General features: G+C 42.3%; 2 protein-coding genes and 1 long non-coding RNA gene across 4 annotated transcripts in view; 1 reads left to right on the top strand and 2 right to left on the bottom strand.

Annotated features, from left to right (window-relative positions):
• Positions 1-428: 428 nt before the first annotated feature.
• On the top strand, positions 429-12112 carry LOC311252514 (uncharacterized protein). 2 transcript variants are annotated; one of them, XM_084345711.1, is made up of 15 exons: positions 4495-5059; positions 6086-6208; positions 6561-6771; positions 6855-6980; positions 7814-7855; positions 7957-8022; positions 8160-8265; positions 8431-8529; positions 8678-8818; positions 9086-9243; positions 9322-9494; positions 10888-10952; positions 11471-11565; positions 11706-11835; positions 11926-12112. In XM_084345711.1, the coding sequence occupies exons 3-15, from the start codon at positions 6585-6587 to the stop codon at positions 11936-11938; spliced, it is 1401 nt and encodes a 466-aa protein (XP_084201837.1). In that variant the 5' UTR covers positions 4495-5059; positions 6086-6208; positions 6561-6584; the 3' UTR covers positions 11939-12112. The 2 variants fall into 2 exon arrangements, with proteins under 2 accessions (XP_084201838.1, XP_084201837.1); XM_084345712.1 differs by lacking the exons at positions 4495-5059; positions 6086-6208 and adding an exon at positions 429-524.
• A 6102-nt stretch (positions 12113-18214) lies between these two features.
• LOC311252666 lies at positions 18215-26958 on the bottom strand. The gene is made up of 2 exons (XR_014621562.1): positions 25877-26958; positions 18215-18523 (listed from the first exon to the last, which is right to left on the bottom strand). It is a non-coding gene; the product is annotated as an uncharacterized lncRNA (long non-coding RNA).
• A 33893-nt stretch (positions 26959-60851) lies between these two features.
• The window catches only part of LOC311252484 (uncharacterized protein), a 4932-nt gene continuing 4835 nt past the window's right edge, over positions 60852-60948 (bottom strand). The window contains exon 3 of the mRNA XM_084345676.1: positions 60852-60948. This exon is cut by the window's right edge and continues 94 nt beyond it. The gene's annotated coding sequence lies outside the window, so the exon portion shown is untranslated.

Here is a 60948-nt window from a genome sequence, read left to right as displayed (position 1 = left end):
AATTTGTGTAAAAAAAACACTTTAGGGTATTAATCTTATTAATATCAATTAATTCATAATAACATTTTGATTAATGTATTATATTATAATCCATTAATTAAATAAATAATTATAAATAAAAATACAAATAATTAAAGAAAAAATAAACAAGCATATATTATTTTATGTTATTTATTTAATAATATAATAGTTCAATATATATAATTGATGTTATTATTAATTAAGTGTTCTAATTATTATTATTATTATTTTTTATTTATTATATTATAATACATTCATAAAAAAATATATAAATAATGAAATGCAGCGAGGTATCATCCGGAGTCGCGAACAGCGCATAGGTATCTGTGTCAAGTGCACAGTGCACAGATATCAGCCATCTCATTTGACAAATCACCTCGGATACAGATGACAGGCACACAGGAGGACTCTGATTGGACAGTTGTGTGTGCATCTATTTTTGGCCTCCATAAAAAGCCACTGGTCCGGCCCGGCTCTGCTGCTACCTTTGGACCTCATCGTAGGTAAGTACCTGTTATATCTACATTAGCATACTGAAATCGTTAATAAAAGTGGATTTTAATGAAGCTAGGTATTACTTTCTCTCTTATGATCACCATTACGAAAAATAAATGTAATTGTTTATGGTCGGTCTGTTTCAGCATAATCCGGAGGCACTTGGCTGCGGATTATGGAGTAACGTTAGTGGAGCTAACAGTTAACGAGTAGCCAAGCTAACTGCTAACAGAGGTCCGTTAGCTGTTAGCGGCAATGCTATAGGGGTCCATGGGTATAGAATATGTCTGTCTAGCTAACAGTAACAATATATAATATAGTGTTCTTATAATATATAAGAACACTCAGCTAATGGCTCAAACGTTAGGCCGAGCGAGATGCTAACTGTCGAACCTTGGCCTTTTGTTCGGTCGCGGCGCGAACGGTAGCCATTTTGTCTCCCGGTGCGAGCTAAAGGAACATTAGGCTGCGCTCTATAAGCTAACAGCAGTGACTTTGCTTTTTTGGCCTTTTGATCTGTCACGGCGCGAACGGTAGCCATTCTGTCTCCCGGTGCGAGCTAACGGCACTACGCAGCTCTGGTATATAAAACATTAGGCTGCTCTCTAAGCTAACAGCAGTGACTTTGCTTTTTTGGCCTTTTGTTCTGTCACGGCGCGAACGGTAGCCATTTTGTCTCCCGGTGCGAGCTAACGGCACTACGCAGCTCTGATATATAAAACGTTAGGCTGCGCTCTATAAGCTAACAGCAGTGACTTTGCTTTTTTGGCCTTTTGTTCTGTCACGGCGCGAATGGTAGCCATTTTGTCTCCCGGTGCGAGCTAACGGCACTACGCAGCTCTGATATATAAAACATTAGGCTGCGCTCTAAGCTAACAGCAGTGACTTTGTTTTTTTGGCCTTTTGTTCTGTCATGGCGCGAACGGTAGCCATTTTGTCTCCCGGTGCGAACTCTACTGTCATGTATGGATCCTTGACACGGGTCAGATTTTTAATAGGAGACATTAACGTTACACTCGCGATTTGGGGATTTAAAAAAAGTGTAAGAACACATTCTGTACAAGTACATTAACACAAGCTGAAAGCTTTATTTCTTATCTGTCTACTTGTTCAGTTTGTGACTAGTATTTAATACTCCCTTCTGTCTGCCATATAAACAGTTTCTCCTTGTGTTTGTCTGATAAAATGTGATTACATGTTTTTTTTTTATGTAGTTAAAAAAATATACTTTTATGATACACGTTTACAACCTGCCTTAATTAAATGGAAAAGGAAGCATTTTCATACATGACTATTTTTTGCTTTTGGTAATAAATGTGCATTCAGATGTTAAAATCCTGCACATTGATGATGAAGTTAATGTCATTTTTACTTGTGTGGTATATTTATTGTCATATGCTATTTAGTTTGTCAGAATATACATTTTTTGCATCGTAAGATGCGAATAACTGTGAAATTTCCTACACATACCTGCAAACTTGTCACTTTTCTGCAACAATTGCCATTTTCTTGGTCAATTGGGTCATTCATGAGAACTGCGTAGAACCAGAGTTTTTTTTTGGGGGGGGGGCTGCCCTGAAGGCTAGAATTGTGAAACATTATTGGATAATTCTTATAATTGACATTTCTCTGGGGCAATCGGAATCTTCATAATCTTGAAGCACACAGCGCCAACTGAGGTCGTCTTTGGATGAGACGCCTGGCCAGTGTTGGCAATGTTCTCGCTAGATTTATCGACTTTTCAGACTCTCTTGGCGACTTTATTTCTAAAAAGCGACTAGCGACAAATTTGGTGACTTATGCAGATCATCAGGGGAAAAGCGAGAAATATTATATTGTAATTCTCATGCTGCTCAGAGTCATCGCAGTCCGCGGCTCCTCTGCAGCAGCGCCAGGGCAGGCCGGTGTGTGGGGGCTGGCTGGGGCAGGCAGGAGCAGACACCGCGGCCACTCCCTCTGTGGATTTGAGACCGGATAGTTGCCGTTTAATCTGTTTTGATCTGTTAATTCTCTGACTTCATAGTCTTAGTCTAGTCGCGGTTCCACTGGTACTTCATCAGTGACAACCCGAAGCTGCTGAGTCTAGATCTTCTCTCTCACTCTTTCTCTCCAGATTGGGATGTTCCTCTATCTTGTGACAGTGCACATAGTTCGTTTGATCTTCTCCCTCCCTTTACCGTTTTTACTTCAAATATATTTGTCTCTGTAGTGAGTCTGTGATTATTTGGTAAAGTATGCGTATTTTTGTTAAGTCACGCTCAAATCTCCTGCTCTGGCATACATTCACCTAGAAACACCATTTGAACTTTTAAAATGTAGGCAAAAGTCCTGTGTATGAGAGGTGTCTTCAACTTTTTTCCTACGATGTGGAGTTTTTGAAAGCTGACCCTTTTAAATTGAATGAGAACAGGTGAAAAGTTTGAAAAAAATATTTCAAAAATGGACATCTCTGGTAGGGCTGAATGATATGGACAAAGTTTCATATCTCGATATTCATGCCAGATATCTCAATACGGGTTCGGTGAAAACCAAGCATTTTTCAGAAAAATAGAGACGATTTTAAGCCAGAAATTTCGTTGCAAATGGCTCAAAATAGCAACACTTTACGCACACATGCATAAAATAGGAATTTGTCAAAGGTGGAAACAGTGTTTGCTGCACAAGACATTATGAGCTTGTTGATCTATTTTCAAAACAATTTTGAAACTGTTCAATTTTGATTTTTATATCTCCTGCAGCTCCTGGTCAGCTTACTGGTATGATGGCATATTTTCGGAACTGGAGGAAGCGTAATGCTGAAGTAGCTGCTTTGGCTGAAGAGTCCCCTGATTGTGAGGATGCTCTGTCTGGAATGTTAGAAAGTGGTTCAAGTGTGGTTGAGGATGGAGCCTATTTGCATAATGATGATGGCAATGATGGCGATGATGATGATGATGATGATGATGATGATGATGTGTCAGATTTTGAGCAGTTGTCTGACACAGAATCTGACATTCAGTTTGAGCCCTCTGCTGAAGAAACCCGTCCTGATCTGGGTGAGGAACTTGCTGCCTGGGCCACCAGAAACCGCTGCAAGCGATTGGCCTTGAATGAAATGCTGGATATACTGAGACGTCAAGGACATCGGCTACCCAAAGATGCCCGAACGCTGCTGAATACGCCAAAACAAGTGGCAACAGTTGAAAAATGTGGTGGACACTATGCGTATTTCGGTATTGCTTCTGGCATTTTGAAACTGCTATCTCAGAATCCTGGCATATGTGAGGACAACATAGATCTGTGCTTCAACATCGATGGTGTACCTCTTTTTAAGTCATCCAACACACAAATGTGGCCTATACTCTGCAGGTTTCGGGACTTTTCACCTTTCATTGTAGCCCTCTATAGTGGAAAATCAAAACCAAATAATGTTGAGGAGTACTTGTCTGACTTTATCCTTGAGATTCAACAGTTGCAGCAAGAAGGCATAGTACATAGTGGCACAACACATCAAGTGTCTGTAAGAGCATTCATATGTGATGCACCTGCCAGGGCATTTTTGAAGTGCATAAAAAACCACAACAGTTACAATGCCTGTGAGCGATGCACAACAAGAGGCACTTACGAAGGAAGGAAGTGTGTTTGGGTGTGGTTAGGAGAATGCTTAATTTCATGAGGCAAGGACCTAAAACATGCAGGTTGTCATTGCAACAAAGGAACATTATTTCAAATCATCTGGACTCCTATAAGGGACAACTGCCAAGGGAGTTTGCACGACAGCCCAGGGGTTTGCAAGAACTTGACAGATGGAAGGCCACAGAGTTGAGACAGTTCCTCCTTTACACAGGACCACTTGTTTTGAGGAAAGTTGTTTCCCCTGCTCTCTACACACATTTTCTTTCACTGATGGTTATCATGTCAATTTTGTTAAACTCTGATGAGGTGCGCAACCACTATCTAGGGTATGCAAGAGATCTGGTAATGTACTTTGTGAAAAAATGTGAAAGGATTTATGGAACAACCTTCACTGTGTACAATGTGCATTCGCTGATTCACCTGCCAGAGGATGTCGAACATTTCCAGTGTCCTCTGGATGATGTCTCAAGCTTTCCCTTTGAAAATTACCTCCAAACACTGAAGAAAATGGTCAGGCAATCAAAAAATCCAATTGCTCAGGTTGCCAAACGATTAACAGAGCTGGAAGAGTCTACAAAATGCAGACGTGTGAACAAAGAAAAGTTCACTTGTGTATCTGACACGTCAAGGGATGGCTGTTTCCTTCTTGAGAATGGGGACTTTGTGTTTATAAAGGAAAAATGTGCAGATGGCTCCTTCGTCTGTGATGCCATACACCTTGATGATACAGAGAGCTTCTTTGATGATCCCTGTGATTCCAAGCTTCTTAACATTGCTCGTGTTAGAGATAGAAGCAGAGCGAAGCGTCAACGGATCCTGAGGCAGCAGCTGCATCGTAAAGTTGTTTGCCTGCCGGTTAACCATGAAACCAACTCCGGATGTGTTCTGTTTCCGATGCTGCATGATCTGGAGCGATGCTGAATATTATGTGAGTTTAATCTAGTGTATTGTTGCTATATCGCTAATATTGCCAATACTAAACTAACATATTCAGGGTTTGTACTGGTGCTTGCATCATGCAAGGTCTGCAAAAAAGATTTGCAGTTTTGTGCAATGGGAGAGTCTGCACTCTCCAGTCACATGAAATGTAAGTTAAGACTTTTTGAGTACTTAGGCCAACTCTGCATGTTAACACTGTGTTTATCCTAACAGCTAATGTTAGCTAAATTAGCAGTTTTACAGACTAAATTATATAAAATGTAGGGTTGTCAAAATTAACGTGTTCACCATAGACTGTAGAAAAAACGTACACGTTTACACACGTAATTAATATGGAAACCATAACACGCTAAAGAATAATCAACGCACCATTAGTCACGTTAAGTGACCTAGTTAAGTTAGCGCCTGACTGTCTGTGTCGTCACACATGCAGCCTGGTAGCAATAGAGAAGGATGGCCGAGGAGAAGGCCGAATTTGATGCAATTTGGACTGATGTCAGCAGACGAGTCACTCACACTGGTTAACACCAGAGCTGAAAGTGCCAGAGTCAGAAACGGGACTGTTCAGTTTGTCTCTGTAACGTCACACCAGGCACTGACATCTGTAAGAGCTTAGTATGAAAGTATGAAAAGGGAATATTCACTTTTCTCCACTTTTTATTACTTACTTCTAATAAAGTAAGATTAGATGGCAAGCCAAGACTTCTTACAGATGGGTGACACATTTTGAAACATAAAAAATGTATATCAAAAAAGAACATTACAGGGTGTTCTCAGGTCTCTCTTTGTCTCGGTGCAAGTGTGCCTGAAGAACGCCAAGTGGCTTCCCTTTTTTTTTTGGATAAAACTTTGTGTTCTCCTTTTAATTTCTAAACTTTTTTGCTATTATGAAACATAATTTTAGATGTTTATAGCATAATACAATGTACATAAGTGTGATTAAAAAGTAAGTAAGTAGTGCTTGAATTTGAGCTTGAAAAATGTGTACGAACCCTGCATATTGTATGTGTTGCAGACCAGTGGGACCTGGGTACTGTGACTTTGCCATCCAAGAGTCTCGAGTTGGTGTCGGCTAATCCTCCACCCTTGCATTGTTACCGCCTGTTCTGGTGTTTTTTGGCCTCTTTGTTGTACAGTGGTAAGTCTCTGTTTTTGTGTGCATTCTCTTGTATAAAGCTAATTCCCAAGTTTCTCAAGAATTTCTGATGCTGAGACACCTCAGATTACTCCATTATTGATGTGTAAGCAGACAAACTCATCAATAGCGACTTACAAAGTGCAATGGTGGAGAAGGTGACATGAATACACAAACGGGGCAAGTGGTTGATGCTAGAAGAACAAGGATATGTTTGTAACTTACAAAACAAGTAAGCAACATAGCATCTAAATCGTGAACGAGAAGACTCAAAGGTACTGTAGCATGTAAGACCCAGACAGGGTAGTTTGAGGGACAGACTAAAAATACATAAATGTATGTGTGTTGTATGTAGTTCTTAACTGTACAGGTTCCCAATATGTGGGCCCGAGCTGTGTGGAAGGAGAGAGGTCGGGAGGAGGAGGGAGTCATCCCCCTGTCTTGGATCAAGGACAGTACAGTTTCCTGGCCACCTGGAACTGATGCAACCAAAGCCATTCAGAGGATGGACAAACCAGACAAAAGCTGGAGGAAATTTGTGCTCTCGAAAGTCAAATTCACTTCAAGTATGTTCATATCCGTTGGTACTTACTTTATATTTCACCTTTCATGAATATTAATGCTGATGTATCACTTTCATTTATACCAGTGGAAAAAGAAGAGTGTGAGAGCTATGAACTTACTACGGCTGCTGAGGTCAGTGACGATGAGGAGCTAGGTCTTTCCCGGCCCAAGCGGGTAATCAAGAAGAAGACCCTTGAAGACTTTGTTGAAGGTATAAATATGAAACATCTGTAAAGCATGTCCTATTTAGATGATGTTTGACCAGTGTTGGGAACATTACTTTAAAAAAAGTAACTGGTTACTCAACACTTGTTCCAGAAAGTTAATGAGTTAATAACTGAATTACTCTGTCGTAAAAGTAACCCGTTACCAGGGAAAGTAGATATTTGTGTTTATAATATAAAAAAAAGTTCCTATATGTCAAAGAATTTGGATTTTTCTGAGCAGTTTTCTCAACATAACAGTTAGTTCAACATAACACACCCCCTCCCCTCCGCTTGGTGGCGAAGTTTAACAACTTCTTTTAGTGGCGGCTCAACCACATAAAGCACACAAACCCATGCTATCGATCAGTGAACACACTGAACATGACAGCCCAGAATAACAGAGCACCGAGTGCTCGATCAAATACATCACAACCAGCAAGCTCTACAGCTAACACTGGCAGCAGCACCGGTCTCCGGCACCGACCGGTGCTGGTCTCCACTCCTCACTGCTGCTTCTGTCGGTGGGGGTGGAGACGCAGACCAACTTAACTCCGACCCCATTTGGATGAGCAGAAGCAAACACTGTTCATGAAAAGTAGGCTAGTGCCCATTCAGCGAGTCTGAACGCAACTGAAGCCTTGCATAGTTCAGTCAATCAATTCTTGGTATCCCACCGCATTTAATGTTCAGTAACGGTAATTGGAGTAATTGGATTACTCCGTTACTGAAGAAATAACGGCGTTACCTTTATTCCCAAAACTGTATTTGACACTGTGACTTGAAAGCAGGAACATAGCATTGTGAGTGAGTTTATGTGGCTTTTCAATGTGTTATGCAGATGATGAAGAGGGAACTTCTGAGACATCTTGCCATGGACGTAGTAAGTGACTACAAGATCTATAACCAGAACCCTATTTGCAAACTAGAATGTACATGTTGAGAGTCTAACTGCACGTGGTGTGACTGATTGCAATTCTACAGATTTTTCAGTGAGTAAATCACAGAGCTCAATTTCCTGTGGTGAGGCAGATTCATCTTCAGAACGTAGTAAGTATACAGTATATACTATCTATATATCTTAACGAGTACCAAAATAATCTGAGTTTAGTTATGTCAATTGTCTGAGTAGAGATTGGGTAGTGTTTTTTTTTTTTTATGTAGCATCATTATTTACAATCCAACAGGCCCTCTCCTGCCAACAGTACCAAAGAAATTGATCAGATCCTTGTCCAGTGTCCAGGACAATCGGAAATCTCTGGAAACCATGGAAACACCATTGAGTCACAGCAGGTTCAGTTACATGTCACTAGTGCCACTGAAGTGGTTAGGGTTAGCTAAGTTTATACTTCTTCCGTTCATGTAAATTGAGTTTTTTGTTGTTTTTTTTCTCTTGCTGTTTATTTTTATTATTTTGTTGTCTATTTTGTTTTTAAGTATTAATCTATCAATCAACAGATCCAGGTCCAGCAATCGGGGATCTCGCCAGGGTGAAACCATAGAAACACCAACACATCGCAACAGGTCCAGATCCCCATCAGAGCATCGTTCCACAGGGTTCGTATGGGTGCTTTAAATCCTTGAAAGTGCTTGAATTTCAATGTTGCTGAGAAGTGCTTGGATTTTAGTTTAAGTGCTTGAAAGTGCTTGACATTATAACTCTGTCAAAATAATCAAGATTTGTATTTTTTCCATAATTGCACAGCCCTAACCATCGGAGATATCATCAAGAAAGTTACAGATCCAGGTCCAGCAATCAGAGATCTCGCCAGGAAAGGACCATGGCAACACCAATACGTCACAGGTCCAGATCCACATCAGTGCACCGCTCAAATTCAAGTCATCGGTAGGGCTGTATCAATTTGATTTAAATTACACTATTGACTTCCCACCATCATAAAATTTAACTTAATTTGTACAGTCTTTAATCTTTTCTGAAAACATTATTCCTACATGCACTTATTTATACTTGTCAGGTTTAGTCCTCCATAAAAGAAACCCCACTGTTAAAAATAAGAAGTATATGTTCATTTAAAGAAAGAATAATCATGAAATGATTGTGATTTCAATATCAATCAAAATAATACTGATTATTTTTGCCATAATTGTATAGCTCTACTTATCAGAGATCTCGCCAGGAGAGGACCATGTCAACACCAATACGTGACAGCAGGTCCAGATCAACATCAGTGCATCACTACAGATCCAGGTCATGCCATCAAGGGTTGGCAAGATCCCAGAGGGGAAATGCCTTCCCAATGGAACTGGAGAGTAAGTATGTACTAAACAGAAAATACTGCATGTTGTACAGAATATGAAGTGATAATCACTCTTTGGTCTGACATTCAGAGTTCCAAAAGAGAGTGCTCTTTTTGCTCACGGACATTAGAGCAAAACTCTCTGAAGTTGGCCAGCAATCTGTGCCTCAGGACTCACTGTTTCACCTGGAAGTCATTGACTCCATGGATGACCTTTATGAGCTCAACAGAAAGCTGAAATCTGATGAGACAAGAAAACTGATGGTAAGTTGGTTAAAAAAATAAAAAATTCTTTGCAAATCCATATTGTTTTTTTTTTTTTTGCATATATATGTGTTGAAGTATCTATCAGCTATCCATCATCTATCAGCTATCTATCATCTATCAGCTATCTGTCATCAAGCTATCTATCAGCTATCTATCATCTATCAGCTATCATCTGTCATCGATCTAGACAGATAGCTGATAGATGATAGATCAATGACAGATAGCTGATAGCTGATAGATGATAGATAGCTGATAGATAGCTGATAGACAGCTGATAGACGATAGATCGATGACAGATAGCTGATAGATGGCTATCAGCTATCTGTCATCGATCTGTCATCTATCGGCTATCAGCTATCTGTCATCTATCAGCTATCTATCATCAATCAGCTATCTATCATCAATCAGCTATCTATCATCAATCAGCTATCTGTCATCGATCTATCATCTATCAGTCATTGATCTATCATCTATCTGTCTAGATCGATGACAGATGATAGATGATTGATGATAGATAGCTGATAGATCGATGACAGATAGCTGATAGATAGCTCATAGATGACAGCTGATAGATAGCTGATAGATCGATGACAGCTGATAGATAGCTGATAGATCGATGATAGCCATCTGTCATCTATCGGCTATCAGCTATCTGTCAGCTATCTATCATCAATCAGCTATCTATCATCAATCAGCTATCTGTCATCAATCAGCTATCTGTCATCGATCTATCATCTATCAGCTATCTGTCTAGATCGATGACAGATGATAGCTGATAGATAGCTGATAGATGACAGATAGCTAATGATAGCCATCTGTCATCTAGCTGATAGATAGCTGATAGATCGATGACAGATAGCTAATAGATGATAGCCATCTATCGGCTATCTGTCATCTATCAGCTATCTATCATCAATCATCTATCAGCTATCTGTCATCGATCTATCATCTATCAGCTATCTGTCATCGATCTGTCATCTATCAGCTATCTATCAGCTATCTGTCATCTATCAGCTATCTATCAGCTATCTGTCATCTATCAGCTATCTATCAGCTATCTATCAGCTATCTGTCTAGATCGATGACAGATGAAAGCTGATAGATGATTGATGATAGCTGATAGATGACAGATAGCTGATAGCTATCTGTCATCTGTCATCGATCTATCATGATGGATAGCTGATAGACGACAGATGTCAGCTGATAGCTGACCGATGACAGATGATAGCTATCTGTCATCGATCTGTCAGCTATCAGCTGACATCTGTCGTCTATCAGCTATCCATCATCTGTCATCGATCTATCATCTGATAGATTTCAAAATAACCCCTGTAAGTGTATGTGTATTTATACATATTTAAATATAATGTATGGAAAATTATTTCTTCAGACCACTCAAATGACAAAGATTGGTGGGGCGGACATTCGCGAAAACGTCGGCAACATCATGAAGAGGTCAGTCCTGTTTATCTGTTAATCCTGGAAGACTGGTCAACAGCCAATAGTGTGCCACCCCCTAAGTCCCAAAAGTAGAACTATCACAGCCCTTGATTTTAAATGATTTAGGCATTCCCAAATTTTACCTTGTTTCTGTTTGTCTGTGGATTTATATTTCATCATTTGATGTAGTTTAATGTGGTTAAATGTGTGAAAATGTCTGTCTGGTGTGTTGTTGGTTCATTTGTGAAAGTTACAAGGAGCACAGTGAAGAGTTACGCTTCCTTGTTTTTGACATTCCACTCACAGCAACAAAAACCTTTTGTATGAATAAGTCAAAAGTTTGTATACTTCCATGTAACCTGGCCTGACCTTTATGTTTTTTCTTTTTTTTGTTTATTTTTTCTTCTGTATGTTTTTGGTAAAACTTTTATACTATCTGACCGGAATAATGGCAGCAGTGAAACTGCAGTTAATGGGGATCACAATAAACAATAACCTTGATTTAATAGCATTTGTGTGTATGTGTTTGACAGAGTCCTGACAAATAAAATAATGGCAGGACTAAATATGGACGGTGGTGGTGGCAAGGGTGTCTTCAGAAAAATGGCCCTTTGCAAGGTCATGATTGGTAAGTAGAATTTCTTTTTGTGCACGACCTAGGATTTTGACATTTGCCACATGATGTTGAAATAAGTTATTTTGATAAATGTTTGATCCTCAATCAAAAAACTGACTTTCCTCAACACTTGTAAAATGTCCTTTTTTAAGATGCCATTCAGAAGTCACAGCCTGAAGCTAGTGAGGCGGCCATTGTGTTGAGGATGGGGACCTATCTGCGGTCAGCGCCTGACCGAAAAGGTGGTGGTGGGCGCAAGACCACTGCAGCTGAACCTGATGAGTAGGCTGCAGCTGAGATTAAAGTTGTTTGATTTGTTACTGTGTTGATATTATTTGTTTATTGTTTTGTTGTTGTTGTTGTTGTTGTTAGGGGTGCCATTTAGCTCAGTGGGTAGAGCAGGTGGTCCCATTTTACAGAGGCCTCGTTCTTGCTGCAGCGGACTCGGGTTCGACTCCTGGCCCAGGTCCTTTTGCTGCGTGTCACTCCCCATCTCTCTCTCATCCTGTTTCCTGTCACATCTTCAGCTGTACTATCAATAAAGCCATAAAAGGCCAAAAAAAAACTTTAAAAAAAAAAAAAATGTTGTTGTTAAATGAAAAAATAATAAAATGTTTTGTTCATACATATGCTTGATCATTGAGCTACTATTGTAGCAAAAACAAATACATGTAGCACAACTCACTATAGACAAGGTCCAAGGTCTTGTGCATGAAATACTGCATAAATGCAAAGATCTCGCATAGTCTTGTATTGCTTTGTTTTGGACTCACAGGATCTTCATCAGTTTTTAATCATGTCAGACCAAGTCTAGATTAAGCCAATTCTGTTTGCAATACAAGATGGTGTGTGGGATCTTTCCATCTGTGCATTTTCATTTTCTTTTTTTTCCACAAAAGCTTGACATTGAAATGATGTCAAAATAACATCAATATCATTATTTGGCTGAAAGTTTAAAGAACCTTAACATTGAAACGATGTCAAAATAACATCAATATCATTATTTGGCTGAAAGTTTAAAGAACCTTAAAGGATAAGTACCGTTTTTTACAACCTGGACCTTATTTCTGGCAAAAGATATGGTCATTTACTCACCCAGATCACTTTGGTGTCATTCGGCGTCGTTCGGACGAAATTAGATCCAGTGTAGCGGCGATATATCCATATAATGGGAGTAACGGGGCATCGACACACAGCCTCTATATAACACATTATCTGCCACGAAACTAGTTCATTTCATCAATATTTTGTTATGAAATGCTAGCGCTATTAGCCTCTGAGTCCGGGCTCGTCTATTGTCAACATCCGGGGTCTGTAGGCTGATCTACTACCTCTGACCTGGAAGATGTCGTCTCTGAGCTGCGCGCACACCCGCGACAGCGCGCCTTGTTTACCTGTAGTTGCTGCTGCTAGTTTGACCCCGGATGTTGATAACGGACGAGCCCGGACTCAGAGGCTAATAGCGCTAGCATATCGTAACAAAATATTGATGAAATTAACTAGTTTCGTGGCAGATAATGCGTGTGTCGCTGCCCCGTCTCTCCCATTATATGGATATATCGCCGCTACACTGGATCTAATTTCGTCCGAACGACGCCGAATGACACCAAAGTTATCTGGGTGAGTAAATGACCATATCTTTTGCCAGAAATAAGGTCCAGGTTGTAAAAAACGGTACTTATCCTTTAACATTGAAACGATGTCAAAATAACATCAATATCATCATTATTTGACGCAAATCTGACATCAATCAAATTGATGTCAAAGTTTGACATCATGTTGATTTATGTTTTTGACCAAATCAGGATGCAATTTTGATATCAAGGTTTGATGTCATCTTGATGTTGCATTGACATCAGATGCCCGCTGGGTAGTTATCAAAACAGGCCTATGCGAGGAACAGAGACACACAAATAGATTACTTTTATATGTAGAGAGATAGTGACATTGATTAATCTCTGAAGTCAATAAAAATATAAAAATTTTAGTACGCCTAAAATAAAAAAAAACTGTAAGGATGAATAACTGCTTGTGGCTTCATCTGAGCATGTCAATGGCATTATGGGGCTGTAGCCACACTATCAGTGAACACTTGTTTCAAATTTGAAGAAGATGGCACAAAGTATGACCATTCTACACCTACGCTGTGATTGACAGATAACCAGCCACACTGTCAGTCACGTCTCTACAATAAGATGGCGCCCTCTGCCGTTGCGGTCGTGTAGGGACACCAGACAACTATCAGCATGTGTCAACGACCCCGGTTATAAGACGATTTCTGGCCACATATCAATGTCCGTGGACCAGATAGTTTTCGGGAGCTGGTATGGACCGTATGGTCCGTCCCGTTTTTGGTGTATGTCAAGCGACACCTATAGGCCTGGCATATGAACTACAGCGTTTTCGGTTGATCCGTCTAGATGCAAATATTCTTGAAACAATGCCGAGGAAGACGGAGAAAAAATAACGTTTTCGCCCGTCTGGACGGCCCCTTAAAGTGTTTTGGTTCTGTAACGATGCTAAACCGATAGTTGCACAGATGTTCGGCTCGGTTTAGCATCGAGCACCTCACGTAGCCTGTGAGCTAACTCAGGGCTAGTTTCACACGGCAGCTAACTCGGCTGCTAGCCGCCGCTCGGTTACGAATAAAAGCAAAAAAAACATCTGTAACAATACACGATGCAGCAACAAAATCAAAACTCCAACATGCAACTGATAAACGTATAATGTCTTACCAAACACGGTTTCATTTTAAATTACAGTACTTTTAGTAACTCACCTTTCACAGGTGTCTGTGTCTCCTCCTCGTCAACGGACACTGCAAAGTTCTTCTTGCGCATGCGTAGGAAACCACTAGGTGCGCTAACTACGCGAGGAAAAATAGTTCCTAGATGGATGCTAGAATCACAAACATTTCAGCCCACATTGCCAATATGACACTACATTATTTTCTTAAATTCACGAACATATTTCCATTATTTCGAATAGTTTTTAACATTCGTGCGTTGATAGGTCGTTGAAACAACGTCTAAATGACGTTGGTCATTTCAGCCCCTCAGATAGACGTCAAATCAACCTGCCTGCCCGACGTTAATCAGACGTCCCGACATGATTGGATATCTGCATCTCGACACAGCAGTAGATAGAGGAAATCATTCTTGACAGTGTTTTTTCAGTTAAATATGTTTTCTTTGAGATCGTATTCCCCCTAATGTTATCATGTCGAAAAAAAGTCGAATTAAAGTCACGTCGTGACGCGACTTCGATTGGACGTCTTCATCTAGACGCAGGTCGAGAAAGCGTTTTCTGGCAGTGTTTATTCAGTTAAACCGCTCTAAAATGCATATTTAATTAGGTCATACTTGCCATGATATTATTTTATGATGTTGAAAAACAGTCGAATTAAAGTCACGACGTGACGCGACGTTGACTGGACGTCTTCATCTAGACGCAGGTTGAGAAAATGTTTGCTGGGTAGTTGTCGACGATTTTAATAGTCGACGTAATCGTGACTAGTCGACTAATCGTGGCAGCCCTACTAGTAAGTAATAAAAAATTGCCTGTGTTGCACAGAGCTGTTGGTACATCATGTCAACATGAGGCATGATTTGATGAAACAGCTGCAGGAAAAAAACAAAATCTTCATCCTGCAGGATCCTCAGGAAGCCAGACGCCTCCCTCACCATGGTGCTGTCAAAGGTGTGTCTGACCTGATGGTCTCAAAACACTCTATGGGGTCACCCAGGTTCTCATAGACAGTGCTCACGATAACATAACAAAATTTTGCAACAGCATAAATATCTTAAAAATACCATTAAGTGCAAGAGAGAAAGAAAATAAAGGGATACCACTACACTGCATACAGCAGGAAGATTGTCCACTGGGCCTAGCCTATATAGGTTTTTCTTTCTTTAACAGAAGGGTACAGTCAGATCTGCATTTGATGGTTAAACCTGCATGCAGCAGCAGCAGCAGCAGCTTAAGACTGCTAACAAACATGTCCTTCATAAATTATGTTCATGAATTAAAGTTAACACAATTAAGCACATCCTGTACAACACGTGTAAACTAAGTGTTAACTTAACGAACATTGCAACTATTATGCAGATGTGCCAAATGTTATTAAAGGATAATCTGGATCAATCAATCTGGACCTTATTTCTAGCATAAAATACGATCATTTACTCACTCAGATAACTTCGGTGTCATTACAAGTCGTTCCGACGAAATTAGCTCCAGCTGAGAGCCGTGTATATCCGTATAATGAGTATACGGGGCAGCGCAATGCAGCCTCTAAATAACACATTATCTGCCGCGAAACTCGTTCATTCACCAATATTTTGTTATGATACGCTAGTGCTATTCCCCTCTGAGTCCGGGGTTAGCTGTTATCAACACCTGGTCTGTAGGTTGACCTACCAACAGCTAACCCCGGACTCAGAGGGGAATAGCAGTAGCATATCATAACAAAATATTGGTGAAATTAACTAATTTTGCGGCAGATAATGTGTTATTTAGAGGCTACATTGCACTGCACCGTGTACTCGCATTATACAGATATACGCGGCTCTCAGCTGGATCTAATTTCGTCGGAACGACTTGTAATGACACCAAAGTTATCTGGGTGAGTAAATGATCGTATTTTATGTTAGAAATAAGGTCCAGATTGTAAAAAACGGTTATTATCCATTAATAATCAAGGACAGTGCTGCACTCTCGCACTCTCAGAGAATCCATGAGGAGCCAAAAATGCTGACAGGCATGAGAGACATATGTGAAAGGCAGAAGACTACAGTACATATGTAGCCCTCCCAACCAACTCTATTTTATTACAGCATTGTCATGGTAAAACCCCTTATACCTGATGACACCTCGAGCCTAGGAACTGAATTGGAGGGAGTCCACGAAAATATCAACCTTTTAATGTGTTTACTTAAACTAGAGCGTATGACTCTGCCTAGGGTGCAGAGAGGCCTGGTTAGCTTATTTTATAGCTACATTGTTATTGTGAACTTTAACACTCCCATGCATGTACCTTTAACACACTATAGCCCTAATAACACCACATTCAAATAAACATTTGTGACTGCAAATACACGTTGCAACAGGAAGAAGTGTTTATTACACAGAAAGAAAACATAGGCAATCGCCCTTTACTTTTGACCTGGTGACCTTTGAGTTCAGAAAATAAAATAAAAAATAAATAAATACCCGGGTTTTGTAAGTCAGTTATGGTACCATATCGTTGGCGCGCATGTCGAGTTGGAGCTCATGTATCCTTGTGAAAGTGTTTCTCAGTACTCACGGATAACCACAGTTTCCTCAAACCCTCGCTCAGAGGAGTGAGGTGACAGGAGATGAAGAAAACTAGTCCTGCTGACACGTCCTCGTGCAGCAGCAGTCTCTCTGGCGACAGCGGGGATCCTGAGCACCCTCTACAGCCGCAGCAGATCAGCGGCAGGCAGGCATGTAGGTCGGAGATACACTGAGCATAATTCAAAACACTAATAAACTCACTGTTCGTTCTCATACATTTCCATATTGTTACCAGCTCAAATAGTGCTCATACTCACTCAGGAAACTCGGCGCAAAATATTTCTCCCTCACACACACGCGGTCTCCTTCCAGCTAGCAGAGACGAGGCTAACTCTAGCTCTATACACAACGATAATGGCGTCTCGGACACTCAGTACAATTCCCGGCTGAAACAGCTCTGAACTCGGCTTACTTCCACATTTGGTACCGGTAACACACAAACTGACCTTCCGGTTTAAGGTTTTAGTAACAACAGTAACTTTATAGGGTCTCAAATAGCTTACAACTACTTTTCCATGGTGTTGTCACTCTTTTTCCTCGTCTCTCCCCGTTACTAGCCCGAGCCTCGTCTCCTCTCTTTTTTTAAGTCCCACCCCCTTCCGAATCCGGTAGGTAGTTGACACTCATCTCTGACAGGCACGGATTGGCTAATAACAGATTGATACCTGGTTACTCAAATAAACAAAAGAAACGTCATGAGACATTCACAAACCATGAAAAACATGTGACATTTTAGTACCTTCCCCAAATGAAGTGCACTTATTAATTTCTCTGTATTACTTCAAGGTTATTTCACCATAGAACTAATTTAACAGGCAATATTGCAAAATATACTGAATATTTGTAAACCCAAACACATGAAATAACATATCATTTATAGCAGGGCGCTACACATAAATAATACAAGATATACAAACTGAAATACAAGTTATGATACTTTTTCATCAGAAATCACAAGAAGACCCTTACCTGCTTTATTTTTGCACACTATATTTTTATGTTTCCTTCGGTTGGAGTTACTTACTTCAGTTTCTCCACAACAGGCTGGGCAGTTAGTAAATAGAGACATCAGCTGGCTTTGGCACACAATGAACTTGTCAGTAGCCCTGAAAAAAGATCTAAATGAATTAATCTGGTGCACTTTTAGAGTATCAATCACGTATCACATCAAGAAGTTGGAATGACAATTTCAAGTTTTTTAATAATATGAGCAGTTCACAAAAAAAAGAAATTTTGATCATCATTGTAGTTGATTTGCAGCATTTTTAACAATGATTTGCTCCATAACTGTGTAGTGGGTCTAATTCTGCGTTGTGTTATTGTGATGGACAAAGACACACTCCTGAACGGTCTCAGCATACTTTATTCCAGGATACGCTTTTTGCATCTGCATTATGGAGAAGAAACATTCACAGATGTCCACAGGGTTTCTCATACATGCTCTCTGTGCTCTTTTCGGGAAAAAGTCACCGATCAAAGAGAGTTATACATCATAGCATAAACAAACATAAATGCAGTGCACATTTAGTCAACAAAAAGTTTCAATCAAAAATAAATAAAAATAATATTAACATGCATAAACTCACATACCTGCATTATGGAGAAGAAACATTCACAGATGTCCACAGGGTTTCTCATACATGCTCTCTGTGCTCTGTAACACCATGAGAAAAGTCACTACATATCTCCTGATACACCAAATCTCAACAACACACTCTAGCATGACATGCTACTTTAGCAGCCCTGCAACACACACAGACGACGACTTCTCCACTAGTTAACAAGTTTATGCATGAAAAGAACTAACACAACAGTTCTACAACTTAACATCATAACTACACCAGCTTTGCAAGACTTTTTATCTAACTTAGCTTCACTTTTACAACCAAAAACTACGAAAACACGGAGCACAACAGAACTGCGTACCTTTTCGGGAAAAAGTCACCGATCAAAGAGGAAGTAAAACACTACGTAGCGCGGTAAGTACAGATTTACAAAATAAAATACAAACTTTACTTCCGCTATTAATCTACGACCTTTTCCTTGACCTATAAACTCACAACATTATTATAACATTTACAATTGCACAATTTCATGACATATTAACACTACTTCATGGAATAATGAAAAACCATGACAGCAAAAACATTGGCCTTCAAAATAAAAGTCTGCGCCTCACTGCCTTGTTCATAATATGGCGCAACAACATCACACCACTACATTCACCCCCACTGTTTTGCGCCATATAATGAACACGACTCACATTGACGAAGCGGATGGCACAACAAAACAAATGAAACTTCATATATGGTGTCTACAGGTGTAACTATATAGTTCCCTTACTACAAAACATAAACCAGCCCAACCAGTTATGAAAAACTATCCAACTAAGGATTAAGGCAAACGTGAGGTGATCAATCACACGTTTAACCCCAGGAAAATATGCCATATACACATTTCAGGGCTATGGAACATATAGTACCAATAAAGTACACCCAACACAAAAAAACAACTGTGGCACATCAAAAAATTGTCCTGCACAGCGCCACACAAAATACATATATACCATACAAAACTATATAGCTACCTCCAGATAGAAGCTACGCTTTAAGTAACCATCTTAATCCTTTGTGTGGTCATAGTCTGAATAAGCCTATTCACCGGCCTAACCAACCTACCTAGCCTGGTGCTAATTCTCCCCCTTGAGAGACCCACGACCACCCCCCTCTGGTCAGTGGCCATGGCCTGTGACTGACTTCCCGCTACCGAGTCCCCGCATGAAATCCTGTCTAAGTGTATAGAGTCACTAATAGCAGACCCAACACTGTGGGTGTCAACAGACTGATCAGACAGCTGACAACTGCCAGAGCTCGGTTCAACCGACTCTATGTCCACATGAGCTTGTGGCTCAGCACTTTTCTCAACCTCTGTTCCACATGAAGAAAATCTGCTGACATTCTCTACATCAACCTGCGGTCCCTCCTCTAAGTCTCTGCGAACACCAGACCTTTCCAAAAAAACAGGTTGATCGGTTTCGTCCTCACCTCTAGACTCAGAGAGGTCAGATACCCAGCGCGCAGTCCGAGTATCACTCTGCTCCATCTGATCCAACGTGTCTACAGTATCTTGACTCAGGTCACTACTAAAATCCGCTTCCTGGTCAGACTCCCCCCATGAAGGCAACGGCAGAAAATTAACAGGCATGATCAGGTTCCTGTGGACTGTCCTAATCCGACCTGTAACAGGATGCTGAATGCTATATGTGTGAAGCTCGTTGTTCTTACTTACAACCACATACACTGCACTCTCCCATCGATCCGCCAATTTCTTCTTCCCCCTTTCCCCTTTGTTTGCCAAAAGGACCCTGTCACCCTCCTCTACAGAAAAGCCTTTCATCTTTCTGTTATAAACGTCGGCTTGCTTGGCTTGTTGTTTGCTAATACGTGTCTGAGCAAGTGTTGCAGCCTCCCTTAGATCTTTCCCCAAAGACTGAACATACTTGTCAACATCAACAGTCTCTCCATCCAACAGAACACTCTCGAACATCACATCGACAGGCAATCGAGGAGTGCGGCCAAACATCAGAAAAAAAGGTGGGAACCCTGTGGTTTCATGAACGGTGCAGTTATATGTAAAAGTCAGTGTGTTCAACATCTGGGGCCATTTTGCTTTTGAACGCGGTGGTAAAGCTCTGATCATGGAGCCCAAAGTGCGGTTAAAACGCTCAGCCTGCCCATTACCCATAGGGTGGTATGGTGTAGTGTGGGACTTTGCAACACCTGCCAACTGTAGAAGCTCGGCTATTAGTGCACTCTCAAAATTAGCTCCTTGATCTGAATGAAGACGCGCAGGAAATCCATAAACAGAAAAGAAGTTATTCCACAGCACACGAGCAACTGTCTTAGCAGTCTGGTTTGAGCAGGGATAGGCACAGGCTAGCCTGGTGAAATGATCAGTAACTACTAAAACATCAACTGACTTGTTGTTACCATCCTCTGCTGACCAGAAATCAACACATACTAACTCCAGTGGTGCAGTAGTGACGATGGACACGAGTGGAGCTCTGGCTTCTGGTTCTGGAGCCTTGCTCAACACACACCTCTTACACTGAGTGACATACAACTTGACATCATTGGACATTGTATCCCAGTAGAAACGTTGCCTGGCGAGCCATAAAGTGCGTTGCTGCCCCTGGTGGCCAGCCTCATCATGCACACCCTTAAGCACTTGACTCCTCAAAGCACGTGGAACAACATACTGGAAAATGTTCTTTTTGCTCACAGGATGTTTGGAAACGCGATAAAGAACACCCAGCCGGATTATGAGCTTTCCCCACTGCTTCAGTGTTCTGTTAGTCTCCCCAGATTCATGAACTCTCTCCCTGCGAGATGGCCGGTGGCCTCTATCTACAAAAAAACGCACTCTACTCAAAACAGGGTCCTGAGATTGCATATTATGCAGTTCCTCGTGAGTGAAAACAGGCAGCGGTCTCTGACCCATCGATGCCACCTGCTGCAACTGCTGAACATGACTGACTGCTCTTACTGAACCACCATCCTCCCAGTGACGATGCACATCTAACACAGCAGACACTTCCTCCCTCGATATTTTACCGCCACTACAAATCCCACCCCCACCGGCTTCAGAGGGACTTGAGATAGGCGGAGTCTGCCTCCCCACCTCTGGCTGCTCACAGGAGAGACGAAACATGTCCTGTACATAAGGCAAAGAAACGCCACTTGCCTCCTCCAGCAACACATGATAGGGAGTTCTCGTCAACCGGTGCATTACCGTACCTCTCACAAAAGGTTCTCTACTCAGAGCGTCAGCCACAATGTTCTTGGGTCCGGGAATGTACTGAATGTCGAAATCGAACGGGGCCAGCTTAGACACCCACCTATGCTCACATGCATCCAGTCTTGGTTTAGTCAAAATGTATTTGAGAGGATTATTATCCGTCCACACAGTAAATTTCTGCCCCTGCAGCCAGTGACTAAACTTGTCATGAATGGCCCACTTCATAGCAAAGAACTCAAGTCTATGAGCTGGGTACTTAGACTGAGCATGGTTCAGTGACTTACTGGCGAACGCAACAGGCCGAGCGATATCATGGCCATCCTGAACCTGTGAAAGTACGGCCCCTAATCCACTGGTGGACGCATCAACAGACAGAATGAATGGTTTAGCAAAATCAGGATGGGCTAGCAAAACTTGGTCAACAAGAGCCTGCTTCAACGCCTGAAAAGCTTGTCTACACTCTGTGGTCCAGTCAATAGGAGCGAGTCTGCGTACAACTTTCAGCCGCTTTTTACCACGAGCGCCACGTGGCTGTTTGTGCCCTGAGGTAAGTTGGAAGAGTGGCTTAGCGATCACAGAACAGTTTTCAATGAAATGTTGGTAATACACTACCATGCCGAGGAACGAACGAATCTTGTCAGCTGAGGGTGTGACCCCATCACTCTCCATGATATCTGCCTCACTCAACCTCACTATCGCTTGTACCTTGTCAGGATCAGTGGCTATCCCCTCCTGAGAAACCACATGCCCCAAAAACTTGACAGATCTTCGCAAAAGCTTGCACTTAGCTGGCGAGAGCTTCAGATTATGTTCTTTCAAACGCTGGAAAACTAATTCTAGCCGCTCTAAGCTTTCATTTTCTGTTCTGCCAAAAACCAACACATCGTCAAGATAACAAAGCAGAGACAGAAAGTTCTGATCACCAAAAATCGTCAGCATCATCCTCATAAAAGTCGCTGGGCTATTGCAAAGACCCTGGGGCATGCGATTGTACTCATGTAGCCCCAATGGTGATGAAAACGCCGTGTATTTCTTGTCGTCTTCGTGGAGAGGCACGTTATAATAACCCGACGTCAAATCCAGCGTACTGAAAAAGGCGTTGCCTCCCATCGCCGCCAGAACGTCTGCCTGATGAGGCAGAGGATGTGCGTCTTTGACCGTTCGGGCATTCAGCCAGCGAAAATCTGTGCACAGTCTAAGGTCACCGTTTTTCTTCCAGCACAAAACCAGAGGTGAAGCATACTCACTAGTAGACTTCCTGATTATGTCCTGCTCCTCCATCTCGTCTAGTGTCTCTCTCAACCTCTGGTAGTGAACTGGTGAGAGCCTGCGGTAAGGTAATCGAAAAGGGCGGTCATCGGCCAGCCGAATACGATGACAAAAACCAGTAGCCTCCCCACAATCCAAACTGTGTCTGGAAAACACGCTTTCGTACTTCACAATCAAATCTGTCAATTTCTCTTTCCAGACTGGAGAAACCTCGCAATCCTCCACCGGCAACTCCTGAAGACCCAAATCCGTGAGCTTAGGGCTCCCACTCACCCCACTGTGCCTTACAGAGCTCTGTGCTGTCAAACTGCCATGACTACTGCCACTGATTACCTTCCCCCCCATTTGACGAACTGCCCGCTCGGTGCCCTCCTCAAAATCCTCCAACGCAATGCACGGGAAGACATCAGCCACTTTCGCATTTCTTCGCAATGTGATTTTGGAATCAGTTGGGTTGATTATTTTTACAGGAACCCACCCATCACCCCACAAAGGTGTCGCTACCCTGCCGACTAGTATGTTTCGGGGCATGCAACGTGATGAGCTTGGCTCCACAACTACAGTACTACCAACCGAAAGTTCAGTCCCTGGAGGAAGACGGCCCCACACAACATGTTCACTCATCGGCTCCAGTGTTACTGCTTTCCTTAGCCTAACTGTCCCCACTTTGTCCGGAATCTCCTCCCCCCTCCATCTTTCCAAATTGGCTAAAAAACGAATGAATCCAGTAGCCTCTTGCCGCTGCGATGAATCAGGTCTGCCTAAAACACGCCAATAGGCCTCGTTAAGCTTGAACCTCTTGATGATTGGTTTGAGCAGGTTAGTGCCCACGACCAGCTCATCTACTTGTCCGTCTACGATCAAAACCGGGACAAGATAGTCAGAGTCAAACAGTTTCAGTTTCATTTCACAAATTCCCACTGGCTTTGTCTGTTTCCCACCACACCCAATGAGAATAATGTCTGTAGGAGATACTAAATCGCCATTCACAACTCCCGCCTCCCTCAACTGAGGTACCAGGTCTGCGCGCAGAGATGTGGCCATGGACCCACTATCCAGCATCCCATTAATGTCGACTTTGTCCCCCGCTAGTACAGTAGTGAAAAACAAACTGTCACTTTTACCTGTTCTCACTGTATTCTGAAAAATCACTGTTTTGTCCGGCGGAGCTGATTCACAAGCAGCAGAAAACACAGACTGAATATCATCTTCACAGGAGGGAAAACCAATTAGCTCCACATTGCCCTCCGCCAAAGAGGAGCTACTTAGTTTCCCGGGGTGTGAGGGACCCGAGACTGGTCCGGAGACTGAGTAGAAGCTGACTGACTACAGTTAGCTCCAATATGGCCTGGTGAGTAACATCTGAAACACAGTTTGTACATCCTACAGTGAGCAGAGGTGCTGTGGTCTGAACTGCCACAGACTTTACAGTCTCGAATGTTCTGACGTACTTTGCTCTGAGGTAGACTGCGTGTCAGTTGAGCAGTACTAGACAATGTCTTCTCCAACAAACTCAGCACTCTGTCTACTGTACACTTTTCATCACTAGAGGAAAGGTTGTCTGGTGTGACCTTAAAACTAGATGTGGAGGACTGACCCACCTGAGTATCACTGTCTATCCCCTCCTGACAATGCCTGACTGCCATCTCTTTCTGCACTGATATTTGGCTCCCACAAAACACCTGCACATTTCTCTGGTTATCAATGTGTTCCTGAACTTCCTGTGCGGACCAATCGCGTGGTGGCTTTGTTTTAAAGATCAGAGCAAGCTCCTTATCAGGGCAGTTGCGAACAAACATGATGACTGCATGACGACTCAAATCCGTAGCAGGCTCACCTTTACTGACTAGGCACTGTTCTGTCATTTCAGCTGCTTTATTGAGCCTAATCCAGTAATCCAAGGTGCTTTCCCCAGTTAAAGGTTGTACTGCGTAAAAGTCAGCCAAAGGTAGGTCGGAGTGTACAACGTCACCAAAATGGCGCCTAAGTACACTATAGACAACATTGACATCTGTGACATTAGGATTGCTGCGCAACCATACCTTGGTGACATCCCTAGCCTTGCCCAAAAGTCTGTTCATGACCTCTTCAATGTATTCAATCCCACTGTAACCCTGTTTTAGGGAGTAACTCCGCATTAACTCCTCCCACTCAGAGATAGAGTACTTATCAGAGCCATCCCCTCTAAAATAAGGTGGAACATTGACTTCAGAACGCAGTACTAAGTTCAACTTTGAAGCGTCAATGACGGTGGTGGCACACTGATCAAAATGAGAGACATGCTGAGGTCGGTCAGAGCTGACAGAAGGTGTTTGGTGAGGAGACCCCTTTTGCTGTAAACTAGCCTTGATAGATTCTCCAATTTCAGCTCCAATCGACCTCACCAAATCAGCAAGCTGGTTGGAAGGTGATCCGATGCCAGAATCGATCACGTTCTGGGGAGAGGGACGTACAGGTGATATTCCTGGAGTGAATGGTAGGGGCCTGACCACATCATCTCCTAACCCCACATCTCTGTCTCCCCCCACCGCAAAACGACCTGGTTGCAACACAGACTGACTGCTAGGTGTAGACTTTGACAGGGGAGTATACATCAGAACACCCCTACCCCTTCCCGCACTCAAAGTTGTATCACTAGCAGCCCCCACTCCGTGTATCTTAAACGTCTCCATATTATCACCGTACCCCCAAAAACACAGTGAAAATAACAGTACAGGTCAGAAAAATAAAAAAAATTGTCCTAGAGAAACTCTCCTGTATGAGCACCCATATGTCTTCAATGCACGCTGAGCGAATAGTCACTCTCTTCAACTCACTGCGAAGAATAAAGTCTCTTGAACCAGCTGGAACCAGGATGAGAACTCTGTAGTACTGCCACGGCCAAAAGATATCTCCTGTCCACCGGTCGAGGAGTTAGCATAAAGAAGTGTCTCACTCTTACCAGCCAGCCGACGATACCAGGACACCGATTTAGTGATCAGCACTACAGCAACTGTGCTGGACGGTTCCCGCTCGTCAATCGATGAGTCACTGGATCCTGGTCTCTCGTACTGCAGCAACCAAGGTGGTCAGCTCCAGCTGACCAGTCGACGGGTCACGGCACCAGTTTGTAGTGGGTCTAATTCTGCGTTGTGTTATTGTGATGGACAAAGACACACTCCTGAACGGTCTCAGCATACTTTATTCCAGGATACGCTTTTTGCATCTGCATTATGGAGAAGAAACATTCACAGATGTCCACAGGGTTTCTCATACATGCTCTCTGTGCTCTTTTCGGGAAAAAGTCACCGATCAAAGAGAGTTATACATCATAGCATAAACAAACATAAATGCAGTGCACATTTAGTCAACAAAAAGTTTCAATCAAAAATAAATAAAAATAATATTAACATGCATAAACTCACATACCTGCATTATGGAGAAGAAACATTCACAGATGTCCACAGGGTTTCTCATACATGCTCTCTGTGCTCTGTAACACCATGAGAAAAGTCACTACATATCTCCTGATACACCAAATCTCAACAACACACTCTAGCATGACATGCTACTTTAGCAGCCCTGCAACACACACAGACGACGACTTCTCCACTAGTTAACAAGTTTATGCATGAAAAGAACTAACACAACAGTTCTACAACTTAACATCATAACTACACCAGCTTTGCAAGACTTTTTATCTAACTTAGCTTCACTTTTACAACCAAAAACTACGAAAACACGGAGCACAACAGAACTGCGTACCTTTTCGGGAAAAAGTCACCGATCAAAGAGGAAGTAAAACACTACGTAGCGCGGTAAGTACAGATTTACAAAATAAAATACAAACTTTACTTCCGCTATTAATCTACGACCTTTTCCTTGACCTATAAACTCACAACATTATTATAACATTTACAATTGCACAATTTCATGACATATTAACACTACTTCATGGAATAATGAAAAACCATGACAGCAAAAACATTGGCCTTCAAAATAAAAGTCTGCGCCTCACTGCCTTGTTCATAATATGGCGCAACAACATCACACCACTACAACTGCAGACCTGCAAACTCCAGAGAGTGAAAAAGGTGACAAGGTACAAAACCAAACCAAACCTAGAATTTCTGTGTGCAAGTAGATACATGGCTCTTGCTAGGCACATAGTATATCCATCCATCCCAATTACAATCCCAGACATATCCCAGATTCCCAGTAAAAGAGAGAGCAAATCTCTCATAAAAGACGGCTTTGAGAGAATAAGAACACATCACTTTTTTTCTTATCTTATATCTTTTTATTTTTTAAGGCTCTTCGCCTGTTCAAGAATATCGCATGCACGTGACTGACAGAAAATCAATCAGCAACTATTTTGATAACCAAATAAGGAAAAATGCCAACATGTATTTGTTGTAGCTTCTCAAATCAGAGGATTTTAAGCTTTTTTGTGTCATACCATACGTGATAGTAAACTGAATTGGATTTTGGACCGTTGATCAGACAAAGTATGACATTTGAAAACATCACCATGTACTCTAAGAAATTATAACCATCTATTATAACTATTTTCTGACATTGTGTTTATTACTTGTTTCACATCAGGTTTAATGTTTTGTGCCACTGTGCTCAGACATATCAGCTGAGCTAAGATTTAAAAAAGGACTGTTTCATTTAATTTTACATTTCCTGAGACTTTCAGCACCGCAGTCTGGGTCAAAATGAGTCCAGCCGACTTCACTGCACTCAGCACCGGAGCACAGAAACAGAAATGAGTCGTTTGTTTCCGCTGGTTTTGCTCTCAGACATTAAGACTTTAATTTTTAAAGTCCTGCTGTTGTCCTGCGTTGCAAACCGATGCTTGAAAACAGACAATATTGAACGGTGTTGTAGTTTTCCACAGATTGAATGAAATACAGCAGCACTCAGGACTTGTTGCTCTATCTTTCAGTGATTTCTCTCCTTGTCGGTGAAATATGACAAACTGAAGTCGCAGCTCCGGTTAACGTGGACGCCTATAGGGAGTAACGTTAGCGGCTAGTAGCTAAAGCTAAGATAACGCTAACCGTATTTCAAATCAAAATCAAATCAAATTTTATTTGTATAGCCCAAATTCACAAATCACAGTTTGCCTCAGAGGGCTTTACAATCTGTACAGAGACGGCACCCTCTGTCCTTCGACCCTCGATTCGAGTGAGGAAAAACTTGCCCCAAAAAAAGCCCTTTTAACAGGGAAAAAAAATGCGGAAGAAACCTCAGGAAGAGCCACAGAGGAGGGATCCCTCTCCCAGGACGGACAGACGTGCAATAGATGTCGCATGTAGGCCTACAGAGCAGATCAACGAGATCACAATGTATATAATTATAATAGATGGTTGACAGGAATGAAAGTACATAAAGAGGTATTACAGCAATAATAATGAAATGCACATAATGGAAATGTGACTACTAGTAGGCTAATAACAGTAGTAGTGGTTAACGGTAAGGATAGTATGTAGTAGGCTAATGCATTACAATAATAGTAGTGAAACGTATGTAACAGAGATATGATATATTTAACGAGCATGCAGCTGCAGCGGCTCCGGTGTTGACAGCGGAGTGAAAACACACCTGAATCTTTTCACACTAACTCGCCTGCAGACGAACCCGACACATCCGCAGCATCACGCCTGAACAGGTGTCGTGCCACAAAACGACTGCTTGCAAAAAAACGACTGCCCCCAACAGGAACGCCCACCGAGGTGTCACTCTGTCTCTCCACAGCAAACGACTGCCCCGACGGGAACGCCCATCGGGGTGTTACTCTCTCCACAGCAGTGGACAACGGAGAGAGAACTGCGCGGATACTTCGTATTGAGAAGTAGTTATGTCTGTCATAGGCTACGACTTGTCTTTCAATAAACAATCATGAGATGAGTGTTGGTGGTATGCTTATTTTATTGTTGTTGTTGTTTCTGCTGCTGCTGCTGTTGTAAGATAATATAAAAAAACAACAACAATGTTTTGTAATGTGACGTGAATTTACACCGTTTTAACCTATAAATACAGTTAAAGTCGACTAAAATATCAATTTCAGTTTCAATGATTTTAGGAGGATAAATAAATGTGCTAATTATCAAGGATCCACAACAAGTAGGCTGTAGTTATACAAACATTGGTGTAGCGGACCCTTGGCGTCCATAAATGAGGCGGAGAGATTCAAACGGGTGCTTAAATTTTATTGCCTGTTGTAGCACCGTAAAAACTATTAAAGAGAAATACAGAAAGAAAAAAGGAAGATTAGATTAAATACATAAACATTTAATTCACAATTTCCAAGCCCTCATTCAACAGAAAAATTAAAAGATACATTTATTGAAAACATTTACAATCATTACTAACTCCATTCACCATATCAAACAGTATTGGCGGCATCCCTCAGGATAAATAAATCCAGACCACCCAAGAATAAAAGTAATTCTAAATTTGAGTCAACATACCTCGTTCCACTATACCAAGGGAGCTATTTGTTTGTTGTGTTGAAGGTGCCGTCTGAAGAACCATCCTCCTAATAACAATAAACAAACTTAAAACAGACCGCAGCACCTAATCAACATAAAGATGGTACGTGATTACATTGCGTGGTTAAAAGCAAACTTACTCGGGGAGCCACGCATAATCCAAACAGAGAGAAACTCAGCAGCACAGACGCCGCGCCAACCCAGCAGAGACAAAGGAGAAAGGTGATGGAGATGCGCACAGGTGAGGATATGCACAGGTGAGCTTACAGGGCTCATAGTCTCCTCCCTTTTATACTTTGCTACCCTCATCAAGACTGGCCACTAGATGGCAGTCCACGGTCATTTACTGGCTCCACAAACATTACACAGAAAGGCTGAGGTGACAGCCTAAAACAATTTACTGTTATTCACACTCCCACCAATCATGCTATGATGAATTTACTACCACAAGAATCATACATGATTTTTAAATAATAAGTGACAAATCTAAAGCTCAGGTTCATAATTTCTGACACCCTTGTATTGAACCACAAATGTTAACAGGTTGGCCTAATAATAGCAAACACCAAGTCACTCATTCTCTAAAAGGAGCACCAGCTTCTGAATGGGTCTTTCAATAATTGAAAGTTTTCCTGATGATTTTCGATCTCCCACTTGCACTTTGACCTTACGAACTAGGTCATCACTTCCTTCAATGGGTTCAACCACCCGTCCCAACTGCCACTGGTTTCTGGGGAGAAAGTCATCCTTGATGATGACGACATCATTAACTTTGAGGTTGCGCCGAGGCACATGCCACTTCTGCCGTGTAGAAATATTCAAAAGGTATTCCTTCTTCCAACGACTCCAAAACTGCTCAATCAAATATTGCACTCGTCGCCATCTTTTTGTCGCATACATGTCTTCCTTTACAAATTTCCCAGGAGGTGGGAGAGCAACTTTGGACTTCATCAGAATAAGATGATTGGGCGTCAAGGGCTCTAGTGATGTGGGATCATTGATTCCATCTGTATTTAGCGGGCGGCTGTTAACAATGGCCATAGCTTCATAGAACAAAGTTCGAAGTGAAGCATCATCAAGTCTACCAGGACAGAGAGAAAGAGTGGCCCTCAACACATTTCTCACAGTCCGGATTTGGCGTTCCCAAACACCACCGGTATGACTCGCTGCGGGAGCGTTGAAGATGAACTCACATTGTTTATCAGCCAGGTAAACCTCAAGTTGAGTGATGTCACACTGCTTGAGTGCCTCTCTAAGCTCATTCCTGGCTCCCACAAAATTTGTTCCATGGTCACAACGGGGTTGCTCGGGAAGAGAGGCAAGTTAGGATCAGTCCATACCTCTTATATTCCTTGCGTACTCTCTTGATGATAAATGGGCCAAACACATCCATACCACAGTGTGTGAATGGTGCTGACACCTCGACTCGTTCCCTTGGAAGCTCAGCCATACGTTGCTCCTCTACTGGGCGTCGGAGTTTCCTACACCTTACACAGTTGTATATCAGCTGGGCGACAGATTTACTCCCACCAATAAGCCAAAACCCATTGGCTCTGAGCTCCATTTGAGTTTGACTTCGACCTTGATGACAAATTCTGTCATGGTAATGGGACAGAATGAGCTTAGTAATGTGAGAGTTTTTTGGAAGGATGACTGGATGTTTTAGTTCTCGACTAAGAGATGATTGCTTTAGCCTCCCACCAATCCGAAGTAGGCCCTTATCCACAATAGGGTCAAGGCGGAAAAGAGGACTAGAACTAGGGAGACTACCTCCTCTTTCAAGTGTTTTTATCTCTTGGGGAAATGCTTGCTGCTGAGCAAGCCTAATGACCACCTCAGCTGCTCTCTCTCGTTCTTCAACAGTCACATGATTACCTTGATGCCCTCGCTTAGATGCTAGCCTATTAATTCTTGCAACAACCTTGAGGAGCCTTATCCAAGATGAAAATCTACTCAAACTGCTGAGTGTGTTGTTCGAGTCACTGGCGGTGGTAGTGGCTACATTCACTTGAACTGCTCTAACTTCAGGATCACCCACCAGCAGTTCAGTAGAGAAGTTGGGTCTAGGTTTCACTTCTTGCTCCCACAGGAATTTGGGTCCTGACATCCAGCTTGTTGAGGAGATTTCAGAGACATGAAGGCCTCTAGAGGCATGGTCGGCTGGGTTTTCTAATGTGTCAACATAATGCCACTGACCAGGATCTGTTTTTTCCTTTATTACTTGAAGGCGATTTGCGACAAACACGTGAAACCTTCTTGAGTCATTATGGATGTAAGCCAGCACAACTTGAGAGTCTGTCCAAAAGAACTCCTCCATTTCCCGTTCAGTTTTCAACATGGCACTTGTTCTGGCAGAAACTACGGCAGCAGAAAGTTCCAGTCGTGGAATGCTCATGATTTTTGTGGGCGATACTCTTGCCTTGGCCATCACAAGGCTGCAGTAGATTTCATTTCTGTCATTGATGTACCTTACATAGGAACATGCACCATAACCAACTTGACTGGCATCTGAGAAGTAGTGCAGTTCTGTCCTCATGATGTCACCAAAGTTGTGTGGGTGATAGCATCTGGGTATCATGACTTCTCTCAGTTTCTGGAGACCACCTTTCCACTCCTCCCACCGTGAATATACATCCTCCGGAAGGGGTTCATCCCATCCCTTACCCATGCGACACAATTCCTGTAAAATGCATTTTCCACGTAAAGCGAAAGGGGAAACGAAGCCCAGTGGGTCATACAAGGAGGCGACAACTGAAAGAATACCACGGCGAGTAGCAGGTTGGTCCTTGAAGTTGACCTTGAAACTGAAGGTGTCATCTTCTATTGACCACTGAATGCCAAGCGCACACCCTACTGATGTCACATCTAGACCGAGATCATGGGATTTAGCAGTTGTCGCCCTTTCTGAGAGATCAACACAGCTGAGAACTTCTTGCCTATTTGAGTTAAACTTATGCAAACGCAAACCTCCCCTTTTGCACAACCTTTGAGCTTCAATAATCAAGTCCTTGGCTTCTTTGATCGAAGGAACACTGGTCAGGCCATCATCTACATAAAAGTTATTTTCAACAAAAGCTGAGGCTGAAGAATGAGCAGACTTGTGTTGCTGTGCTAAATACTTAAGGCCGAAGTTGGCACAACCAGGGGATGAGGCAGCACCAAAAAGGTGAACTGCCATCTGATATTCCTGGGGTTCTGTTTCCAAATCTCCATGCTCCCACCAGAGAAACCTCAGATAGTTCCGTACTCTGGGTGGAACAAAAAACTGATGAAACATCCTTTCAATATCACATACCACGGCCACAGCTTCCTTTCGGAAGCGACAAAGGACTCCCACCAGTGAGTTAATGAGGTCCGGACCAGTCAGGAGAGTGTCATTGAGGGAGACTCCATGGAACTTTGCTGAACAATCAAAAACCACCCTCAACTTATCTGGTTTTTGCGGATGGTATACACCGTGATGAGGTATGTACCACACAGTCCCACCCTCAGCCATGGGAGGGGCTGGCTCGGCATCACCTCTGCTGATAATTTCCTCCATAAAGGTCTTATAATGATCATAATACTGCTTATTGGTCTTCAGTTTCTTCCTTAAATGTTGCAGGCGAACAATGGCAAGCCTTTTGTTATTTGGTAGTGAGGGCAAATTGCTACTCTTAAAGGGGAGAGGGAGCTCATAATGTCCGTCTTCTCTCTGCTTTATGTTGTCGCTAAGGTGTTGAATGAAGCGAAAGTCGTCTTGTGACACATACTTGTCTTCATATCCCCTCTCATTAAAGTCTGACTCAAGAATTTTAAGAACATCAGCGGCTGATGGCATTGGCATTTCCTTCACTGCAACTCTGTGTACAAAGCTCTGGCTTCCCAGTCTGTCAAGATGAGGATTAGATGATCCTGTTATACTCCACCCAAGCTCGGTTCTCTGTGCGAAGGGCTCATTTCCATCACCCCTGATGACCTCCAGAGGTGCTAATGCTAATGGTCAAAATCATATCCGATCAACAGTCCCACTTCGCAGTCTTGCAGTGGTGAAAGTTGGTCGGCCAGGTGTCTCAGGTGTGGCCACTGCCGCGCTGTCTTGTCAGTTGGGATATGAGATCTGTCCACTGGGATAAAATCCCTAGAGTAAGCCTTAAATAGCTGAACGTGAGTTTCAGAGTGGATTCCTCTAATTTGCAAACCATGTGCAATCTTGCTTGCTATGATGGTGTTGACAGCTGTCATTGTGCTTAGCTTCAATTGAACAGGTGACGCGTTCACATTAAGTTCCTTGAGCAAATCTTCCAAAATAAAAGTTGAATCACTCTGTGTATCAAGTAAAGCATAAGTGAGCAGCTCTCTGTGTGGCTCTTTCACTGATGACAAAAATACAGGTACGATGTTAGAGGTGGAGGAAGAACTTTGAGTGACGGCGTGGGACAATACATTGTGGACTTCCTGACTTCTGCCATCTTCTGTGGGGGTAAAATTTTGCTCCAAGGTTGCCATGGATACATTCCTCTTCTCTTCATGCAGGCAGGTTGGATGATGTCGGCCACATGTACTACATGTGTGTCGCCTTTTGCAATCCTTTATGACATGTCCCTTCCACAGGCGGCCAAAGCAAAGTTGGTTTTCTCGAATGAATGCCCTTTTGTCTTCAATGGGTCTTTCTGCAAAGGTAGGGCACTTAGCTATGCCATGTGTTTCGTCCTTGCAGACTGGGCAAGATGGTTTTGATTTGAAATAGGCTGTTCTATGCATCCCGGCAGAAGAGTTGTTAGACTGGGTGCTAGTATTCAGAGTATTTGCTCTTTTAGGTAATCTGTCATCCATGGCTTTGGAGTTCATCAGAAATGGGGAGGCGATGGGATTGCATGCTATCCGGGCTTCCTTTTGCATGAAATCTGTAAAACGTGAAAAGCTTGGGTAGTCACCAGATGCATCCAACTCATCAACAACAATCCTACTCCATCGGTGCACGATCCAGTCTGGTAATTTCTTCAGTAATTTATGGTTTTCCTCACAGTCATTTAGGATGGCTAACCCTTTAACATGGGGCATAGCCTCAGCACAGCCTTTTAAGAAGTCTGCAAATTCTCTGAGGGCTGGGGGGTCACTTCCACTGATTTTGGGCCATTTCATAAGTTTGTCACGAAAGGCCTTTTGAACGATGAAAGGATTTCCATATCTTTCCTCCAACAATGCCAAAGCGCTGTAATAGGCATCTTCAGAATTCCTGTAAAAGAATCCCTCCACAGCTTTGCGTGCTTCTCCTGCAAGATAGTGTTTAAGATAAAGCATCTTTTCACAAACAGGGAGGAGCTTCTGGTCAATAAGGGCCATGAAGGAGATCTTCCAGTCAATACATTTTAAAGCGTCACCGGAGAATGTTATCGGTTCAGGGGGAGACAGCCTGCTTACACTTAAAGAGCTTGCAATGGCTTGGGCTAGATTGGCTGTGTCTTGGTTTGTTATTTCAGGAGGTGTCTGAGGTTGGGATGGCACGGCCCGTGGGTTTAGTGAATAGCTGGACTCCACCCTTTGGTTCACAGAGAGGATCTCAGCAGGCTCACTCTCCTCTCCATGATTCTTCACACTGCCTTCAAGATTTTTATAGGCTCTCACCCGGGCTGCCGCCACTTCCACCTCGTTTTCAGCTTCTAGCTGTCTTAACCTCAACTTCTCTTTTTCTCGTTTTAAGTGCATTTCAGCCTCCTTCTGCTTCATTTCTGCCAACATTTTTGCTTCACTCTGTTTCCATTCATTTTCCATTTTGCACAATTTTGTTTGTTGAGCTTGAATCTTGTGCATTGCCTTTGCTTTTTCCAGTTTTACTGCAAGCTCTGCTTCGGCCTCGGCTCTTTTGCTAGAGACTGTGGAGAGAGTGGAGTGGATTGAGGATGTCTCTGTTTTCTGCCTTGCCTTTGCCTTTCCCAGTTTTAGTGAAGGCTCTGCTTTGGCCTCAGCTCGTTTGTATTGAGGAGAGGAATGGACTGAGGATGCCTCTGAGATTACTGTCTCCGTGTTGGTGTATCCAAAAATGGAGCCATGATTATTTTTGTTTAGTATCTCCCTCACCCTCTCTTTCTCCAATTCATCGTTAAACGCCTCTTCGATAGTTTCTTTTCTTTTACAAGCGAGGCCGCAGATCTCAGCTGTGAGGGAGATGCAGGCATCCATTTTCTTAGTAATTTCTGGGGTGGAAATGCAGTTGCGTCTAATAGGCTCATAGAGTTCGCACACTGTGTCATGTTTGGTTTTTATGGTTTGTTGGATATTATCAAGGTCATCCAGTGCACAAAACGCCTTCAGTTTCATTCTGGAGTCCCTTGCTGTTTGTTTCCAAGAGTTATATCCCTTACTGAAGTTTTTCTCATGTTGTTTAGCCTTCTCTTCCCGCAACTCTCGACACTTGTCTGTTAAAGTTCTTTCACGGGAGCTGGACCTGGATGGTTGACCCTTGATGTTATCTATCCCTTGTGATTTAAGTGACATTTTGAATGCTTGTTTTATTAAAAGATTGTGTTCAGAATTCTAGGCTGTGGTCCTTTTAGTTCACAAAGTAATCCCTTCACACATTCACAAAATTCTTAACAAAAATGTATCAACTGTGACCAAAATGAACACTCAATTACCACAATCATAAAGGGTTATATTGCACTTTACTCTTTCAACCTTTAAAGAAACATTATAAATGTATCATTCAGGGATGGAAAATACGTGGGCTACTGTAACCTTTACCGGACATTTAACTCTTAAACCCTTGAAACTATAGCTGATTGTGGGTTTATTTCTTGACATTTAACTCAAAAGGCGACATGCAGTGTGTTGCTCCATTCTCTTTCTTTCTCCCGTTTCTTAATTGTTTCAGTCCAGTGTCTCTCACTGCATTTTTCGCTGTACCTTTAAAGATTGAGCACTGTTCCTTTACTGGTCTTGTCCATATGCCCAGGTTGTAGGCTGCGTCGGCTGCTGACGTCAGGTGACAAAGGAGAATGGCTCGGACATGATGGTCGAGTTTTTACTGTAGCGGACCCTTGGCGTCCATAACTGAGGCGGAGAGATTCAAACGGGTGCTTAAATTTTATTGCCTGTTGTAGCACCGTAAAAACTATTAAAGAGAAATACAGAAAGAAAAAAGGAAGATTAGATTAAATACATAAACATTTAATTCACAATTTCCAAGCCCTCATTCAACAGAAAAATTAAAAGATACATTTATTGAAAACATTTACAATCATTACTAACTCCATTCACCATATCAAACAGTATTGGCGGCATCCCTCAGGATAAATAAATCCAGACCACCCAAGAATAAAAGTAATTCTAAATTTGAGTCAACATACCTCGTTCCACTATACCAAGGGAGCTATTTGTTTGTTGTGTTGAAGGTGCCGTCTGAAGAACCATCCTCCTAATAACAATAAACAAACTTAAAACAGACCGCAGCACCTAATCAACATAAAGATGGTACGTGATTACATTGCGTGGTTAAAAGCAAACTTACTCGGGGAGCCACGCATAATCCAAACAGAGAGAAACTCAGCAGCACAGACGCCGCGCCAACCCAGCAGAGACAAAGGAGAAAGGTGATGGAGATGCACACAGGTGAGGATATGCACAGGTGAGCTTACAGGGCTCATAGTCTCCTCCCTTTTATACTTTGCTACCCTCATCAAGACTGGCCACTAGATGGCAGTCCACGGTCATTTACTGGCTCCACAAACATTACACAGAAAGGCTGAGGTGACAGCCTAAAACAATTTACTGTTATTCACAATTGGTCACAACAATATCATCCCTGAGTTAGTGACTGACTGGCCCCTGTAACTCAGGATTGCAAAGGGCAATATCCTCATAATTTTCTGGAGTGATAGTAGAGGGTACCAGGTGCATGTACAGTGAATTTGGTCAATGTCACCCTTTGCACTCCTGAGTTACAGGGGCAGTCACTTTTCGGCAAGGTCCCCCTGTAACCTCATCAGGCAGCCTCATGCTTCCTACCACCAGTGTCTAGAGGAATACCTTCAACAGATGCAGCCTTCTCATCCCTAGATCAGTTAACTCAGCTGGTCCACCCCCAAGGGTCTAAGTGCATAGGTTAATTTTTGTGCACAGTAAATGTAATTCATCTGCATCTTCAAAACTGTCTGTTTTTGTCCTTATTAGTCTGTCCAAGTTGAAATAAAGTTATAGGCCTACTGTAACACTCAACAATTGTTTCCTTTTATCCGTACGTGTTTATTTAGTCAGTCAACTAATAATAATAATAATAATAATAATAATAATAATAATAACAGCAATTGCAAAGGTTATTGATAGGAGGACACGCAAGGAAATTAATACAGAAAGCTTTGAGGTCATGTGGTCATCGCGGGCGATTAGCTATTACGAGTCGAAGGTTAATTGCTCATTTGGTGATCAAGCTAGCCATGGATCCACGCATCTATGGAGAGATCATTGAGTACAAAACTAACACTACATATCCAGCTGGATATTCCAAAAATGAAAAAAGCAACTTTCGTCGGAAAGCCAACACTTTTGATGTGCAAGGTAAAACAATGTCAAAGGTTTTATGACGCTGTTTTAAGAATGTATAGGCTACTTTTCTCCACCATTAGCAGTAGCCTATTTGCCAGTCTCATTAGTCAAGCTAACCAGACAATAAAGGAAGAGTAGGCTAAATAGTATCAAAAACACAAATATTTAGAAAGAAAAGGGCCAAAGTGAAAAGTACGGAGCCCTGGAGGTGACATGGATGTGTTTTTTTTAACTGGGACGCGCAAGATACATATGGATGAAGGCATCTATATGAAATGGACTAAAAGAGCGGTCATGAGTTGTGTTGTAGCTAATGATTAAAGTATTCTTGCCTTATATAGAAAGTTTACTTGGCTTAGTTGTGCTTACTCTTATGATAGAGCCTATTTAATACTTTTGCACGCAAATTGGCTTCTTTGAGGTAGTACTCCAGCATGTTTTACATACTATCTTATAACTTACATGTTAAAGTTCATAGTAACACGTCAGCTTTAGGGTGGAATAGCTGAGAGTAAATAGTACACAAGTGGAACTGAAACTGATCTTATATGTACACAGTGTTATTAACCCACACAGACACAGATCAACATTTGCCTGATTTTATGGACAATTCTTCCAAGGTGTGAGAGTATTGTAACAGACTTGATTCATACTGGCTGCTATTATAAGCCATTACCAGAATATGAATACATTTATATTTAAATATCATCACAAAACATCAAGTCTCTCACCTCATCACAAAAGGAGCAAGTCTCTTTATGTAATACATAAATCATTGGCTCATGACCGCTCTTTTAGTCCATTTCATATAGATGCCTTCATCTATATGTATCTCGCACGTGCAAGACAGTAAGTCGCACGCGCGAGTAAAAAACAAAAAAAACAAAACACATCCATTTCACCTCCAGGGCTACGCAGAAAAGCTTAGTGCAGCCTTTTGCAGTTCTTTCTCTTGAACAGGTTACATGAGTTACTGCTCTTATTTTATTTTGGATAGATAGATTTCATCTCATGAAAAGGTTCTTATTAATTTGTTGTCCTTGTTATGGTTATCAAGTCATAGCCTATGAGAACCATATATAAACTATTAACAAAAGATATCACCAATATGCATGTGATGTAGTTTATTGTAAGGTGGAGGACCGGGTGATGTATAGCAGGAGTGATACACTTGAGATCCAGAGGGAGAACCCGCTGAGAAGTGACTGCATCCTGTAACTCAGGATTGCAAAGGCCGATAATTCACAGAATTTTCTGGAGTGACAGTAAAGGGCACCAGATGCAAATACAGTAAATTTGCATTCCTGAGTTAGTGAGGGCAGTCAATTAAAAATAATAACAGCAGGGGGAATGCAAAAACTTAGACTCTAATACCCAATGTTCAATCACAAAGAAATGTAATTCCATTTAGTTTGAAGAATTAAATTTACTGAATTTCATGTTGCAAGGCTGTGTTTCATTCTTTTTCTCAGCTGATGCTTTATTTAATGATCTAATATGGCCTTTTTTTTGCCCTAAGACGGAAAGCTTTAATACCTAAAAAAGGGTTCTTCCATTGAGGTGGTGTGTGGGGCAGAAAAGGCTGCGGAAATGTTTTAAAGATTTCCATTCCAGCAGCACTGGGGCACACTGTGGCCAAAAAAAACCCTGGATGCTATTGGCAAAAGATTCTACTGGCCTGGCATGTCAGAAGACATTCAAACATGGGTAAGTATTAGGGGTGTGCGGAGCAGCCGATATCTGTATTTGTATTTGTTGAGGGGGGGAAAGTATTTGTATTCGAGTAAAATTCAAAATAGGCGTACATTTTTTAAATTTTTTTTTGAGTTGCACTAATTTTTGTTATAGTGTAAGTATTCTTTAATTATCCATTATAATAATTATGGATATGCATTGGTTGATGTTTTTCCATAAATCCAGCAATAAACCTGTAACAAGGAATGTCATTGAAAAGAAAATAACATAACAGCCATTACCTCATCCATGGTTAAACCAACAACTAATAAAATATCATTGTGAACATTATGAACCCCACCACCACCTGTTCTTGTTGGAGGACGTTGAACAGACAGAATAAAAACAAATAATACTTAAAAGAACTGTTCTTTCTAATGCACAGAGCTCCAAGAACTAAACTTCATCTGTAAATAATATGACATAGTAGCCTATAGCTAACGGTCATTATGCTTCTGGCCTCTACCTGGTCTTTTTACTAAACTTAACCAACTCCTTTCTTCATTGCCTAAAACCCAACCAAAGCACCGAGCAAAGAATTTTTTTTTCTCCCCCGGTCTGCTGTCAGCAGGGGGCCATATTTTACTGATTTTGCATACAAATGCGGAAGTACGGATCATTCATTTTAGTGATTTCTACGGCAAAATGCGGCTTAAAATTATCGACTTGTTCTTTGTCGGTTTAACGTGTGATAATATAAGTATATATTTATATCGGGGGCCATATTTTACTGATTTTGTAGATTTGAGAGATTATGAGAGAACAACATTCTTCACATTTCTTAAGGCAACCTTTTTCTGTTCTTGATCAATTTGTTCTGCAATCAGATTTTCAAATGTGTAGGCTACTACTGAATGGGTGTTACATTTGCTCAACCAAGTCAAAGTTGATAAAAAATCAAATGTGTGTGTCGGGAGAGGAGGTGTACGTGACGTCAAAGCTGCTTTGAACTTGCCGAGATATGCATCCCTGGCTGTTTAAGACAGATACACTGCTACATGTATGGAGTCCATGTTCATATGAATAAACACTCTTAATTACAATGTGTCTAACCTCATTTGACCATCAGGTGTCTGCAGTGACACACAGGAGGGGGATGCTTTATTCGGCAGAGCTGTTTTTGAACTTGCCAAGATATGCATCCTTGTTTTGATGATGAACTTAATTTAGTCAAAACAAAGTGTTTGTTCCAGTTTGATTTTATGATGAATCAAAAAAATATTTCCTATATTAACATTAACACAAACCAGCTCAGGTTTCAACATGAAAGCAGCAGTAGAAATACCAGCAGTTGTGAATTGTAATTAGTATTGTAAACAAATGGACATCATTAGCTTAAGTCATACTGCCCTTTTCTGTTCATTAACCTCTGAGCTTGCAAATAGTCATGACTGTGTGACCTGATACTTTACTGAAAAGCATCACTTTGACTATCTCTTTCAAACAGAGGCTATCACCACGTAACATGGGCATTACGTAATACAGGTAGTTGTTACTAGCACCAAAGTGTTCAAGACTGGTATTTAAGTACCACATGTTAAATTGTTTGAATTATTATTTGAATTATTTCTCTTTCCAATGTTGGAAAAAAAGAAAATGACCTATTGAACATTCATTTTTAATGCAGGAGGTTTATGCACATACCATGAATGTGAGATTTACAGAAATGCAAACAGAAAGACCCAACAGGTCTCATGAATAAGAAAATAACCTCTCAGATAAGAGAATAATAATAATAATAATAATAAAAAAAAAACATCTTTGCAAAAATAATCCCTCACTCATCCCTATATGCACACAGGGCAGATGTAATCTTCATCCAGTGGTGGACTGCTTAAACACCCATTATGGTACCACCCCGTGCATTGTTCACAGCCAATCTGAAAATTTGACATAACATCTGTATCAACATCTACTGTAATCCTATGTTTTACTGTGGCCATTATTTCCAACACACTAGCAGAACGTTATGTTTTAATGCTCCTTAATCATGAGATTTGTATCTATTTTTTGTCACAGTTATGTGGGCACATGCAAAATAGCCTACATGTCTGTTTTTAAAAATGTTCAATATAATAATCATTACCCATTGTGTGTCGTCTGTCTCCTCAGATCCACACTGATGGCAGAGGTTCTCGAGTGTTTCTAGAAAACACAAAAAAGGATTGTTTTAAGACGTATACAGAGTACAAATCCCCCAGCCTTAACAGATAAAACTGTTTGCTGTTGAATGAACAGCAGTACACAGGAGACATTAACATGAAGCAAATTATTAGTCAAAAAGGAAGCAGACCAGATTCACGGAGGAGAGTGGCGGCAATATCAGCCCGCATGGCGTTTACAGCCTTTGCGCTTGAATCAAAGGTAATGGCCTATCCATGGATTATCCCCTCAGCAAACTGATGAAAAAAGATGAGAAAAGTAGTGTTTGATTACATAGCAAAAAACAAACAAGTTGAGCCACTAAAAACAAGAAACCATGACAAAAACTTTGAAATGATAAGATGTGTAACGCTCCTCTAGACTTGCTTATTAATACAAGGACAAAAATTTGGCTGTAACAATAAGGCATACTCACTTTCAGGGCAAACACACCACATGATGTGCCGTCTCTCTGATGTGCATGTGGAAGAGTGCTACATGTCCATCTTGAAATGATGTAGCCTCTCTTCCGCATGAATGCCCTTAAATAAATATATATCAAAATAATTTTTACTTTCTTACTTTTCATAAACATTTCTAATATTTGTATTTTGTTTCCTTTGTTTTTTTCACCTTGTTGCTTCCTGGCAATTTGCCATCTTTGCCTTGGTCTCTCCCATTGGATCCAAAAAGACAGATTTTTTCTCTTGAGGATAAATGACCTTTACATTGTCAAAGGAAACATGTTTCAGAATGTGAATTTTACAACGTAAGCGCTTTAACATGCCCGTGCATACCCAAGAAGGTAAGGCAGTACATACATATAGATTATTATGTTTAAAATATCTCAACTGTATTAATCTGTCATATGCCGAGTGGAAATACTGCTAGTAATACCATTTATTTCCCCCCATTCACTCTGTGAGGATATTAAATACTCTACATTCATGTCAGACTAAGCTTGAAGATCTGATGAAAGTTTTGCTACTTATGTAACAACTGATCAAAGCTAAAATCACATTTTTACCATCAGCATCCAGTGGTGGTGGTCATTGAAAATCCCCATGATCATTTTGTATTTCATTGGGTCAATCTAAAAATAAGGAGAAAAGTCAACAGAAATGTTAGTAACTTGAAGATATGATGAATAAAATGATAATCAAAGCAGTTTACAAAGCAAATTACAATGACATAACTGTCATTTCATAAAAATCACTTCTATACGTACTTTTAGTTTTGAGGTACTCTTTTTCCAGATACGGGTCATTTCAAAGCTGTCAATGACAGCAGCCTGGTCCACATTTTGCCGGTTATACTTTTCCACAAGCACCGTAAGGTAGGCATTGATAACCTTGAAACATAGAAACATCTGTTATGTCATTTGTTTTACAACTAACCAAATGTCATCATCTCTATTGATCATACATATATTGCACTGATTAGTGTATAACTTCCTCTCTCCTACTGCACCCACCAATGACGAATTCCACAGCTATGGAATTCTGCAAAGGAACTGATTTTGCACTGATAGCAAAGAAAAATGACAATTAGGCCTACCTCACTCTCAAGCTCTTGTTTGGGAGCAATCCTTGTGATGTCCAAGCAGAACAATTTATATGGCCCAATTTTGGACAGAATAACATGGGTGTTCTGTAATTTCCCTGCCCACACCTCATTCACATCTACAAAAGTGAAAGTACCGGTATTAGCAACTTGTTACTGGCCTATCCAGTCATTAAACTCCAATTTCTTAATAGCTTCAATACATTTGTAATAAATCATCACCAAAGACAAAAACTAAAGGATATCTGTGTATGCTTTTCCATTTTCTGAGAGCCATTTATAACCTATTTAGTATTTAATTGTATAGATATTAATGAATTTATTGTCAACATACATTTTTGTATCTCTGATTCAGTATATGTGGCACTTGCTGCCCCTGAAGACGTGGGTCTTGGTATCACTGTAGCTGTCTTGGATGTGGATGCTGTTGCTGCTAGTGCTGCTGGTACTGTAGGGGCTTCTGTGGCTGCTTTAGAACCCCTGACTTTTGCTGCCTCTCTTTTGTTTGATGTGGACGGGGGTGCTGTGGCTGTGGGAGCAGGGGCCGTGCCCACAGGTGAGGTGGTGGAAGGAGCTGGTGTTGCTGTGGCCTGGCCCACAGATGGAGTGATGGCAGGAGTGGAGGCTGCCGTGGCCGTGCCCACAGGTGAGGAGGTGCCCACAAGTCTGGTAGTGGCAGGAGTGGAGGCTGCTGTGGCTGCTTTAGAACCCCTGACTTTCGCTGCCTTTTTGTTTGACCTGGACAGGGGTGCTGTGGCTGTGGGAGCAGGGGCCGTGCCCACAGGTGGAGTGGTGGCAGGAGTGGAGGCTGCCATGGTCTGGCCCACAGGTGGTGTGATGGCAGGAGTGGACACTGCCGTTGTCTGGCCCACAGGTGGAGTGGGGGCTGCCGTGGCCGTGCCCACAGGTGGAGTGATGGCAGGAGTGGAGGCTGCCGTGGTCTGGTCCACAGGTGGAGTGGAGGCTGCTGTGGTCTGGCCCACAGGTGGCGTGATGGCAGGAGTGGAGGCTGCCGTGGTCTGGCCCACAGGTGGCGTGATGGCAGGAGTGGAGGCTGCCGTGGTCTGGCCCACAGGTGAGGAGGTGCCCACAAGTATGGTAGTGGCAGGAGTGGAGGCTGCAGGGGCCGTGCCTACGGGTGTTGTGGTGAGCCGGAGTGGGGGCTGGAGCTGGTATTTTGTGAGGAATCCTTGGGTTCTGATTTTTAAAAGGGTCTGAGGTGGTCAGTGCTAACCTTTTTCAAAACAGCACCATTGTCCCCAAGAAGATCAGCACTCTTCCCTTCAAGTGCAGTTATGGTGAAGGGTCCAAGAAAGTTGGACTCCAGTTTTCCACCCTTACGCTGCTGGCTCCTGATGTTCTGCTGCCACATTTTGTCCCCTACCACAAATGTGGTTTTGTTTATTTGAGCCTTCATTCTCCGCCATGTCTTGTCCTGGGCGTTCATGACATTGTCCAAGACAATGCTCCGGATGTCATCCAGCCGCTCTATGTCTTGAGACTGTCTCCTCACCTACAGCTTCCTCCACACTGCTGTCCAACTGCAAAAAAGTTTAAGTTCTTCAAAATCCACTATGACCGTTTGTCACCACAGTTCAAATAAAACATAACACAGAATATTTTACAGACTACATCAAGAAAAACAAAATTCAGTCTTGATAATGTAATTTTCACAAACCTGATAATTCTCAGGAATTTCCGTTGGATACCATGCTTCCCTCCCAAACATTAAGAAGTATGGTGAAAATTTTGTCGTCATTTGTTTTTTGGTCCTGAGTCCAAACATAACGGCATCCAAGTATTCATCCCACGTCTGTGGTCTCTCCCCAACAAGCTTGCAGAGAGCCCTGAAGAAAAAGAAATTTAGATTACAAAATTATTTAACAGTATAATTTGTGAGTGACAATTTCAGTGCTGTGTTCTCCTGTCAGGGTGAGGGAAGCAGGTGGACCCAAACGCAGGAGCTCACATGGGCAGATACTTGCAATGTCAAGTTTAATAAACAAAAACAGGCAGGAGAACAAAACACCATGACAGGAATACAAGAATTGGAGAAGGAACTGAAAGAAACAACACTAACTACAACAGAACTGATCAAAGCAACAGGTGAGGAGACAGGAGGGAAAAGAAAGCAGATGAGGTGAAACACAGGACAGGTATGCAAGGAGAGAGTGGAGGGATAACACAGGAAGTAAAACTAGAACAAATGGTCAAGAACTGAATAACAAAATAAAACAGGAACTGAAGAAAACAATAGTCCAAAACAACAGAAAACTGAGCCACTGAGTGGCAGCAGGCTCAGGGCCATGACATCTCCTTACTTTTGGATGGTTCCGTTCATCCGCTCCACCAGACCATTGGTCTGTGGATGATATGGAGCACACAGACTTCTCTGGATTCCTAATTTTCCACAGACACTCTTGTTGATCTGTTAGACATGTAATATAATTTCAGACAATTACATAATATGAAAAGTTCAGTTTAAAATGATACCTATAAAAAACAATGAGTAACTAATAAGTCCAGCATTACCGTATTTACAAACTCACTCCCCTGGTCAGTGAGTATTCTTTTTGGTGCCTCAAACTGGTGGACAAATTTCACAATCTGGTCTGTGACCTCCACTGCAATAGACCAATAGTGTAATAGTCTATCATTACACAAACATATTCAAATCCACTGTTTGTTTTTTGTAATTTTCCAATTAAATCCATGCCCACCAATTCAAAGGGCTGTGTAACCTGAAAAAAAGATAGAAGGGTACAAATGAGCTCCAAACTTCTCGATCAACATAGTGTTAAGGTCTTACAACAATACTAAAGTCCCGTCAGATAACTTTGTGGACTGCAATCTGTCTCAGTCTGTGTCGTCATAAATCAGATTCTTGTTGTTATGGGCTCAATTATACTTTTGCTATGGCAGAAATCAGATACACAGTAGCTTTAACAGACCTCTTATTACTGATATCACTTTCTTACATGCCATGGAAATCATAATGCAAAAAAGCTAATGAAGCCTTGAATAACTGTCAGGGTGTTGAGGAAGCAGACCCAAATGCAGAACAACAGAGTAAACCAAAAAGTATTTGTTAAGGAAGGGTAAATGAAAGGGAACAAAGTAAGAACTAAAAGGTCAACAGGCCTAAGTCTTGGATGAGCTAGAGAAAACAAAGTACCAAATGAAAACCAGAAAGTTCAACACAAAAACCAAAGACCAAGAACTCACTGAACAGGTACATGGACAGAAAACACAGGGCACAGGAAACTGGGCAGGTAATGAACTCAGGCTTGGAACACAGAACAGGGACTCTCAGGCAGGGTAGAAACACAGACAATCCGACAAAAACAAAGGGAGACACCGAGGCTAAATACACAAGGGAAATACAGGTGGTGCAATCAAGCACAGGTGAAACACACTGGGTAATCACAAGGGGGTGAACACAGGAAGACAAGACCTGAACTTCAAAATAGTATATTGCAGCTCCTGTTTGATAAGTCGCTGAGCGGACTGGCAAACAGCACATTCTGACACCTGAATAAAAAGTTAAATATACTTGAATAAATTGAAGTTGTTTTACATTTATCTAATGGTTATTTAATTGAAATCCAATACAGTGGACCCCAGTACAAAAGCTGGTTTTGCTACTCAAAGCCATAAAATCACATCATGGCTATTAGCACTATGCCAAAAACGAAAGACAAATCTCAATAAAAGTAAGAATAAAATCACTGTGCATGTTCTTACCCATTTATCGATGTCAATCGACATCCCAGGCCAGTAAAAACGCCTGGTTATGGCATCTCTGGGGGTTTTTTTTGGCCGCAGTGACCACCTGTGGGGCTTGCATGGAAGTCGTTGAAAATAACGTTGGCTTCACCAGCACCAGAAACCACTTTAAATTTGGTTTCTTCACCAGGTCCCCTCTTGTAGTAAAGAGCTGCTCCTACAAAATACAAGATAAAAGGGGGTAAAAGTGGTCTATTTTGTGGTATTTTAAAGTTTCAACTTCAGCTTCTATGCCAATAATGCATTTACACAAGACAAGAGCATGATCTAAGATCCCAGATAAGGGGCGCTTAAGTGCGTGCTGGTAAAATTTTGCGTTTAGCGCACGAAAAACAGCTGATCTACGAAGTGTAACCCGCTAAATGACAGCACACGCAAACCACAGTATTTATAGTAATTGAGGGTTTTTGTGCGTGGTAATCGTTTCCACCGAGTGTGGAGCTGGATGGCTGCAAGGATATAATTAAATTTTATCATGGATTAACAGAGAGTGCAGGTGGGACACTCGGGTCACTCTCGGATGTAAACGCTCTGACCAGAGGGATCAAAGACGGGGTGAAGGTGGGGTCTCTCAGTCCCAGTCCCAGAGCTGAGCAGCCAGCCAGCCAGCCAGCCAGGCACTGGACTGGACTGGAGAGGAGAGGAGAGGAGAGCACTGAGACGTGTGTGTGTGGCAAATAAGCAAATAACATTTATTCCTTTACATAAACAAAACACCTAATCGGGAGCGACAGCGCTCTAACTTCATAAACCAACGTGGGAGAGCTCCAAGGCGCGTGTGCCAGGCGCACAGAGGCAGGCGTAAAACACCAATTTTGACCACTTCATACTGTTTAGTTGTTTTTTAGTTAACTTTCGTTCCCTTTGGATTTTTTGCGTATTATGGAGCCGTTTTGGTCCATGTTTGTAAGCCTTTTTTTCTTGCATTAAATTTTCTAAAGTTGCAACAAGTGGCACCGGGGTATGTGACTGAAAACTACTTTGTGACTTTGTGCTTATTAATTAAAGTGAAACTCTCGCCAAAAAGCAACCGAGGCTTTATTTATGATTGGGTATGAGTCAAACCTTCACGTACAAGCACACTCATGACCAAAGAGGCACTTTTAAGATTTACCGTAGTTTCGTTTTGGGGCAAGCTCATTTTGAACGGGAGTACATAGGGCATACCACGACGGCATCAAAATTGTTGATCTGTCGTTGTTCTGTCGTTAGTCAAAAGCAACACTGACGTCCATGTTGTTGCTTTTGACTAACGACAGAACAACGAATTATCCGCAAATTCATCTGGAAATAAGCCCGAGGAGCGTCCCACCGTTACTCTCCGTCATGATGGCCGCACTCGGAGATCGACACTTTTTGCCTGGAATGGCGGCGGCGCGCCGGAGTCCCAGTAGCTAAGCGTAAGTAGTTCAAAACCGTCTTTTTCACACACTTTGTGTACACAAACAATGTTCTTACTGCTCGTGTCATGAGTAGAGACCCTGGTGATGCTACCAGTAAAGTTTCATGATGTGTGGAGCCTTCTTAGTGGTCTAAAAATAGACATTTTGATGCCGTCGTGGTATGCCCTATGTACTCCCGTTCAAAATGAGCTTGCCCCAAAACGAAACTACGGTAAATCTTAAAAGTGCCTCTTTGGTCATGAGTGTGCTTGTACGTGAAGGTTTGACTCATACCCAATCATAAATAAAGCCTCGGTTGCTTTTTGGCGAGAGTTTCACTTTAAGCATTATCTGTACACATGTCTAAAAACATGAAAAGTGCATGAACAGGAGACGGACCCTCTACATGCTTTTGGCGCCGTCAAAATACCCCACCACCACCACCACTCGGAGTAACGCACATTTCCTTATATGGACCGCCTTGTCGGAATGGTGGGACGTTGGCGTGTCAGAATAGCGGTATGTCGGAATGGTGGGATGTCTAAATGGTGGGATGTCGGAATGACAGCATGTAACCGAGACTATCCTGTCTCCAAAATTATAGTTTTTACTGTTTTTCACCAGATGAAATCATGTGCTCCTGTCAAATTTGCAAGGTGATTCTGATGGCACTGCAGGCCCAAATATGCAACCAAAATGGCATGGTAACTTTATAGGGGTCGACCTATGTCAAGGAAAATAATTTAGGTAGGATATATTTTTATTGCATATTTTCGACTTTGCATTTTTGTTTTCTATGGGCCTTGCATAGGCTACCTTTTTTTTAAAGGGGATGTACACGTGTCAAGGAATTATGGCACCTGTACAGTAGCTTGCTCTCACGACAGGCTAGCTACTTACCTTCAACATGCCATTTGTTTTGTACTCCAAAATCTCTTTATAGAGTTGAGGGTCCATCTTTGCGTCTGTGTGAGCTGATGTTGCAAACGCGGCTGAAGCTGCCAACACTCTCACTCTGATGCCAGACCTCCAATCATGGTCATGCAGCGTGCATTAGCCGTGCATTGTAGATGATGTCCAATTGTTACTCGGCGTCATACATTTATATTGTTTACTGAAGAGATTTCATACACCAACACAGTAATAATTAAAATAAGTATGGCATATATAAACTGTGATTCTACAGCTATTATTGAGTTTTTCCTTCTTTGTGTTTCCCTGATGGTCAAATGAGGTTAGAACCATTGTAATTAAGAGTGTTTATTCATATGAACATGGACTCCATACATGTAGCAGTGTATCTGTCTCAAACAGCCAGGGATGCATATCTCAGCAAGTTCAAAAACAGCTCTGCCGAATAAAGCACCCCCCTCCTGTGTGTCACTGCAGACACCTGATGGTCAAATGAGGTTAGACACATTGTAATTAAGAGTGTTTATTCATATGAACATGGACTCCATACATGTAGCAGTGTATCTGTCTCAAACAGCCAGGGATGCATATCTCAGCAAGTTCAAAAACAGCTCTGCCAAATAAAGCACCCCCCTCCTGTGTGTCACTGCAGACACCTGATGGTCAAATGAGGTTAGACACATTGTAATTAAGAGTGTTTATTCATATGAACATGGACTCCATACATGTAGCAGTGTATCTGTCTCAAACAGCCAGGGATGCATATCTCGGCAAGTTCAAAGCAGCTTTGACGTCACGTACACCTCCTCTCCCGACACACACACATTTGATTTTTTATCAACTTTGACTTGGTTGAGCAAATGTAACACCCATTCAGTAGTAGCCTACACATTTGAAAATCTGATTGCAGAACAAATTGATCAAGAACAGAAAAAGGTTGCCTTAAGAAATGTGAAGAATGTTGTTCTCTCATAATCTCTCAAATCTACAAAATCAGTAAAATATGGCCCCCGATATAAATATATACTTATATTATCACACGTTAAACCGACAAAGAACAAGTCGATAATTTTAAGCCGCATTTTGCCGTAGAAATCACTAAAATGAATGATCTGTACTTCCGCATTTGTTGTGCGCGTTCCCGCGAGCTGTATGCACATCCCGGCGTGCAGGCACTTCTCGGCATAACACCTGCTGCAGCAGCCTCGCACCCGTGAAGTGGGCTCAAGCCGCGTTCATCCGCGCTCGAGCGGAGCGGGGGAGAGAAACAATGTGTATTTCTTTTACTCTGTGGAAGATCTCCCAACGGAGTGAGGGACAAAGCAAGTGGGACAGATCTGCCCAGTCCCTGAGCAGCGCGTTTCACAGACAAGCCACAACGCAGAGTGTAAACAACATCACCTGGTTCAGCAGCACCATGGATAGCTGCGGGGGCGGGGGGGTCATCGGAACAGCGGTGTTTCGACCTCCCCGCCCCCACCCCCGACTCCTGAACGTCACTCACTCACTCATCCGGGCATGTACTGCGGTCTCATGAGGAAACGTAGCTTTTTGATATGATGTTTTTCTTGTTTCCAAATACAAATATTTAGTATATAAGTATTTGTTCGAAATAAGTATTTGTAAAAAACACGTTATTTGTGCCTTTCCAAATACCGTATTCGGGTTCGGCTCCACCCCTAGTAAGTATCTAACGTGGCCAATAAAGCCCTTAACTGCACCACATCTGAAATGTACTTCAATTCTGTAAATATTTTAGATCTATAATTAATAAAACAATAGTTTGCTTTTAATAGTGCTTAAACTTAACACAGATTGTAAAGACAAAAATACCCTTATTGTTCAAATGTACTCTTCAGACAATGCTTCAGGTAATCTATGTATCTGCACAGTATTTTCACCTTATTCCCATCTCATTGTACAGGTGGCACAGTGTGTGGAATGTCAGGCCAGTGGACCTCCAATCAAGGAGGATAGGACATACACGCCAATCATTGTAAAATACCCTTACTTTTCCCCCGAATTCATTCAGCTTATACCTGGATACTTTTTTTCATTTTGCCTGGCTCTGTGCCTGTCTTATGTGATATCTGTTTTGTCCTCTTCATTCAGGAACACTTTGTCATTGATTAAAAGCATTTATTGCGGCTTTCCAATCCCTTAAAGTCGCATTGAGAGGTAGAGAGTAGGTCCTGTATGTTTGTATGACGCGCTGCTGCCAGATACAGAGAAGCACGCTGAGTCCAGGTAAGTTTCAGTATATTTAATAAAACAAACAAAAAGAGCTACTACAGCGGTTTTCAGATGACACGCGCATATCGGATGGGCTACGTGTGTAACATCTATCAAACTTGAACAAACGGCGGTCAACAAAAATTACGGCTACCTAAACACGCCTCTCTCCTCCAGTGCAGGTGATTCAGCCCCTATGTAACCTACTGCCGGTGCCCATGTGACCCAAACACCACATATCACCGTGACAACCAGACCAAACCAATCGAAACCCAAATAATACTTAGCAAAACAATGTGTGGCTCCTACAACACCAGCCCCTAATTATTAAGTTAATTTAAATAATTACTCACATACCAAGTAGGAGACATAAATGTATGAAAAGACTTTCGACAATAAAGCTCAACAATTAATGTCCATCAACAATCCATGCTCGAATCTTCTTTCTTCTTGAATCATATCAATATGACTCAAAAGGTCCACAGTGTCACTGGTCAAAGTCAAACACTCAAAATCAAGCAAAGTGAGTCTAGTAACAGTCCAAAAAAAAGTCAAAGAAGTCACAACTGTAGCCAGTATGTTCTCAAATTGCTTCAGCCTCCTGCAGCAGGCAAACCTTCGTGATAGGCCGGTCCAGGCAGCTGCTCCGGGTTTTAATCCGTAACTGACGGACGAATCCTCTTCGGTCAGGGAAGGTTTGTATCACTCGTCCCACAGGCCAAGAGTTTCGAGGTGCCGTACTGTCCATGATGATGACAAGGTCTCCCACGACAAGATTCCTCTTCGCTCCTGTCCATTTCTGACGCTCCTGTAGTTGAGGTAAGTATTCCTTAATCCATCTCTTCCAAAACAAGTCAGACATATATTGAACCTGTTTCCACCTCCTATGTGCATACATGTCTGAGGGTTCAAACACTCCTGGTGGCAATATTGGTGAGGTCTTCAATAGTAGCAGGTGGTTTGGCGTCAACGCTTCCAGGTCATTTGGATCCATGGAGGCTTTGGTGATCGGTCTGCTGTTTAGTATGGCTTCAATCTCACAAAGCACTGTGTGAAGACTTTCTTCATCCAAGTTTTGTACTTTCAGGGTTGAATTAAGAACCTTTCGAACAGACCGTATCAACCGTTCCCAAGCTCCCCCATGATGTGAGCCAGCGGGTGGATTAAAGCTCCAATGGATTCCCTTTTGAAGCATGACATCGTGAATCTGCACCTGATTCCACTGTTCGATGGCCTTCCTCAACTCTCGTTCTCCTCCTACGAAGTTTGTTCCGTTGTCGGAGCGTAGCTCCCGAACTTGTCCTCTCCTGGCGGTGAAACGTCAGAGTGCATTAATAAAGGAGTCGGTGTCCAACGATGATGCAACTTCGATGTGAACTGCTCTAACTGCGAGGCAAGTAAATAGAACACCATACCTCTTTACCATGCTCCTTCTACTCTTAACCTCAAAAGGTCCGAAGCAGTCCACTCCCACACGGGTGAATGGTGGTTCATCTGGGACAATTCTTTCGTGAGGCAAATCTGCCATCTGCTGGTGAACTGGCAGAGCATTTAAACGGCGACAGGTGATACACCTGGTGAGCACTCTCCTGATGGCTGATCCCACACCAGATATCCAGTATCTCTCCCTTAACTTAGACAGCATATGGTTGCGACCACCATGTCCCACTTCCTGATGTACATGTCTAAGTAAGAGCTCTGAGATGTGGAGATCTTTCGCTAAGATAATGGGATGTTTCTCTTCCACAGGCATAGACAATCTACTGAGCCGACCACCAACTCTCAGGATTCCATCTTGCAGCTGTGGACAGAGCTTAGGGAGGTGACTGGACATCTTAACAGGCTGTTCTTTCCCCAGACTGATTAGTTCTTCAGGAAATCTCTTTCCCTGGCAGCACTTGATGACAGCTAGCTCAGCCTGGTCCAGGTCTTTCACTGTGAGACTCCTGTGCACCGCTGTCCTCTTAAAATCCTTCATCTGTCTTTCCACAGAGGATGCCTGTTGTTCCTTACTGATGTCAGACTGCGCAAAGGTCAGATGTAACTGTCTTCTCTTCTTTACACAGGACATGAGCCAGCTCTTAATCCTCAAGAGCCATGCCACTGATTTCTTTAAACTTGTCCAGGAGGAAAAGTACTCAACCAGGAGAGTTACAGGTTCTTCCCTGGCCTGGACAACATTCGCTGCAACTCTTTTGATCTCAGGGTCGCCGAGTGAAAGGTGATTGAGGTCTTCCTGCTCAACAGGCCATTCACTCTCAGGCTGTGAGAGAAAGTGAGGTCCTGACACCCATGTAGCATCCGCGATGAACACATCAACTCTCACGCCTCTGGAGGCTATGTCTGCTGGATTGCTGCTGGTGTCCACATACCTCCATTGAGCAGAACAGGAAACCTTGAGGATTTGTGAGACCCGGTTTGCGACAAAGACTTTAAACCGTGAAGTCTCATTCCTGATATATTTCAGAACTGATGTGCTGTCCGTCCAGAACACAGAGTCCAAAAGATCCATCTGTAATTCCTTCCTCCAAAGCACGTCAATGCGGCTAGCCATAGTTGCAGCGATAAGCTCCATCCTGGGGATTGTGACGCATTTCAAAGGAGCTACTCGAGCCTTTCCCATCACAAATGCACTATGTACTTTGGAGTTCTTGGTTTTCAACAACAGGTAAGTCACTGTTCCATATCCATGCTCGCTGGCATCACAGAAGTGATGTAATTGGGCTGAAGTAACTTCGCCAAAGCCTGGTGGCGTCATACACCTGCTTACCTCAAACATGTCCAACAGATGCAGCTGCTGCAGCCATTCCAGCCATTCTTTGGAGACTGACTCAGGCACAGTGTCATCCCAGCCTATCCCTCTCCTGCACAGGTCCCTCAGCATCTTCTTCGCTGTTAAAACTACAGGGCTCAGCATTCCAAGGGGATCGTAGATGGAGCTGACAGTCGAGAGGATTCCTCTTCTGGTAAGTGGTCTATCCTTAAGTACAATCCTGAACTTAAAGGAGTCTGATTTAATGCTCCATTCCACACCCAGCACTCTCTCTACAGGTAGCGAGTCCAGCTCCATGTCCAACCCTTCGATGCCTTTTGCTCTGTGATTCTGTGGGATGGCTTCCAGCACTCCAGGCCTATTACTCATCCACTTCCTGAGAGAAAATCCTCCCTTGGAACACAAAGAGACCAGGTTCCTATAAAGCAACACTGCTTCCTTCTCTGTGGCCACTGACACGAGGCAATCATCCACATAAAAGCAGTGCAAAAGTTTATCCACAGTTTCCTCACTAAAGCGATGCCTGTAGTCTTCTGCACACTTTCTTAAGAAGAAGAATCTTTTATTGTCAGTTATCTTTTACATGGAACATGCAAACACACCTGAAATTAGTCCTCTGCATTTAACCCATCACTAGCTACACACATGGTAAGTGTACACACTGCAGACTAGGAGCAGTGGGCTGCCGTGTCAGGCGCCCGGGGAGCACATGGGGGTTTCGGTGCCTTGCTCAAGGGCACCTTGGCAGTAACCCAGGAAGTGAACTGGCACCTCTTCAGCTACCAGTCCACTTCCATATTGTGGTCTGTAGCTGGACTTGAACCGGCCACCCTCCGGTCCCCAAGCCAAGTCTCTACCGACTGAGCCACTGCCGCCCCGCCGCCTTTCTGAGAGCGAAATTGGCACAACTGGGAGATGATGTCGCCCCGAACAAATGCACCTTCATCCGATGCTCAGTGGGTAATTGCTTCATATCCCCCTCTGGCCACCAGAGGAATCTGAGGAGGTCTCTGTCATCAGGAGGGACCAGTACCTGGTGGAACATGGATTCAATATCAGCCATGATAACAATCGGTTCCCTCCTGAAACGGGTCACCACTCCAATCAGAGAGCTGGTAAGGTCAGGGCCCTGCAGAAGTTGAGCATTCAGTGATGTTCCTTGATATCTTACTCCACAGTCAAACACAACTCTGATTTTTCTTTTGGTGGGGTGGTAGACTCCGTGGTGTGGTATGTACCACACTTTTCCATCGACACGGTCCAGCTCCCCGTCTGGCACCTTCTCAGCATAGCCTTTAGCCAGAAGGTCACTTATAAACATGTTGTATTCAGTGTGAAAAGTTAAGTCCTTCTGAAATCTTCTTTTCAAACAACACAAGCGCTGCTCAACAATTCTCTTATTATTTGGCATGCTGATGTCAATGTTCCTTACTGGTAATGCAATCTGGTAATGTCCCTCCACCTGTTTTACTGAGTTGGTGACAAACTCCAGGAACTTTCGATCCTCTCTTGACATTGCGGGTTGCTCATCAACGCTGCTTTCGGGGAAGTCATTCTTAAACTGTTGCTGCCAGAGGTCGTCCAGGTTCATGACTGAAACTCTGTTGACAGTTATTTGTGGATGCTCCCAGTTAACAGTCTCTCCACTGTTTCCTGTCAGTGGACCATTAACAGTCCAGCCCAGCAAGGTACGGATAGCGTATGGTCCATCATTCACACTACACACTACTTCCATTGGTTCCAGTGCTTTAGGAACATTGGTTCCTATAAGTAGCTCTATTCCTGCATCAATCTGAGGTAAGTGAATGTGTTTCAGATATGACCATTGTTTATTATCTCTTTCAGTAGGGATGTTTCCTCTGTGCACAGGCATGGACTCTTGTGTGTAAGCTCTTGGCAGCTCGAGAAAATCGTCCCCCTCCAGTGCTGCAACCTCCAGTCCTGATACGATGTTACTGCTTACAACTTTCTCCTGGCCCATGGTTCGAAGGAGAATGCGCCCTTTCCTCCCTGTGAGGTGGAGCTTTTACATTAAGCTATCAGTGCAAAACACTGCAGTACTCCCCTGATACAAGAAAGCGTAAGTGATAACAATTTTGGTTCCTTTGTTAGATTTACCTGGACTGGAACAATTGGCAGTTTGCAGTCCTGGTCTCCAGCCCCTGTAAGACCACTTGACATCAGTGTGTTGTCTACAAGCAGCTCTGGCCTCCTCTCCGTCCGCTCAGAATCATGAACGAGTTCCTTGTGAAGTATAGTGGGATGTTTAAGGCTACACCTTGAGCAGGAAATCCTTTTACGGCAATCTTTACTGATGTGTCCTGTACACAAGCAGCCAAAGCAAATGCCATTTTCCTTTAAGAAGCCTATTTTCCTCTCATGAGGCATTCTTCCCATCTGCACACATACATCTAATGTGTGTTCTCCTCCACAGCAAATGCATGATTTCCTTCCCGTTTGTTTAATTTCCTTTTCTTTCCTTGCAGACTGATGATTGTTCTCCACAGGGCCTACAGTGGTGGCAAAGCTGCTCCCTTTGTTTCCAGGATGAAACTGTGCCTTGGGTTTGTTTGTTCCTCCATTCACGGTTATTGGTTGAGAGTCTTGTATGTTGCCAAACACAGGATCCGTCATAATTTTCACTTGCCTTTCAATGAAGTCAGCAATATCTGTGAACTTAGCTCTCCGGTCGTGTCGTTCCTGCAACTCACAGGCACGGTTTCTCCATTTGTCTCTGAGTTTGTAGGGAAGTTTTTTAATGATGCTCAACATGTTAGAAGCTAAGGATATGCCATAGCCCAAAGATACTGCACATCCTCCATGGCATTACAACAGGCTCTAAGGAAGAGGCTGTAGTCCTGCAGGACCTTTACATCCTCTGCTTTAATTGGAGGCCATGAGAGGGCTTTGTCCATGTAAGCAGAGGCGATCTTTTGTTCGTTCCCAAACTGCTCCTTTAATAAAGCTTTTGCTTTTGCGTATCCACGTTGTGGATTTATGTGTTGACAGCTTCTTACCAGCTCTTTGGCATGACCTTTTGTGTGTTGTTCCAAAAAGTATAAACGATAACAGCTGTGAGTTGTGTTCCTCTCAACTCCATTCTCAAAGGCTTTGATGAACGTGTGATATTTCAATGGATCACCATCATAAATTGGGATCTCTCTCTTAGGTAGAGCTGAGAGGCATTGCTGTTGCATTAGCAATGTTGTTATTTCGTTTTGTTTCCTCATGATGCCAAGAACGTCATTTCTGGTTTCCAGATCCACTGTGTTAAATCCTAGTTGTCCATGTGAATATTGTGTGTTGAATGGGTTCATATGAAATTGCATTTGGTTTTGTTCATATGAAGTGGTATTTGTATTTGTTTCAACTTTAGGAATGAATTAATCTGCATCGACATTGAGTAACTGTTTAGGTGCCTTTTCCAAATATGAGTTCATTCCATTCGAGACCTTTGATGTCCTTTTTCCACTTGTTGCGCTTTTTATCTTAAGAATTTCAAGTTTTGCCATTTTTTCTGCAATTTCAGTGTTCAGTTGAAGCTCTTCTCTCCTTTTGCGCAGGCGTTGCTCCTCTTCTTCCAAAGCATGCTTTTCCTTTAATAATTTGTGCCTCATAGTTAAAGCTGCCAGCTCAGCTTCTGCCTTTAAACGTGCAGAAGAAGTTGAAGAGCATTGTGACTGAGATGTTTTGTGGCTTTCAATATTTGAAACACTGTCACTTGGGTTAATGTCGTCCTCAATTTGATTTGCTTCATTCATTTCCACAGAGTGCAATGGTATTTCTGGTGAATCCTGTTGTTCCTGAGAGATGTTTTGTCCAGTTTCAACAATCCATTTTTGAGTGTCCTTTTGAAATGTATTGCTGTAATTCATGACACTTGAAAACCATTCCTTTTGTTTAATGAGTTCATCCGCAGGGAGTAGAGGCAACAGTTCATTATGTGCGGTTGTGGCATTTTCACATAATGTGTTTAAATTCCCCAAACATTGTTTCACCTGAGACACATTTTCCCTTTGTTTCATGAGCTCTTTCATTCTTGGTATCAAGCCTTTAATTTTAATTTTATCAACAGCATGTTTGCGTTCCTTTTGAAGTTTTTCAATTTTATTCACCAGAGCCTTTTCAGTGAGTTTCCTCTCCCTTTTCACAGACTCCATGTCAGAGCACAAGGTAGCGTCGTTTGTTTGACTCATTTTAACCCCTTTTCATTCAGTTTTCAGAGAACCGCGGCATTTAAATCCATCCACAATGCACAATCCACATATCAGAATAATTCATCTCAACACCGCAGCATCAGCATTCCTCCTTCAAACATCATAAAGCCTCGCATATGCAAGCGACAAAGTGCAGACGTCATTCAGAGCACAGAGCAAACATAATGCACAGACAACGCATATCCGACCAGCATTCCTTCATTCAAATGTTCCTAACGGAGACACTTCGACATTGATGCAATCCGGATTCCTTCTCCACACACATACATGCACAGGTAAGCTTACCTGTCCTCCATGACAGATGTATGGCGTTGCGCTTTGTCTTACTTTCGCTTGGCTCCGCTGCACTTACTGGGCGTCTCGGAGTTCCTTTGCGCTGCGAGCGATCGCTTTCGTTGATGCCTATTTTGTTGACAAATATTGCGGCTTTCCAATCCCTTAAAGTCGCATTGAGAGGTAGAGAGTAGGTCCTGTATGTTTGTATGACGCGCTGCTGCCAGATACAGAGAAGCACGCTGAGTCCAGGTAAGTTTCAGTATATTTAATAAAACAAACAAAAAGAGCTAATACAGCGGTTTTCAGATGACATGCACATATCAGATGGGCTACGTGTATAACATCTATCAAACTTGAACAAACGGCGGTCAACAAAAATTACGGCTACCTAAACTCGCCTCTCTCCTCCTCCAGTGCAGGTGATTCAGCCCCTATGTAACCTACTGCCGGTGCCCATGTGACCCAAACACCACATATCACCGTGACAACCAGACCAAACCAATCGAAACCCAAATAATACTTAGCAAAACAATGTGTGGCTCCTACAGCATTTATTGCAACAAATGGTATATAGTTAGACTTGGCGCTGAGGGCTCCACTCCTGAAAGTTCCCTGGATTTGACAAGTGCATGCGATGTCGCTCTAGGGAGCGCAATGCATAACCCTCTGGATTGGAATAGAAGCAACTACATAAGAGCCATTTTAGACTCAGATTGAGCAAGTGGATGCTGGGGTGGTGGAGGCAAGCTTTGTCATCAGCCTCGTAGTTAATGCAGCAGTGTTGAAGGGGAGATCAGTGTAACAGCCTAGATTTAAATAGACCACCTATTGTGGGAGAATGACTGTGATTGGGTAAAGACTAAACAGCTGGCTGTCAGTAGACTACAGCTGGGGTTTATGACTTCCGTGTCCTGCATGAATTTGCACAAAACTTAATTTCTCTGTCTTATTTTCTTGTCAAGGCAGATGTTCCCATGGCTTATCCTCATCTATAACATATCTATTTGTGAATACAGTAGTGAATTAAAATCATTTGTCTTCTAGGTAACACACCCCTTTGAGCTGGTTGGGATGGACCTCATTGGAAAATTGACAACAACAGACAATGGGAACAGCTACAAATGTGTTATAATTGATTATCTCACAAAATGGCCACAGGCGTACGCTCTCACATCAAAAAGGTTTAATGAGGTGGCAGATTGCATCCTGCAATTCTTTTATCAGTTTGAGGCTCCTAAGAGGATCCTCACTGATCAAGGGAAGGAATTTGTAAATGAGGTACAATGAAATTACTTATAATGTAGCTACAAGCAATATTTTGTGAAGCATACTGAAATTCCAACAATGAAATGATAATTCAATGTATGCAATGTATTTCACAATCACAGATAAACAAGAACATTTGCAAAATTCTTGGCATTAAAAGAAGCCTATGTGCCCCCTACCACCCTCAAACTAATGGGCTGGTGGAAAAAATGAATGGCACCATTCAGAGGTGAGTAATGCTGGTGCATATTAGGTATATTTTCTTGCATAGAGCTTGCACTGAACATTCTCCTTTCAATTATCAAATCAACTCGTATTGATGAGGTAATATTTTGCTAACAATAATTTGAAGGTGATCACAAAATGGCATTCAACAAATACATATACATGTACAGACAACCTCATTGTAATAGTTTTGCAAATTTTTTTAAGCACTTGTGAAATAACTTTTCCTTTTCCCATTCCATTTCAGAGCACTGAGAAAACTTTTTGGGGAGAGGCCAGAGACCTGGGACCAGCATCTCAATGCTGTGATGTTTGGCTTGAGGACCAAGACCCAAATTACAACAAAGTATTCGTCATACTTTCTGATGTTTGGCAGGGAAGCGCGGTACCCATCCCAGGTCCCTGAGGAGTACATGGTATTTTCTGTTGTAACTAGTGGCTTTAACTTATACATGTATCGTCATTTATAGTATTATGTTGTGTTCATAAAAGTCTTATTTCAA

The sequence above is a fragment of the Pagrus pagrus genome (genome assembly GCF_965226575.1).
Source record: "Pagrus pagrus genome assembly, chromosome: 23".
Taxonomy (NCBI): domain Eukaryota; kingdom Metazoa; phylum Chordata; class Actinopteri; order Spariformes; family Sparidae; genus Pagrus; species Pagrus pagrus.
The sequence above is the reverse complement of the archived record's forward strand: the minus strand, read 5'-3'. Positions and strand labels throughout refer to the sequence as shown.

Coding starts and splice junctions, on each gene's coding strand:
- LOC311252514 (XM_084345712.1), top strand. CDS start 6,585: ATGTGGGCCCGAGCTGTGTGGAAGGAGAGAGGTCGGGAGGAGGAGGGA. Junction 6,772..6,854: donor GAAAGTCAAATTCACTTCAA/GTATGTTCATAT, acceptor CATTTATACCAG/TGGAAAAAGAAGAGTGTGAG. Junction 10,953..11,470: donor GTCGGCAACATCATGAAGAG/GTCAGTCCTGTT, acceptor TGTGTTTGACAG/AGTCCTGACAAATAAAATAA.